The 72,089-nt window shown below is 37.4% G+C and overlaps 1 protein-coding gene and 1 non-coding gene across 2 annotated transcripts; one reads left to right on the top strand and one right to left on the bottom strand.

Moving 5' to 3' along the window:
• Positions 1 to 38,875: 38,875 nt before the first annotated feature.
• On the top strand, positions 38,876 to 41,722 carry LOC127083087 (uncharacterized). The gene is made up of 3 exons (XM_051023323.1): positions 38,876 to 39,254; positions 39,367 to 39,642; positions 39,932 to 41,722. Exons 1-3 carry the CDS (start codon positions 38,940 to 38,942, stop codon positions 41,636 to 41,638), a joined length of 2,298 nt encoding a protein of 765 aa, XP_050879280.1. The 5' UTR covers positions 38,876 to 38,939; the 3' UTR covers positions 41,639 to 41,722.
• Positions 41,723 to 63,785: 22,063 nt separating this feature from the next.
• LOC127088572 (small nucleolar RNA R71) lies at positions 63,786 to 63,892 on the bottom strand. The gene has a single exon (XR_007790403.1). It is a non-coding gene; the product is annotated as a small nucleolar RNA R71 (small nucleolar RNA).
• Positions 63,893 to 72,089: the final 8,197 nt, after the last annotated feature.

The raw sequence follows: 72,089 nt of genomic DNA, 5'->3' as shown, positions 1-72,089 counted from the left end.
ATCTCGTTCTTTCTTGTGTGATTTCACTCATGTTTGTTTGTTACTCTAGAACTTGATCTAACTATTATTGAAAAAAATTGTTTACTTATGCACATTGATATGATAAAAGCGACTTGTTTTATTTTATTTTTAGCCACTTAGCCAAAAAGTCAACCCTGAAATTATATCACCCCTTGTTTGAAACCCGTATGATCCAATTTATCCCATTTTTTTCTATAACTCATTACAATCCTAAAATCGAAAACAATATTATCACCTTATTTAAGGAGATGCGGGAGTCTTATATGGAGTTGTATGGGGTTGAATTAGTGTTGTGATATTTCAAAAGTTGGCAAAAAAAATAGAAAGAATAGAAAAAAGAAAAAAATGAAAAAAGAAAAGAAAAGAAGGATGACAATTCTTATTACTGTCATATTCCTTCTGAAAAGGAAAAAAAGAGAAGAAAAGAGGAAAGGAAAATAGAAAATGGTTGCAAAATTATTGTTTGAAAGTGAATGAAATTTTAGTTCAACTCTCGCAATTTCTCTCAATTTTCTTTTTCCCCTTTAAATGTTAGCCTAGTACCCCTTAGGATTTATCTTACTCTTACCCTACCCAAGTTACAACCTGAATAAAACTCTTTTGATATTTCTGTGCATGTATTTCAAGTGTAGATGTTAGAGTATTTTTAATCTTATGGTAGTGATAATTTTCATGATGTGCTTTGAGTGTAAACAGATAACCTAAACACTTGAGAGTTGAGAGAATTTTATCGTGTGAGGATCTTGCTGGTTATGATGTACTCTTTGGTAAATTGCTTCTTATTTGCTTTGATTGTAACAAAAAATTACTCACTAACACCATATTACTTGAAGCTTAGAATGAGGATTTTACTGACCCCTTTGTGATCTCGAAAGTCTTCGAATTTGCTTGCTCTATTTTGTTCTTATTTCTTTTGCTTTTACTCGGTTTTGAATTTTGACTTTAGATTTTTACTCGGAGTGCAAAAGTTTAAGTGTAAGGAAATTTGATTAGTATATTTTGATGCATATTCTTTCACTATTGTACCTCGACAATTCTAGACTCTCTTATGTTATTTGTTGTTTTTAGTGTGTTTCCTAAGTTTAGTTTATTTATAATTTTATTTTAATTTGGTTACTTATTTTTTGAATAAATAGTCATTTGACACCTTCTCATTGTGCAAGTTATAACTTGAGCTAAGGGATGTCGTTTGACACGTTCTAATATGCTTTAGAAAGCTGAGAGGATAAGCTACAAGGTTCGTGTTGAAGTAAAGAATAGTCAAAATATTTTATTTTCGTGTCAGAATTTATAAATTAATTAGTTTTGGGCCGATTCTTATGTTATTTTGGTCAATTTCTATTAGGGCCCGATTTGCGTTGTATTTTAAAAACAAAATTTGTAGCATTAGGTTGGGGATTCAGAGTTTACATAAAATAACATTACACAGATACAATTCCTATGGAGATCTGATTTTTAAAAGGTTGATCTACTGATAATGGTTTCCATCAAACCTTGATGTTATTGTAATTTCCATTCGATTTTAATCCCTTCCAATATTATGATGTGTTTCTTGGATGCTTAATTAAGGTTTCATAGAATATATTGGTTTAATTCGATATATGTCGCGTTTAACGTAGATTTTTCGTTAATTCATCCAATCTTTAACCATTTGCTTAATTCGGAAAATAGGGAATAAATCGTATAATATCAATTACGCTTGTTTAATCGACATTGTAATCGAATAAGGATCAAATTGGCTTAGGGAATTGGAGTTATAATAACCAGTGATAGATTGGAACCCAAATCCGTAGGTTAGCTTGTTAATCTTATTCGAAATTAAATTATGTTAATCATACTTTTAATTGAAAATAAAAATCCTCTTTCGCTTCAGTCGATTGGTTAAAATACTCAAGAGTCCATGTGATATGACTTGAGTGTCGCTTCCGTTTACTATATTTATTAAACTCGTCTTTGACTTGTGTACGAAAGGGGATCATGGTACAACCCTTATGGGGAAGCAACGGGGTTAACTAAACGGAAAAAAGGAAAAAAGGCAAAAGGTAGATCTGGTAGAGTGTTGATCATGTGGAAGCCTGATTCTTTCAAAACTGTTTGTAGCTTTAAAGTAGAAGGGTTTATGGGGATCCAATTGTTATGAAAAGAACACATTATATATATATATATATATATATATATATATATATATATATATATATATATATATATATATATATATATATATATATATATATATATATATATATATATATATATATATATATATATATATATATATATATATATATATATATATATATATATATATTGAATGTTTACTCCTGGTACTGCATTACAAAGAAAAGGAAATTGTGGATGGAACTCCCAAGGCAAGTTTATCTTTCTTGTATGGGATTGGTATGTTGGAGGAGATCTCAACGCCATCAAGAGGGATGGGGAAAGAAGAGGGCAAAGTGCTCAATCAAACAATTCTAAAATGTCTGAATTTCGTGAATTCATTGAGGATATGGAGTTGATTGATCTCCCTATTTTAGGGAGTAAATTCACATGGTTGAATGGAGCAGGAACTTCAATGATCTGATTGAATCACTTTCTTATCTAAGGTCTTATGGATAAATGGAGTCTTCAAGATTAATTTATAGGTAGCAAAGAAGTCTTAAACCATTGTCCAAAAAAATCGAATGAAGTTTTATTTTCATATTTTAGAAAAATTAAATTATTTAAAAATATTCTTTAACAAATTATTGAAGAAAACATTGTAGAAGACACGGGTACTAGTACTTGTTAATATAATATAATATAATATATAATAAACGAATTCTTTTTTCATATATATATATATATATATATATATATATATATATATATATATATATATATATATATATATATATATATATATATATATATTGTCATACGGTGAACTGACTTTATGTGTTTTTGCTTTGGAAAGCAAATGTCGCGGTTAGCAAGAGTCGCCACCGACTTTTCTTTTATCCAATAAGGAAAGGTGGAAAAGAACAGGAAAGACCTTAGTTAGATTTTGGGTTCGGGAGGTACATTATACAAAGGGAAGGTGTTAGCACCCTTTGTATCCATGGTTATCCATGGGCTCTTAATTGCTGGATCACTTATGTTTGTCTGAAAAAAGTGTTTGTGAATTGCTTAAAAATGTTTTGAAAAGAGAGTTTAACTTTGTAATGATTCTTGTACGAATGTATACAAAGTATTTATCTCGTTTGATTTTGAAAACGGTTTAGAAAAATATAACTTGGTAATGATTCTAGTATGAATGTATACCAAGTGGTGATTTTCTAGTAGATATTTTGCAAAGTGTGAGGTATGAAAAGTATGTTGAGTTGTGATTCAGCATTTAAGAGTTATACCTACCCAAGGTCTTTATGGGCATTTCCTATCCTTATGAGGGTAAAATTGTCCTTACTATTGAGAAGTAAGTAGTCTTGTCCTTTTGGATTTAAGGGTCATCGTAGGGTCATCGATTGGTCATTGAAGGCAACAGTTGTAAGGATACCTTAGCATTCGAAGGGACACTCATCATTTAACCGTAGGCTACACCGAAGGGTCATCGAGGGACAAAATCATATATTCGAAGGCAACATCCGAGGGACTATGATTTATTTTATGATGATTTAATCGAAGGGTCTTTGCTAAGTGTATCCCCACATTCGCGGGACATGACCATAATACCGTAATACCGTAAAGTAACAAAGAGAGGTCCAAGATCACATATTCAAAGGCCGTATTTTACAATCAATTAGGTAATTAGGAGGAATCCCCACATTAAAATTAATACATTAAGATCAATTAAGCAATTTAGGGTGGATCTTTGCCATAAAATTAATACATTAAAATCAATTGAGTAATTCAGGGTGAATCTCCACAAGGGTATCTCACAAATAAAGTGGAATACCTAACAAGCAATCTTTTCTTGGGATATGTGAACCTTTACAAAACTCAACAAAACATGTCAGAACACCAAATCAGGGTGCAATCGAGGATTACACCACAAAAAAAAAATCACAACAGTAAATAGGGTCGGGTAAATGATGCATGGCTATGATAAAACATGAGTGAAAAATCAGAACAGAAAAGTCAGCTACTGTCACGTTCGCTCCTGCCTCGCCTAGCGAAGGCTTAGCGAATACTCGCTGCATGCTCGCTTAGCGATGTGCTAGCGAGCGGCTGCGGATTCTGGTTTTGATATCAGTACAATTTCAACCAATTTTATGCCTTATGGCTTTCATTACAGCAATTATATGGTTAATCATTTAAGGTATTCAGGTACATACCAAAATTCACATGCCAAACTTAAGATATTTTCATAAATTTAATCATAATGCCATATGCAAATTAAGAACATAAGGCAGTAATAGCAATGTAAACCTGTTTGCAATTGAATTGCGACTTTGAATCGGCAAATCGGATTGAATTGGGCAGAGGTAAACCTTGATGCCGCCGAGTTCCTTCAGGGTTTGCCTCCCGTGAGTGTTAGAGTCTGCTTGCTAGGGTTCTTCTTTCTCCGTTTTCGTTCTCCCCCCACTTCTGACTGAAGTTGGGGTATTTATAATACTCTTTTTGTGACCTAATGGGCTCAGAATGAAGCCCGAAAATTCTGATATATCGCAAGCTTCGCTAGGCGAGTGGCGTAGCGAAGGGTTCGCTAGGCGAAGGATTTGCTCGCCTAGCGAGCATGCCAGTTTGAGTCTTTTTCTGGATTGGGCCATTTGTGAGTTGGGTCTTTTGTTCCTTTAAGGTCAGTGCCTTGTAGAATAAGTTGGAGTGCTTCGAGAAATGTTTTGTAATATTAATGGGCAAATTTTGGGGTATGACAGCTGCCCCTGTTCAAGATTCTTGAACCGAGAGAGTTAGAATGGTAAGTGCGCCATTCGTGGTCTGGAGGTGGAAGATTATTGAACATTAGAATGCCCAAAATTTTGCACCTGTTAATGGAGATGGGCTTAAAGATGCCATCCAGGTAGTTTGATGATGAGAGCTTCAGAGTGCGTCGTACATTAGATGATATCTGAAGACATGGGTGTCATATCGGGTCGTACGCTAGACCGTATAGTGAGTCGCCCATTAGGCTGTCGACTTTGCTGGGGAGTCGGAGTGTGTTATATACTGCTGGGGATAAGGGATCAGAATGGATCATACACTAGATCGTATCTGAATAGCAGAGTGAACCGTCCCTTAGGCTGCATCTGGAGAGGTAAAGGTCAGAATGGATCGTACGCTAGATCGTGTCTGAGTAGCAGAATGAGTTGTCCATCAGGCCGGTGACTCCACTGGGGATGAAATACCAGACTGGATCGTACGCTAGACTGTATCCGAGTTGCAGAATGGGCCGTCCATTAGGCAGTATCTGAGAGGGGTAGTCGTATGCTAGGCTACACGTCAGAATGTACCGTACGCTAGGTAGTCTCTGAGAAATGAAAGGTCCAACTGGGTCGTAAATTAGACCGTATTGGAGTAGTTGAAGGTCAGAATGGATCGTCCGTTAGATCGTATCTGAGTGGAAGGAGTCATATGTTGAGCTGAATCAGAATGAACCGTATGTTAGACTGTATCTGATCGTATTTGTAGATGCTGTATTTGCAATAAATGGCCGGGATGGGCTTAAAGATACCATCCTTAGGAGGATAATTAACCTGAAAAATAAAGTTAGCTTCATGCCATGTCATGATGCATGAGATGTTTTATGCTTTCGACAATAAATGCGAACAATGTATGCATGCGTATGCTGCGAAATGATGTAATGAATGAATTATGCATCTGAAAAGTTCTTCCCGAGAACTCTACTGGGGGAATAAATCTCAGTCTTCTGGTTGGAGATACTGGTATCAGTGATCCTTTCTTAGCTGGGGATACTTGATTCTGTCTGATGGTAGAAATATTTAACAGAAGCCTGGCTGGGGGTGGAAGAGATGACCAATTTGTCTAGTGATACCCATTTCTTCTGGGGCATAACTGGTTTTGCTGAGGAATAGAATTAGCACCCGGATTCATTGGAACGCATGGTTAGACCTTCTCCTCGATCCTGAAGTCTCGTAGTAATCGTTATTTCCATTTTATGCGCACATTTTTGGTAAACATTGATCATATTCAAATGCACATATTAATTCGAATTAAATCAATGGACGTTTATGCAAACAAAACAGCAAAAAGTAAAACAAAAGCATCTTTTGAAATAACATTGTATGGATTTTGAAAGAGGGCCTATAAACAGGCAATTTGTGTACAAGGAGACAGAAATCCTAGTAAGAGGAAATCGTCAAGAAAACAAAGGAAAGCTATGAAGAAAAAGTCCTATTGATTTTAATTCTGCCACTGTCACTATGTCTTCAAGCGTCTCATCTCCTGCTGTCGGATAGAATTGATTGGCTTGTTCAGTCCCTTGAACTTGGATGAAGCTGTCTGAGAACGGGACATAGTCATACGCTTTTAATCCCTAATTTTTGCCTGGACCCCCTTTTCAGGTTTTCAGTCCACCAGGATACCCTTTTTTGCCCAAGCCGCCTTTTCAGGTTTTCGACTTGCCGGGTGTACATTTTTATATGTTTATCCCTAATTTTTTCCCGAACCCTTTTGGTTCGCCGGGATGCCCTTACTTTTGCCTAGGTACGTCGACCTAGCGGGTCCCTTTTATGCGTAGTATTTTTTGACTATGTCTGCGTTCACGGGATGCGGGAAGTCTTCGCCATCCATTGTAGTCAGTATCATGGCTCCACCAGAGAATACCTTCTTAACTACAAATGGCCCTTCGTATGTGGGAGTCCATTTGCCCCTGGGATCACCTTGTGGTAGAATGATACGCTTTATCACCAATTCGCCGATTTGATACACCCGTCTCTTGACCTTTTTGTTAAAGGCCTGGGTCATGCGCTTCTGATATATTTGCCCATGACAAACAGCCGCAAGTCTCTTCTCATCAATCAAATTTATCTGATCGAGTCGAGTCTGAATCCATTCATCTTCATCTAAGCCGACATCTTTCATAATTCTTAAAGAGGGAATCTGAACTTCCACTGGTAAAACGGCTTCCATTCCGTAGGCTAAAGAGAAAGGAGTTGCCCCTGTCGAAGTTCGTACTGAAATGCGATAACCATGAAGAGCAAATGGTAACATTTCATGCCAGTCTTTGTATGTTACTGTCATCTTTTGTATAATCTTCTTAATATTCTTATTAGCAGCCTCCACGGCGCCGTTCATCTTTGGCCGGTACGGAGAAGAGTTATGGTGTTTTATTTTGAACTGCGTGCAGAGTTCAGCAATCATCTTGTTGTTCAAATTAGTGACATTATCAGTGATAACTCTTTCGGGGATGCCATATCCACAAATGAGATTATTCTTGATGAATCGTGCCACCACATTCTTGGTGACAGAAGCAAATGAGGCTGCCTCTACCCACTTTGTAAAGTAATCAATAGCCACGAGGATGAAACGATGTCCGTTGGAAGCAGTAGGTTTAATCTCTCCAATCATATCAATGCCCCACATTGCAAAAGGCCAAGGGGCTGTCAACACGTTTAAAGGGGCAGGAGGCACATGTACTTTGTCCGCATAGATCTGGCACTTGTGACAAGTTCTGGAGTGATGGTGGCAATCAGCTTCCATGGTAGACCAATAATACCCTGATCTCAGAATCTTCTTGGCCATTGTATGTCCACTAGAGTGAGTCCCAAAAATACCGTCATGCATGTCTTCCATAATCTTTTCTGCTTCCTTTTTATCCACATAACGAAGCAAAGTCGAATCATGATTACGTTTGTATAATATTCCATTACTCAAAAAGAATTTAGCGGAGAACTTCCTCAGAAATTTTCTGTCATTGACGGACGCCCCTTCAGGGTATTCCTGAGCTTCTAAACATCTTTTTACTTCGTGGAACCAAGGTTTCTCTTCTACTTCAGCAGCGTTAAGTTCATAACAATATGCTGGTTCATCTAGTCGTTCAATGGTGATCCTGGGAGCTTCATTGTCCCCTCTGACTCTGAACATAGATGACATGGTGGCCAAGGCGTCTACCAACTGATTCTCTTCTCGTGGAATATGTTCGAATGTAATCTTTTCAAAGTATGTGATTAATGTCAACACCCGCTCTCAATAAGGGATGAGATTCGGATGTTTAGTGTCCCATTCTCCTTTGATCTGACTGATTACTAATGCTGAGTCTCCGTACACACTCAAAAACTTGATTCTCAGGTCTATAACAGCTCTGAGTCCCAAAATACATGCTTCATACTCGGCCATATTGTTGGTACAATCGAAACATAGTCTAGCAGTGAAAGGAGTATGACAACCCTTGGGAGAAATAATTACAACACCAACACCATTACCCAACGCATTAGAAGATCCATCGAAAACCATAGTCCATCGGGATCCTAGTTCGGGTCCTTCATCCGGTCCAGGTTCTTCATAATCAGTAACAAGCATGACATCCTCATCTGGGAACTCAAAATTCATAGATTGGTAATCATCCACTGCTTGATGAGCCAAATGATCGGCCAGCACGCTTCCTTTGATTGCTTTCTGGGTAGTATACTGGATATCATACTCTGTTAAAATCATCTGCCATCTCGCTATTCTTCCGGAGAGGGCAGGTTTCTCAAATATGTATTTGATGGGATCCATCTTAGAAATCAACAAAGTGGTATGATTCAACATATACTGTCTTAGTCGGCGAGCAGCCCAGGCCAAAGCACAGCAAGTTCTCTCGAGCAGTGAGTATCTTGTTTCACAGTCGGTAAACTTTTTGCTAAGGTAGTATATGGCATGCTCTTTTCGACCAGACTCGTCATGTTGCCCCAACACACACCCCATTGAATTTTCTAACACGGTCAAATACATGATTAGAGATCTTCCTTCAACTGGTGGCATCAGGATCGGAGGTTCCTGGAGATACTTCTTGATTTTGTCAAAAGCTTCTTGACATTCATCATTCCATATCATCTCTTGATTCTTCTTCAGTAGTTTGAAGATGGGTTTGCAGGTAGCAGTTAAATGGGAGATAAACCGGGCGATGTAATTCAAACGTCCCAAGAAACCTCTGACTTCCTTATCTGTACGGGGCACTGGCATTTCTTGGATAGCTCTCACCTTAGCCGGGTCAACCTCAATTCCTTTACCACTGACAATAAATCCCAAGAGTTTACCGGATCTTACTCCAAAGGTGCATTTGTTCGGGTTCAATCTCAGCTTGTATTTCTTCAACCTCTCAAACAATTTGTACAAATGATCGAGATGTTCTCCTTCAGTATGAGATCTGGCTATCATGTCATCCACATATACTTCTATTTCATGATGAATCATATCATGGAACAAAACCACCATAGCACGCTGGTACGTTGCCCCAGCGTTCTTTAAACCGAATGGCATTACTTTGTAACAGAAAGTGCCCCATTGCGTCACGAACGTAGTTTTCTCCATGTCTTCGGGTGCCATCTTGATCTGGTTATAACCCGAGAATCCATCCATGAAGGAGAATACTTTGTGTTGAGCGGTGTTGTCTACTAGAACATCAATGTGCGGGAGTGGAAAGTCATCCTTGGGACTTGCTTTATTCAAATCTCTGTAATCTACACACGTTCGTACCTTGCCATCCTTCTTTGGCACTGGTACCACATTAGCAACCCATTGCGGATAAGAAGTAACGGCCAGAAAACCTGCATTGAACTGTTTTATAACTTCGGCTTTGATTTTCTCAGACATCTCACGACGCATGCGACGAACCTTTTGCTTAACAGGATGACAATCTTCCTTCATTGGCAAACGATGCACTACTATATCAGTATCCAGTCCTGGCATGTCTTCATACGACCAAGAAAAAATCTCCATACAGTCATGTAACATCTGAATCAATCTTTCCTTGATACTGCCTCCCAAGCCTGCTCCTATTTTGACTTCTTTCTTGTCCACTTCAGTACCCAGGTTTACAATTTCGATCGACTCTTCATGCGGCTGTATAGTCTCTTCTTCTTGCAGTACCAGTCTGGCAAGTTCTCTAGGTACTTCACAATCTTCCTCACTTCCATCCTCGGCTTGGTAGATCGGATTTTCAAAGTCATAATGAACAGTAGTAGAACTATTATCAACAGGATCCAGAGTGGGTATGGATCTGCAATTCGTTACGTGAGTGTGTGTAAGAAAACATAGCTTTTTCGGAAGATGACAGGAAAGATAAAGAGCGCAATATTTGAATGCAAAAAGTCCATTGATTTATTGAATATGAATATGCTTATGAAAATGACAAAACCCTTAACAAATTAGCTATTGTGCCTCGGGCATAGACACAATGCTTTTAAGAAGTTCAATTGTAAAACTAAAAAATTTTGCAACAATAAAACAGACAATAACAATTACTCCTGACTAAAGGAAATCGGGATAGTGTCTTCAGTCTTCCAATTATTGAGTCCGTCACCAATTGTTGGGAAGATCCAGCTATCCAGGTCGCAATCGCTATCAGCATCTACTACAGCATTAATCTGATCTTTGACCACCCTTTCAGAGTTAAATCCCAGACCAGACTTGTCAGACTTGTATGGTACGTTGATCAGTTGACCCCAACCAGTACGACCACCGTTTTCAACCACGGCTTGAGCATCTTTCAGAGAAATCATGGCAGGAGGAGCACGAATAACCTTGGGCACAAGGGGAGTTGGCTTAAGGACAGGGCTGGTCGGAGGAACTACTTCAAATGACTGAGAAGGAGTCTCAAAGAATTCACCATCCATCTCGACGTATCTGAAGGCCTGCACACTACTGACAATGTATTCTTCTTCTCCACACACAGTGATAACCTTACCCTCTATTGGATACCTCAGCTTTTGATGGAGAGATGAAGCTACAGCACTTGCCCCATGAATCCAAGGGCGTCCCAGCAAGCATGAATAGGCATGACGGATGTTCATCACGTGAAAGGTAGTGTTGAAGACTTGAGGTCCTATCTTGATAGGGAGAACCACTTCACCATGGACAACACTTTTTGCACCGTGGTACGCACGCACCACAGTATCACTAGGTTTCAATTCGATGCTCTTACAGTCAAGTTTATCGAGCACAGTTGTTGGCAGCACATTCAAAGAAGAGCCGTTGTCGATCAATACGTGAGATAAGGTGATCCCCTCACACTCAATGGATATATGCAGAGCTCTATTGTGATTCTTTCCTGCTGGTGTCAGATCAGCATCGGAAAAGCCTAAGCCATTGTCAACAGTCAGGTTAGCAACATAGTTTTCGAACTGATCGACGGAGGTCTCTTGAGGTACATGAGTAGTCTTCAAGAATTTCATCAACGCTTTGGCATGAGATTCAGAAGATAATAACAAGGATAACATCGAGATCTTAGACGGAGTATGCCCCAGCTGTTCTACCACATCAAAATCACTCTTACGGATGATTTTCAGCATTTCCTCCACTTCCTGCTTGGCAACATCTTCAGTAGTAACTTCGACTGGTGTCTTCGACTGAGCAGGGTTGATCACTGGTTCCTTTCCTCGAGTTTCAGGGGCGGGAGGTGAGATTTCTGGATAGAAGATCCTTCCACTTCGAGTAACTTTACTAGTCCCAACAATGTCATTAGGATTAGCAGAATTATCAACTTGCTTTATGCCATGGATGTAAACATCACCCCCATAATTCCACGGGATGGCCTTGCTTGTGGAATACGGTACTGGGCCAGGTGCAGTAATGATTAGGGGAGCTACCCTGGGCTCAGCAGTAATCTTCACAGGCACTCTAGTAGCGGTAATCTTCACTGGAACTTTGGACCTAGCAATCACAGATATTTCTTCAGTAGGGTTTTCCACCTTAAGAACCTTTTCGAAGAGAATTGTACGATCATCCATCAGTCATTGAATACCATTCCTCAACTTCACGCACTCATTGGGTCGGAGTATACAGCGATCGCAATTTTCAGCACAACCTGGAAATGAACCAGCTTGCAATAAATTCTTCTTGATGATCAGGAGAGGAGATGTTAAATCAGCTACATTAGAAATGTGAGAATTGTCATCCACAGCATTAACATTCTGGTCATGGTTAGGCATAGGTGCAGTGATGACATTAGGAGTCTCCGGAGGCTCAAATTCAATTTCCCCAGCGTCGATCATATCCTGAACCTTATTCTTCAACGACCAACAATCGTTTGTATCATGCTCGGGGCTATCAGAGTGGTATGCACACCTGGCATTGGGATTATAACGAGAAGAAGTAGTGTTGGGATTCGTAGGAGGATCTCTGAGGGTAATCAAATTTGCCTTTAGCATACCCTGCAGTGCCTGTGCTAAAGTCATATTGATCTTGGTAAACTGCCTTCTTGGCCTGTCTTGTCTGTGCTGGAAGTTTTGAGATGGCGGTGCTGCAATCGTAACTGCTCCAATGGTATGGTCACGATTTTTCTTGTTACGACCCTTTTGACCGTACACAGCATTTGATTCGTTCCTCCCCTGGTAGGACCTTTTGGTGCTTGTAGAGGTAGTCGCCTGTATCTTTCCACTTCGAATGTCGCTTTCAACACGTTCACCTGTCAATATAAGCTCAGTGAAACCCGATGAAGAACTTCCCAGTAGATGGCTGTAGAACGGACCAGTCAGTGTGCCCATGAACATGTCCACTAATTCTCGATCAGTCATGGGGGGTTTAACTCTGCCAGCCAAATCTCTCCATTTTTGAGCATACTCTTTGAAGCTTTCTTTAGATCCCATAGTCATATTCTGCAACTGTAGCCGAGTAGGCGCCAATTCAGAATTATACTGGTAGTGATTGTAGAAAGTTGTCGCTAAATCAGTCCAGGTGCGGATGTTAGAGCTCTCAAGCTGATAATACCATTCCAACTGTGTGCCAGATAGACTCTCTTGGAAGAAATGGATCCATAGTTTCCTATCAGTGGTATACGGCTGAATCTTTCTCACATAAGCTCTCAGATGCATCTGAGGACAAGACGCACCATCGTACTTAGTGAAAGTGGGGATCTTGAATTTGCGAGGAATGACCACATCAGAGACCAGTCCCAAGCTTTCGAAATCCAAACCGGGCGCCTTCTGACCCTCCATAGCTAGCATACGTTCTTCCAGCAACTTGTACTTGCCATCTCTTGGAGAGCACTGTTCATTTTCATAATCTTCATCGTCATCCTCGGGGTTGGAGAAATCAACATTCTCCTCCTCTGAATCATTCTCCGTCTCCTCTTCTGGACCATTCGGAATTCCAAACTTGACTCCCGCGGCCTGTCTTTTAAGCCTTCTTCCCGTGTTAATGTAACTCACAACTTTCTTGTCTTTCTTCTTTTCGAGCAAAAGAGCCTTCAGTTCCTCCTGCCCTTTGGATAAGCTCAAGATCAACTCCTGGAATTGAGCATTCTGAGTCTGGAGATCTTTGACAGTTTGTTCAAGGTCCATTTTTCTGTTCAGAGGGAAGACCGTAAGAACATTGATCTTTTAGAATACCTGTTATGCAATGTTATGTTATGCTATGCGATGTATGAAATGTTTTCAAGGACTTTTGGAATTTAACTTTGCGTGAACCACCAAAAAGAGAGGAACTTTTTATTAATAATTTCTTTAATCAATGTTCATTACAAAAAGGAAAAATAAAAATACAACGAAAGCTCAAGTCTCCCAGGGACGGCTTCTTTTTGGGCGAAGATATGCGTTGAGTCTTCGTTCCTCATTAAGCTGGCTGGTGAGTTCTAACACTTTCTTTGTTTCAGCACAGAACTGAGCTTCAAAAGTATCCCTTTCCTCCCTCAACTGGATCCAGGATCTTTTCAACTCTTCAACATCGGTAGGCATATCTGGATAAGGAATGATCTGAGAAGTACCTCCTTCAGCTTCTGGTTCAACAATCAGTGGTCCGACTGCAAGATATGGCATGCCAAGTTCACGAGCTCTTGCGCGTACCCATCTGAGATAAGGTTCCATAGGAATAGAGTTTTTCGGTCCTAAAGTACTTCTTTTCACCACGCCCCAAGCTCGTACAAATCTTTGACGAAGACCTTGGGAATCGTTGTCATAGTCAAACGTCGTGCCTTGGATAATTATTTCATGTGGACCATCTCTTCGAGCATAACCAAACTGACGTAGGGCTAAAGCCGGGTTACAAGTGATACCTCCTCTTATTCCTAGGAGTGGCACATTGGGGAACTCGCTGTAACACCCCAAATAAAGAAAAAAGAATTATTTAATTAAGTTGATAATATAATTATTAATTTAACTAAATAAATTGGATTATTGGATTATTATTATTATTATTATTATTATTATTATTATTATTATTATTTTGGAATAATAATAATTGGAATATATATATAAGTGGGAATAAAGAAAAGGGTTTCATTCTTAACAAAGAAATTTCACGTGAAACTCTGAGAAGCTGCAGAGAAGAGGAAAAAGGGCGAAGAGCCGAAAAGCACGGTTGAGGAACGGAAAAGCTAAAGCTTAGAGAATTGCCGGATTATCTCAGGTAAGGGGGGTTTATCGTCGGTTAATGGGTATTATAGATTAACATGTCATGGGTAGTGATAAGCCGTTGATTTAACCCTAATTGGGACTGTATATGCTGAAATTGACGTTGGATAAACCGTGTTAAAAACTGCAAATTGAATTGATAGTTGTGTGAGTCGTAAATGTTAGACTATAGCACGGATCACAATTAAAAACTTGATTCGGCACTACTAAATTACAGACAATTTAGGTTTTCTTAGAAAGGGTTTAGATGCGGAAGCGGCCGGAAAACCTGATCTGCGTGAAGCTAACAGAACTTTGGAATAACTCAGAAAAACTGAGTCTGCGCGCGAGCGGTCGACCATAGGGTCGGCGTGCGCTGACCCGTGGGGTATGCGCCGACTGCATGCGTCGACGCAAGGCATTTTGGCGCCGACCCGTGAGTGAAGCGTCGACCCCATGCGTCGACGCAAGGGGCCTTTGCGCCGACTCCCTCCAGTTGAGCAGAGTCTTTGCAGAGTGGAAAATAGTTAATCTTTTTATGTTGTAAATGTGATTGGTGATTGAACCATTGTAGTTAATCGTGAGGAATAATTTTGTTGGGTTTTATGTTGTGAAATGTTGATGCAAATATGTGATAAGTTGTTTTATTGAAAACTCTGAGTTGTAGGCTGATGAGCCAAAGTTGAATATAAGTTGTTTCGTTGAAAATACTGAGTAGTAGGCTGATGAGCCAACGTTGATTTTAAGTTGTTGTTGTTGAAAAAGCTGTTGTGTTGCTGTTGTTATTATGTTGTTAAGGTTGCAAGTCGTACATGCCATATACATTCATATGCATTAAGTCGGAGCTTTGTCTCACACCACGTTGGCCTGGATTGGCAAAAATTATGGGGCTTTTGCTCACACCACGTTGGCCTGGATTGGCAAAATTTTAAGTTGAAAGTTGAAGGCTTATGCCTTGATGCCCACTAAACTGGCAGTGATTTTAAGTTGGGAGTTTACTCCAAATGGTACCACATGCATGAAGAGTCGAGTCTCATTGAGTTGCATTTTATGTTGTTATTGAGTTGCATTGTATGTTGTTATGAAGCTGTATTGACGTTGTGATTGAGCACGATATTTTAGTTGATATGCCGTAAATGACTGCAGGATATAATTAGGGTGATTTAACGTATAGAATTACTTAACATAACATGATAAATTATAATATTTGTTATATCGATTGAGGAACTCACCCTTACAGCTATATTTTCAGGTAACGAGCAGTGAGTCGAATAGAAGCTAGTGCTTGAAGTCTAGTGTGGTTAGAGGGTCATGCTCTGATAGATGTAACATCGGGACGGGATGTTTGAATTGTTGAATAAATGTTAATTTTGATGAATTACAGATGTTGAAATATTTTATCCGCTGCGTATTGTTAAAGAAGTTTTTATGTTGAATAAAATTGAGTATGACTGCCTTTATGGTGAATTTTGTGAAGAAGTTGTTATGTGACACCCTTGAGTTGAAATATTTACTCTGATATGCATGATTTATTTGTTGTTATTTTAATTTAATATTTGGGGTATTTAGAAGGGTGTTGCACTCGCCACAACGGTCAATGGTGGTAACATTTTCCTTGAACTGAGGACACCAACAGATGTCTGAATGGGAGAGCGACATTATCCTTTGAGACCATTTCAAATTCTGCTCGTTCTTCAAGACTGATTGAGGAAGGTGCGAAATAAACCACCTAGACAACAACGGTATGCAGCACATGAGAGTCCCTTGCCTTTTCATAGTACGAGTGTGAAGGGAATGCAAAATGTCTCCAAGCAAGGTAGGCACAGGATTATGAGTGAGAAATATCTTAATAGCATTCATGTCTATGAATTGGTCTGGATTAGGAAATAACACCAAACCATAGATTAGTAATGCTAGGACATCTTCGAAAGCATGGACATCCATAACCTTTAAGAATTCTCGGGCCTTATTTATCAGAAATTTGGAAAGTAAACCCTTAACTCCACTTCTTGTTACCCAATTGGTTTCAATGTCGTACTTTGTCATGTGTAAAGCTGCGGCAACTTCTTCAGACTTCAGAATCTTTTCTAAACCACTGAAAGGTGTTTGATCAAGGATGGGTATCCCAAACAGCCTGGAAAATTCTTCTAATGTGGGTACCAACTGATAATCTGGGAAGGTGAAGCAATGATGTTTAGGATCGAAGAACTGGAATAGAACTCTCATCATATCTTCTTTGAAACCAGTAGTAACCAAATTGAGAAGGGAACCATGCTTCTTAATAAACTGAGCATGATCGGGAAGTTCTGACACTAAATCCTTTAGTTGAGGAAAGATTGCTACAAAATTGATCCGGATGGTCTTCCTGGAGGCCATAACCTTACAAAACAGAGCAAAGTTAAATCCCTAAGTCCTTGAAATGGTTAGTACCATGTTATGATGTTATGATGTTATGATGTTATGATGTTATGATGTTATGATGTTAAATAAATAACAAGCACAAACAAGTCACACAACAATCATTCCTAGGTTTTAAGGCTTGCATGAGTTCCATAGGTAAATACCCTCCCCACTGAAGTTTGGTTGGTTCAACCTGTCCTAGAATAGTAACCGGGTTCTAGAAGGATCTCAAATCATTGACCTTTCCTTAAGTCCACTTTAGTGCAACACTAAGTGGTCGACCGAAGCTTTCCTAAAGTCCAATCTCAAATAGTGTAGTATCGAGTCTCAACCAACCTCAGTCGGAACCGAAGTCAGTTATCTCACTACTTTCTAATGGCTAGGATGAGTCAATTAGGGTTCTAAAGGTCTGGTTAATGTTTTGATGACACCACGCGGAAGCCAAATTTTTCCTCAAGTAAACATGAGGAACATCAGGACATCCAAAGTGTCACATTAACCGTAGCCATCATTTTGACCATTCCAGTATACGCCGGATAGTCGCGATGATCTTTTGCTACTTACCTAAGGTACACTAGATCCGGGTGTAGGATCTTTCACTCAAGCATAAAATACCCAAGCAATCCCTTAAAAGCAAATCAGACAATTTGAATAAATGATCTTGTTTTTTTGAGGTAACCTCTCTTTTTAAGTCCCCGGCAGAGTCGCCAGTTCTGTCATACGGTGAACTGACTTTATGTGTTTTTGCTTTGGAAAGCAAATGTCGCGGTTAGCAAGAGTCGCCACCGACTTTTCTTTTATCCAATAAGGAAAGGTGGAAAAGAACAGGAAAGACCTTAGTTAGATTTTGGGTTCGGGAGGTACATTATACAAAGGGAAGGTGTTAGCACCCTTTGTATCCATGGTTATCCATGGGCTCTTAATTGCTGGATCACTTATGTTTGTCTGAAAAAAGTGTTTGTGAATTGCTTAAAAATGTTTTGAAAAGAGAGTTTAACTTTGTAATGATTCTTGTACGAATGTATACAAAGTATTTATCTCGTTTGATTTTGAAAACGGTTTAGAAAAATATAACTTGGTAATGATTCTAGTATGAATGTATACCAAGTGGTGATTTTCTAGTAGATATTTTGCAAAGTGTGAGGTATGAAAAGTATGTTGAGTTGTGATTCAGCATTTAAGAGTTATACCTACCCAAGGTCTTTATGGGCATTTCCTATCCTTATGAGGGTAAAACTGTCCTTACTATTGAGAAGTAAGTAGTCTTGTCCTTTTGGATTTAAGGGTCATCGTAGGGTCATCGATTGGTCATTGAAGGCAACAGTTGTAAGGATACCTTAGCATTCGAAGGGACACTCATCATTTAACCGTAGGCTACACCGAAGGGTCATCGAGGGACAAAATCATATATTCGAAGGCAACATCCGAGGGACTATGATTTATTTTATGATGATTTAATCGAAGGGTCTTTGCTAAGTGTATCCCCACATTCGCGGGACATGACCATAATACCGTAATACCGTAAAGTAACAAAGAGAGGTCCAAGATCACATATTCAAAGGCCGTATTTTACAATCAATTAGGTAATTAGGAGGAATCCCCACATTAAAATTAATACATTAAGATCAATTAAGCAATTTAGGGTGGATCTTTGCCATAAAATTAATACATTAAAATCAATTGAGTAATTCAGGGTGAATCTCCACAAGGGTATCCCACAAATAAAGTGGAATACCTAACAAGCAATCTTTTCCTGGGATATGTGAACCTTTACAAAACTCAACAAAACATGTCAGAACACCAAATCAGGGTGCAATCGAGGATTACACCACAAAAAAAAATCACAACAGTAAATAGGATCGGGTAAATGATGCATGGCTATGATAAAACATGAGTGAAAAATCAGAACAGAAAAGTCAGCTACTGTCACGTTCGCTCCTGCCTCGCCTAGCGAAGGCTTAGCGAATACTCGCTGCATGCTCGCTTAGCGATGTGCTAGCGAGCGGCTGCGGATTCTGGTTTTGATATCAGTATAATTTCAACCAATTTTATGCCTTATGGCTTTCATTACAGCAATTATATGGTTAATCATTTAAGGTATTCAGGTACATACCAAAATTCACATGCCAAACTTAAGATATTTTCATAAATTTAATCATAATGCCATATGCAAATTAAGAACATAAGGCAGTAATAGCAATGTAAACCTGTTTGCAATTGAATTGCGACTTTGAATCGGCAAATCGGATTGAATTGGGCAGAGGTAAACCTTGATGTCGCCGAGTTCCTTCAGGGTTTGCCTCCCGTGAGTGTTAGAGTCTGCTTGCTAGGGTTCTTCTTTCTCCGTTTTCGTTCTCCCCCCACTTCTGACTGAAGTTGGGGTATTTATAATACTCTTTTTGTGACCTAATGGGCTCAGAATGAAGCCCGAAAATTCTGATATATCGCAAGCTTCGCTAGGCGAGTGGCGTAGCGAAGGGTTCGCTAGACGAAGGATTTGCTCGCCTAGCGAGCATGCCAGTTTGAGTCTTTTTCTGGATTGGACCATTTGTGAGTTGGGTCTTTTGTTCCTTTAAGGTCAGTGCCTTGCAGAATAAGTTGGAGTGCTTCGAGAAATGTTTTGTAATATTAATGGGCAAATTTTGGGGTATGACATATATATATATATATATATATATATATATATATATATATATATATATATATATATATATATATATATATATATATATATATATTAAAATTATTAATTTATAAGCATCAACAATTTATTTTACATTAATATAACAAATATCAATTGATCTATCTGCCCTATCTATCTCAAAAGTATGCAACAAAGTATTAATAAAGCATTAATTGTATTTTCTCCTATATTTCAGACTATTTATTATTCTTCTTCTTTTCCAATTTTTCTTTTATTTCCCTTTCATACCCTTTTAAATAGATTTAATGAAAAGGAATTTTTTAAAGAAAAATATTTTTTAAATAAATTAACAAAAATAACTATATTTTTTAATTCACTTTTTATTTACTAAAATAACTTATATCGGAAGTATATTAAAAAAACTACTTAATATATTATTTAAACTAATATATAAATATAAATAAATATTATCGTTGAGAATTTAACTAAAATCAATCATTTAGATTTATTTAACTCAACTAGCATGTATTAATTGAAATATTTCACTCATTTTATTAATAGTATTTTTAATGTATGTTTAGAAGTTGGATCAATTTATAATATGAGGGGGGAGTATATGTTAGGTATAGCAAAATATTATAAAACCTATAACTTATATGAATATACCCTTGTGGTTTTGATGTAGAAATTATATGTTGGCTTAAAGAAGGTTTAAGTTTTTTTTTTCTTTCTAATTAAAAGTCGGTCGGTGGTGGAGGTATATTTTTATAAGTAAAAAATATATTGGATAAAGGAGAACAAGGGGTACTCCAAACCAAAAACAAACAAACTAAAGTTCTTTCGAAATCAGATAAATACTTATAACATCAGGCGAAAACAAGCAAACAAGACTAACAAAACAAGATCAAGACTAAATCTTGAAAAAAGACAACATTGATTCTGCCTCCAGCGCTCCAGTCAACAAGTAAAAAACAAAGTCAAACCTCCAAAAGAGAAAACAGCAGCAGACGAATGCAAAAATTAGAACATGAATTAATTGCACAATCCTACTTTCCAACACACATAAATCCACCAAATAGCTATCAACAACAAGATTATCCACTTATGCTCCCAAACACAAGTTTCACTTTCTTAATAAAAAATATTGGCCTTGATCATGAGTTCTAGCCCCAAATAACAACATGTAACCAGCCAGCACAGTGTAAGGATTAGAGGAGACATGAATTCAACCTAGAGTTCCATTCTTCCCAATTACAAGCTAAAGAATCTCTAATCCTAAACACCCACCATTCCCACATAATGAATTTTGCGTACTAAAAAATTGTATGAGTATCTACGACTCTGTCATTGAAAAGAGTATTATTACAAATTAACTATAAGACTCTGCAGATAACTAGCCAAAGAAGACTGGATATTTGAATTTCAAACTAGCAGTATCACGAAACTTCAAAAAATATATTGTTAGGGATGATTACTCTCCCAAACCAGTTGATCTAATCCAGTTGGCTACACTATTCCAAACCACAAAATTGATCAGACACAACACAAACAAACACTGAGTATCTTCAACTTCTCTCCAACAATGGATGCACACGAGATTATGCACTCTGTTCAGAATACCACGACTAACCATATCATCTCTTATAGGAAATCTCTCCAACAAAATCCTCTATCTAAAAATATGTATACTACTGGGAGTAAATGATCTCCACAATCTACTTAGGTTGACTTTAAGCTCAGCGTCTAAGGGACTACTTGTAGCCTGCAAACTTGATAGTCTCGCGTAAGCGTTCTTGACCAAAAAGCCATTAATGTCTTACCACCACACAAACTCACTAGATATGTCTTTATTAGGATGGATCTGCATAAGAATATATTGCATGCTTTACAAGTTGGTTGCCACTGTAGCATTGAGTGTTGGGGTTGGTTGAAAATATACATGTTGATACTCTTTATGGTGGAGTATGATTGTTAGTGAAGACAATAAAAGTTTATGTATTATTTTCAATCAAGGTGGAGATTATTGGGGTTGGTTAAAAATATACATGTTGAAGAAACCCCACATCACTTAGTTTTGTGAATGAAGAGAGAGTTCAAGACTATATATAGGATATAATTTCTTTGAAGTCCCACATCGCTTAGTTTTGTGAAGGAATAGGGTCTAAGGCTATATATAAGTTTCAAGTTCTTCATTCAAAGATGCACCAGTCAAAATCACTTTAACCTTGCATTTGACTTTCTTTGTTCTCTTATAATCTTGTATTATATTGTTGTGAGATGTAGTTGATGACACTTTGTCATTGCATATTTTCGGTCAAAGAAACGAATCAAACAAGTTAAGGAGCAGCAAAAATGAAGAACAAAGGCCAAAGAAAGAGGGAAAATGACTAAGTGTGGAGAAATAAGGACTTGGTGAAAATCAGGTGAAAAGGGGAGAAAAAACATGAAACCACTGGAATAATCATGCACAACATCATGCGCACGATAGAAAAGTAAACGTTGCATCGCATGATGCAGGTTATCACGCGCGCAATGACCCTTTTCCTGGGCTTTTTATGATGTATTCTAATCCATTCTGAAGGCTTTAAAAGGGGAAAGTTGGTATATTTTCAAGAGTTCTGAATTTTACACGTTTTGGCAAGGGTTTGCAACACCAAAAGTGATTTTGGAGAGAATTTGAAGCCATTAAAGGTCAATTCTTCAAGGGATTTATTATGCAACCTTCTTATTTTTTATGGTATTATAATTTACATTATGAGTAGCTAATTTTGTTTAGCTTAGGTTGTGCTTGATGAACCTATTTTGATATTATTGGGATATATGTTTAACTTGATATTGCATGAATAATTTGATCTATAATTCTATTCAATTGCACCTTATTCTTAATGCTCTTTATGTGAGATATTCTTTTAATATGATGTTGGGCACATAGGAAATACTTAAAATTAGTCTATGTGTTGGACCTAGGGAAATTGTTGTGGTTACGCTGGTGGATTATGGATAGGAAACTCTGAGTAGTGGCTTAGGAATTAACGTTCTATTTCATTGCCTAATCTTGTTTACGTTGGTGGACTAGGGATAGAAAAATCTGAGTATAGATTAGTGAGATATACACCGAGGTATTAGGTATAGCGTTTTTGTTAATTTGCAGTGTGATTATAGTGATGATACCATTCATGTAATGCACCGAACATCAACAATAGAGAAATAGGGGATTCTATATACAACCTGATCACTTTCGCATTACTGTCAGAACACTTTATTTTATTTTCACATTTAAAACATGACCCCCATTTACTATTTTCTATGCATTGCACAATATTATCTTGTTAAATAATAGTCCATGTGGACTTGATCTTTTTTATTACTGCGACATTATCAGTACACTTGCCGAGAAGTCATCAAGTTTTTGGCATCATTGTCGGGGACTGTTGATAATTTCAACAAGGCAATGCATGTGCAACGTTTGTTTATTTAGTTTTTGAGTTTTTTTTTCTCGTTAACTAATGAGGTATTTCTTGTTTGTATATGCACAACTCAGGATTGACATTGATACTGTTTGATCTAAAAATTGAAAAAATTGCATGTGCTATCAAGAGAGAAGGTAGAGAAGCGAATCTAGCTCAAAGGATCTTAGTAGAAGACAATCCACTAATTTCTTCGGACTTTGAAGAAGAGATCACCATGGCATTTGTACCACCACCCACTATGGGGGATTATTGCAAAAGGATCGAGGAAGGAGAGGTTTCTAGAGGGATTTTATCGAAAAATCCATCTAACTTTGATATAAAAAATATATGTTTTCAGGTTTAATAGACAATCCACTCGACGGGAATGCAATTAGAGATTTGTGGGAGCATCTTGCTCGCTTTTATGAAACAACTTCGATGTGAAGACCATATGACATCACGGAAGAACAAGTCAAGTTACGGTTGTTTGGGCTCTCTCTAATTGGGGGAGCCAAGGATTGGTTGCTTTGTCTTCCACGGGAGGCACGATCACAACAATGACTGAGCCACAAGTTAAAGACCCGATTGAGAAGATGTGCTTGAATGAATATCGTTCAAAGAGAGATAGGTCAGTAAAAATTGAAACTGTGGGCACATCCAAAGGTATGTTAGTTATCGATAATCATACTGCACTTTTATCCCAAATTGAATTATTAAGCAAAAAGCTAGCTGAAAGCAGCTTGGGTAAAGCTAACGTGAGTCAGGTACAAGCACTTAGGTGTGATTTCTATGGTGAGGGACATGCAAATGGAAGACGCCCTTTGGAAGGATCAAGTGAAGAGGCTCAATTTTCTAATTTCCAGAAAAATAACCCTTATTCTAACACCTACAATCCTGAATGGAAAGACCATCCAAATTTCAGATGGAGATATAACTAGAATTCAGGTGCAAATCAAGGGATTCAACAAAGTCAACAAGCTCATATCCAAAGGAAACCTTCTCAACTGAAAGAGACCCTGAAAAACTTCATCCGAGCTACTCAGAGTAGCTTTGCTCAGGTAAATAAGCAGCATGAAACAATGAGTAAGAATCATGGTGCTTCTATAAGAAATTTGGAGATGCAGGTTGGTCAGCTATCTAGACAAATAGTTGCCTTATCTGACTCGAGTGGAGGATTTACAGGTAATATCATAGATAATCCTAAAAATGAGTCTTGCAAAGTTGTAGAGACGGGTTTCGAGGTGATCACCAACAAAGGTGAAGATGAAATAGTGGAAGAGGATTTGATGGAAAAGGAAGAAGTGAGGATTGAAAGAGAGAAGAGTAAAAATCATGGTGATCATGCTTAAAGAGGATTCACCATTGAATAATTAATAGATAAAAACACCCATTGGAGAAGGACTAAGAAACAGATTCTTAATGATCCCAATCTAAAACTACCTGAATATATCAAACAATTTTATCCTATAATTAAGAAGAAAGCATTATAGAAATATGAGGCAGGGTTGTTCGCAAGGTTTAAAGAGATGCTGACTACACTTTAAGTAAGTATTTCATTTTATGAAGTTTTAGAACTAATGCCTAAGTTTGCTAAATTTATGAAGGCACTGCTAAAGGGTACACAACATAAGTTGGTCAAAGAATAGGTAAACATGACGGAGAAAGATGATACGACAATGCCCGAAGCAATGCCACAAAAACTAAAGGGACCAGGTAAGTTCACAATCGGTTGTACCATTGGTGGAGTAAAGATTCCACACGCTTTGTGTGATTTAGGATCAAGTATTAATGTAATGCCACTAAATAAGGTTAAGGAATTGAACTTGAGAGATATCATATCGAGTAATATGACTCTCACTTTGGATGATTTATCTGTTCCTCATCCACTTGTTATTTTATAAGACGTGTTAGTACATGTTGATGGTTTAATTTTTCCTACAAATTTTATGGTGGTTGACATGAAGGGAGACACATGTGGGCCAATTATTCTCTAACACCCATTCTTGTAAACCAGAAAGGCGTTAATAAATGTTGAAACTGGTGAACTTAGCTTGGAGTTCAACAAGGAAAAGTGGTTTTTAAGGTGTATGAATGGACACCATACATAGTGGATCTGGAGACATGCTACCGGTTTGAAGAAAAAGATAGCAAAGTGGACAAAGGAGATAAGGAAGGTGGACTAACCGGTGTGAGGGTACTTCTTGTGCTTGACGTGCCTTAGGCATGGGTGAAGCTAGCATAAATATACCCGAATGCATCACACGCTCGAAGATACAACAGAGTTGCCATCGAACTTTACTTTTTCCTAAAGGAAAGGGAAAACATTGATAAAACCCAGGGAAAGATAAAAAGGGTAAGGAATTCGGTTATGCAAAGGGAAGGTATTAGCATCTCTCACATCTGTTGTACTCAACGAGAACCATTTTGACTATTTTATGCTCGAATGAGTGTTACTATCTAAAGGTTATTCGCAAAAGAAAAAAGGAAAAATATTTAATACATAGAGTGCTCAATGAGGATTAGGGCCCTCATGTTTACATATCTTTATAGTGCAATAAGGAATTCAGAGCTCCGTAGTTCATGGAACTAATGCGGAACAAAGACATCAATAGATTTGATAAGGAAACAATATGTATGGGACCCAAAGGAAAATCATGTTTGGCCCAAGGAAACAATATCTCACTATGGGGGAACAAGCAATTTGAAACCAAAAGATAATGGTATATTGAATCCATGAAGAGATAAGCTCTGAACTGAAGAGTAAACAAGCATATTGGCCAAAAAAGAAAGGAATGAAATGTTTGTCAACGAGAGAAATAACTCTCGATTCACATGATGGACACTGGTTATTTTCCCAAGAAAGTATACATGGAATCCAAAGGATATGGTATTTGGTTCCATAAAGGGGACAATATAATACTAATGAGGGATGGTTATGAAAGATGTAGAAGACTTTCCAATCATTGGATATGAACCATACTAAAGTCTATGAGTAAAGGTGAATACTATGAGTAATTGGGTCATTTGTCTCGTACCCAAAGATATTCAGAATGAGGATAGGAATTATCCACTCTCACCCCTTCTTTACTACTTAAGGCTCATGGAATATGATCCTCATCATAACTTACAAGTTGCTGAGGAAGAATGTCCTTGCTGACCTTGTAGTGCAAATTTGCTTGTGAAGAGAGACTTGTCAATCATTTGAATCAAATTGTACTAAAGTCTTTAAATAAAGGTGAAAATACGATGAGCAATTGGGTCATTCGTCCCATAACCAAAAATATTCAGAATGAGGATAGTAATTCTCCACTCTCACTCTTTCTCTATTACTTAAGGCCATGGCACACAACTTGAATCATGATTGACAAGTGTTGATACACCTTTGTTGTGCTTGAATTGAAGTCGACTATGCCTGCAATGTGAAGGACTTGTACTGACCTTGAAGTCTTGAACTCTTGAGGCTTATTTCAGCTTCAACACAAGGGACTTCCCTATCAAGTGATCAATGGTGTTTTGACCATTTGAACATGCTTGGGAAATTACAAACTTTACAACGAATTTGGTTGATCAAAGTAAACTTTGATCAACATAATCAGTGGGAAAAAGTTGATTGAAATATTAAGTACAAATGTACAAAGATTAGGGATCTAAAATCCTAAGGCAAAGCAAATTTACAAACATATACCAACAATGACTAAAACCATCTAAAAGAAAGCAATGAATCATATATATCCATCAAATGAGTGATTAAACAATTATGGACCATACAGATTCAATAAACCAAAAAAACTAAAACATTATTTATCATGCAAATGGGGGAATTAACATTCTAGTCAGATTGAATGTGAAAACCCTAAATGACTATTTTATCCTATTCATCAAAACAATTCAAGATCATTAAGAAACCATTAACAACCTAATCACATTAGTTTCTAACAAGTTAGCCAAAAATCAACATGCATCATAATTATAATTTTCATGGCAAAACAATTAAAGAAAAGAAAGAATAAAAACATATAAAACAAAGAAAAATGGGAAAATAAAAATAAAAGGAAAGGCCAGGGGTGAAATGGGTAAAGTAGGGGTCTGCCAAGTAAGCCTGGGTGCAGGCCCAAGGCAAATCCCAATTGTAAGTTGGCTCACTGCATATAGGGTGTAACTGAAATTGGAGGGTGTAGTGAGCAAAAAGAGTGGGCCTGAGGCCTAAAGCCATTGCCCAAACGAATTAAGAATGGTCAGAGGACTCTCAATCCAAACATATCACATGTTAAACCAATTCACCAGACTTCCTCCATCTCCGCCGTATCGGAAATCGCCTCTGAAGTTGGAGGTCACATCACCACTGTGATAACATCATTAAAATTGTCTCTTTCTGCTATATCTGAATCCCAAGTCCAATTCTTTCCAAATCCATATTGAACACTCAAATTAAGTGCTTCAAAGTATGAACCCTAAAAAATGTCCCCAAATTCAAAGGCGCTGAGACCTAAAGAGAAATCTAAACCTTAAGGGTTTGGTCCCTCTAGCATCAAGCTACGACGCAACAATGAAAAACATGACGAACTCGAAAGATTCAAGTTAAGCAACTGACCTAAGAAGTAGTGTATGGAATGTGCATATGTAATTTCATGTCATGACTAGCTAATGATCATGGGTGAAACATGTACACTGTGAATTGGTTTAATGCTTAGTTTGAACTTGTTATGGCTTGAATTGCTCACTACTTGATGCTTGTCCTTGTAGGTTCTAATGCATAATTGCATGGCATGGCATGGAAAAGCAAATCAAGTCATGGTTTTGAATAAACTTACACATGAAGTAACTTTGGCATGTGAGATCAAGGGATAAGATGGTACAATGAAGAACCAAAGTGGGTATTAGGATTAGACTCATGGATTAGGTGAGTTGACTTTGGTCAACTGATTGACCAAAAAGTTAACAGTTGACCAAAGTCAACTATAGGGTCAAGGTCATTTTTCTTGTAATTTGTTTGTATGAATGATATAGTTGGTATTTGTATGAATGTAATGCACTATTTTGAATGAAAGTGATTCCTTTATTTCAATGCAAAAAATGCCTCAATTTCAAATTGTAAATTTCCCTCCAAAGTTCCATGTCAAGACACCATAATCAGGGCTTCATGGCTTGATCACAATGCAAATCGCACAATCAAGGGTCACCAACCAATCAATAAGTCCTTTCAAGAAAATGGTCCACAAATAACATGAGCCAAGAAATTAGGATTTCTAACACCCCAGTGCAAACCGCAAGACTCATGGGCACCCAAAGTTAAGAATTAGTGTTTAGGCATACCATAGTGCAATCTTTATAAATCAAGGTCTTAAATTAGGGTTCCATTATTTTATTCCAAATTGACTACACAACCAAAGCCCTAGGGCTTAATTCTTGTGCAAACCCTAGCCCCTGTTAGGTGTAAATGATCACAAGCTTTGAATATGTGATGACTATATGAAATTATTAACATGAATGAATGGTACACATGCCTTTGGCACAAGTTGGATAAAAAACGAAAAGGGGAAGACAAATTTTGGGGTATGACAATGGACCATCAAGCTAATGACGAAAAAGAAGCGTTGAATGGGACGAAACCCATCGGTTATAACCAATTTTTGTTTTTCAAGAATTTAAATTATGTTATTATGGAAATTCAATAAGAATAATTAGCCACTCGAGCATGCATTTCCATTACAACTTATATTATATTTAATGAACAAGTTTGTATCTGTTGTTTCTTTCAGATTTATAAAGTTTGCAGCTATAGCATTGGACAAATGAGCCAAAAGAAAACTTGATCATCAGGAAAGCAACTTGCAACTTGAAGACAAAGGATGAAGAATGACTCAAGGGACTTGTACTTAACCTTCAGATGCCTCAACTAGTAAGGTTTGAGCCAAATAAATTATATTGTTTACTATTCCTTTTTATTGAGTGTATTTGGCATACCCCAATTTTATCCGAGTATTTTAAATTCATGTGATACTTGTCCATTTGTCAAGTTTTGAATTTTTAGCCATATGCATTTTTACCATAAAAAAAAGTCACTATAATCATGCATATATGCATTATAGTAAAAACTCAATATTTTACACGTTGAAGAAATTGACTAAAATTGCATTTTTTTATTATGCATTTTGAAAAATAAATTCATGATCATTTGATTTATAATTAAAATATCCATTTGAATTTTATTAATCATTTTCATGCATCATAAAACAAAAATCAATGTTTCTATAAGGTCCAAAATATTTCTCATATATTACATCATTATTCCATTCATATATTACATCATTATTCAATTCCTATATTACATCATTATTCACTATTTAATTAAATAAGTTTCTAGAATGCACTCACACTCTTTGCATCATTCCTAAACTACCCTTTTTAGAGTCTATAAATAAAATCATTCTCATTCACAAATTTCACATAGAATCACTCGCAAGAATAAGCCAAAACTTTGCACAAATTTTTCTCCAATTTTCAAGTCATTTTTCTTCTTCTTTATTTAGGTACCTTAATCATCACCATTTTGCATGAAAACTCCATTGATTCAAAATCAAGAGTTTAAAGTGTTCTTGAATCCCCATGAGCAAAAATAATTAAATATGATTTAATTTTCGTTTATTTAATTTTCTTTGCATTATTATTCTTTTTACACTTAACTAGTATCTTAATCATCACCATTTTGCATAGAAACTCCATTTATTCAAAATCAAGAGTTTAAAGTGTTCTTGAACATCCATGAGAAAAAGTTATTAATATGATTTAATTTCCGTTTATTTAATTTTATTTGCATTATTATTCCTGTTGCAGTTAATTAGTATATTAATCACCACTATTTTGTATGAAAAATTCATTTATTCAAAATCAAGAGTTTAAAGTATCCTTGGACCTCCATGAACAAAAATGGAAAAATGCAAATCGATGCTTGTTTTACATAAGTAATATATCCAATAGCTTCGCAACATCACCCCGAACATGAATCAATTGTTCGTTTGTCATGAGGGTGAATAAGATGACAGAATCAAGCAAATATATGTTGTTGTATTTTTGTTGATTTTTTTTTGTTATTTATTTGTTGATTCTAAATATACTATTGTGTTTATGAGATCGAGTAGATAGTTTTTTATTATTTATTTTCTTAGTTCCGTGAAAATTTGAGAAAGTTATGGTGTTTTTACGTTTTCGTTGGAACATTTTTCTTTCATTTTTGTTACTAAGAGAATAGTAACAAAATATGGGATTGAGAAAGAGGAAGCCTCTTTCACACTCCCTAATTGCTCAGTGCACCCCTGCGAGGCTTCCTCCTTTGGGCCCAGAGTATTTTCCTAGCTACACCCCTAATTTTCGGAATGTTTTTGTCTATTTGTATATTTTTTTATTTATTGTTTTCTTATTATTTCTTTATTTCTTTATTTTTGTTTTTTATTTTATTTTCTTTAGTTTTTTAATTTTTTTACCTCTTGTATTGATAGTGTGCCCCCCTCCCTTTTATTATTATTGATTTATTTTTTAATTCATTTTATTGTATTTTTAGTTGATGCATAATTATTAATCCAAAAAGATAAAATGACTCTTAAAATTTAACCTTTTAAAAAATACTAAAAATCGAAGGTGTTTGATCAACATCAAGTATATTTTTTAAAATCACACCAAAACATTTCCAAACAAAAATCAATCTCTTAACATCCATTAACCTTCACAAATAAAATCAATCCTTTGAAAAATTCAACTTGGTCAACACCAAGTCTTTTTCTTTAATAAGCACATCAAGTCATTTCTCAAACCATTTCATTTATGTATCACAAACAAAACATTTTATCCAACGTCAAACCCTTTTCCCAATGAAAATAAAAAACACTTAATTCTTATTAAACACTTTTCAATAAAGATAGAAAAAGAACGTGGTTGATACCACGAGCTCCAGAGGCTAAGATTCGAGATGGATATCTCGCTCATCCTAGTTCTCGCCATCATTCAAAACTTTCCATGTGACTTCCTCAAACTTTTTATTAACCAAACATCTAAAGATATCAAATTATTTTGCAAATAAGATGGAAAAGGAACGTTATGGATGCCACGAGCTCCAGAGGCTAGGATTCAAGATGGATATCTCGCCCATCCAAGTTCTCACAATTACTCAAAACACATCCAACCAACCAAACTCTTTTCTCGCTGATGTGGGATTGATCCTCAAACTTTTTTCATAAATGTAAGGTATTTTGTCTCAAGACGATGAAAAGACAATGTTTTGTCCACTTGAACGTGTGAGTAAGCTAGCGACGTTTCCCGCGAAGGTTGATTTGTAAATTCATTCAGTCGTGATGTGAATGTTCCCCTCTCCACTTACTTTGGGTAGCAGGAAACTTTTATTTTTGATTGACACAAAGTAGCTTTCGTTAAAATCGACAAAAAAGAAGCATTTTCTACCCAGAACTACGTAGCCTTGAGTTCTCCATCGCATCCAGAGATACTTAGAAGCGAGATTTAAAGTCTCGTCGGGCACCCTAATAAAAAATAAACCTTTTGTCCCATTCTTTTTCCCTTTTAATAACTCTAGAAGCCTAATATTTTCAAGTTAACACTAACATGCACAACTAGCTAAATGGTTTATGTTTAGTACAACTGGCATAAGGGGTGTTAATACATTCCCCTTGCGTAATTGACTCCCGAACCCTAATTTGGTTTCGATAACTAATATCATTGTCGTTCTTTCTTGGGTTTTATTGATATTTCTCTTTTCCTTCTTAGGAATAAAAATAAAGTTTGGTGCTGACTCTGTTAGTTCATCCTGCGAGCGTGCGATTGCACTTCGCAAGCATCGTGTTCTCATTTTTCGAGGTATGACAGATGGCAACTCTGCTAGGGGACTTCTCCCTAAGTGAGTCAAGCCTAGTTTCGTGTGTTTGTGTGCTTTTTGATTGCTTTACTTGTGTGTCTTTTATTTATTAATTTTTTTAATCTCTATTGGTATGTGGATATAATTTGTTGTATGGTTCCATTATGATGTGGTATTAGATTGATACTCTGATTGCAAACCTTGTGGGAAAGACTATCTACCCGAGTCTAGATTGAAAACATGAGATAACACGAGGTTGAGTAGTGCGGGTCCCTGAGATGTAGTTCTCGTAAGGGTCGGCACTAGAACCTCACTTAGAGTAGATCCTTTGAAAATGTTTTCGCCCGACATGTAGTTGTCATAAGCTTTAATGTTTTCGCGAGGATCCGTGACTCTAAGGACCTTTGTAGAACCTTTAACCCTTTAGCCAACTAGGAATGATGGTCGTATAGGGTGTCATCTTCAGCCTTTAACTTCCAAATCGTAACATCAATGTCCTCTAGCTATTCCTCCTTAAAATCACTGAAGTCAGAGTCGAAACAAGAATTAAAACCATAACAAGGGGAGCAGATATCACAACAACCCGATTCTGGTGCCGTATAATAAGTTTTACCTGTAACTGATCCAAAGTTATTTGTTGACTCCTTGAGCTCTCACACCTACACCCACACCATACCTATTATGGTACAATGCAAATGTAACATGTGAATTCCATAAAGGGGTTGAAGGACACGATATGGATACTTGTTTTACGTTGGAAGCCTTGGTACGGGATTTGATCAAAAGCAAGAGCCTAGTCTTCTAAGAAGACCATCCGAGAGTCAAGTGTGAATTTCGTACTAGAATAGTGGGGCATTCCATCGAGGAATGCAAGAGTTTTAAGCTCAAGTAGCAAAAGTTGATTGACATAAAGTCACCAGCACTCGAGGAAGAAGGCTCAGGTGCAGATGTTTTGATTTTCGAGCCAAATAATGAGAAAGGCAAGGGAGTTTTGAACCCTCTTATGGTTTTGTTCCACAAGGAAAAGGTCAAAGATGTGGCTAACGAGATATCAATGTTCCCTTGTGAGAGCATTGAGATACTGCCACAGAATTCCAATGTCATGACCCACGCCAGTAGAAGAAAAGAAGAAGTGGGAGATGGATCAAAAAGGGTTATATCCAATGATAAGGTTGGAGGAAAAGAACTTGAAGACCGTCATGCCAATGTCGACAAGTTTGTTGATTCCAATCTTCAAATGGATAAAAATGAGTAACTTGTAATGCCCAGTATGCCCTGTCAACAACCACTACTTCTCAAACCTCAGTGCCAGGGATAGGGGACAAGACCACAAGGTCAGTAGATTAAATCTATGAAGGAACATTGACAATAAATGTCACAAAGTAGCTTTCTCTAAAATCGACCAAAAAATAAGCATTTTATACCCATAACTACCTAACCTTGAGTTTTTCATCGCATCCGGAGATACGTAGGAGTGAGATTCAAAGTTTCGTCAAGCACCCTAATAAAAAATAAACCTTTTATCTCGTTCTTTTCCCCCCTTTTATAAATCGATAAGCCTAACATTTTCAAGCTAACACTAACACGCACAACTAACCAAATGGTTCTCGTTTAGTATAACAGACGTGAGGGGTTCTAATGTCTTCCCCTTGCATAATCGACTCCCGAAGATTTGGTTGCGATGACCAATATCATTGTCTTTATTTCTTGGGTTTTATCGATATTTCCCCTTTCCTTCTTAGGAATAAATAAAGTTTGGTGGCAACTCTGTTATCCCATCCCGCGAGCGTCGTGTTCTCATTTTTTTAGGTACGATAGTATCCATGTATTATTTTTTAATCAGGTTTAAACTATTTCCCATTAAATTTGTCTGGTTTGATGGACAGACACTGGGCAATTGTTTCTTTTAACTTTGAGCATTTTAACCACCCTGTCAGTAATAGGTACTTCATTGCTAACCACTTTGAGCTTAGCCTTTCTTTCGGTGACTTAGCTTTAATTCTTAGCCGTATGACTTGAAAGATCTTACCTTTCCACCCCTCTTTGGAGTTAGGTAGAATTTTAGTGCTTAAGTGGTATGAAAAATATTAAGTTTGGGGTTGGTCTTGGAAGTGAGGAAAGTTTTAAGTTTTGGATTGGGGTACTAGAGAAAAGTGGTCAAAATTTTAAAATTTTGAGAAAATAAGAAGTTGGAAAAAGGAACTTCTTAAAAAAAAAGATTAAAAGAATGCAAAGTGCACAATAAGGACCACAATAGTAGTATCTCTAGTAACATGAAAAAAGAACAAAGGGGTATTATAATAGAAGGAGAACTAGGTATCTAACTCCAAAGTATTGAACTTGTTTTCCCAAATATATCCTACCCGAACATAAGCCAAGATACAACCAAAACAAGCCCTCAAATATGTGTGTTTTGATTTCTTTGACGAATAAATTAGAACATGATCAAACTCAGTATAAACTATTTTACATATTGATTGAGAAACTACCTTATCCATTGAGTGAGATAAGGTGAGATGAGAGACAGGTTGAGTACTTGTCAAAGTTGAAGATGTTTTATTGAACTTGCCGGATAGACGTTGGAAGATAGAACGATGGTCAGGTAAAGAAAATGTTATATGGTGATATTAAATTTTTATTGTGCAACTTGTTTTCTGTTTGGAATCGGCAGTGCAGGCAAGTTACTTGAGGATAAGCAACGATTCATGTTTGGGGTTCTAATGACACTCTGTCATTGCATATTTTTTATCAAAGAAACAGATCAAAACAAGTTTAAAAAGGAGCAAAACTGAAGAAAAAAGACCAAAGAAATAGGGAAAAAATGACCAAGTATGGAGAAATAAGGACTTAGTGAAAATCAGGTGAAAAGGGGTGCAAAAGTGTGCAGCCACATAAATAGTCATGCACAACATTGCGAGACATCAAGCATGCGATAGAAAAGTAAAGGTTGCATCGCGCGGGCGATGCAGGTTATCACGTGCATAATGGCCATTTTTATGGAATTTTTCTAACGCGTTCTAATCCATTTTGAAGGCTTTAAAAGGGGAAAGTTTGTATTTTTTTAAGAGTTCTGAATTTTACACATTTTGGCAAGGGTTTGCAGCACCCGAAGTGATTTTAGAGAGCATTTGAAATCATTGAAGGACAATTCTTCAAGGTATTTCTTATGAAACCTTATTATTTGTTTATAGTATTGTGATTTTCACTATGAGTATATAATTCTCTTTAGGTTAGGTTATGTTTGATGAACTTATTTTGATATTGTTAGGACATATGTTTGATTTGATATTGCATGAATAATTTGATCTATAATTCTATACAATTGCACCTTGTTCTTAATGATTTTTATGTGAGATACTCTTTTAATATGATTTTGGGCACATAAGGAATACTAACCATTATGTTGGACCTAAGGCAATTGTTATGCTTACGCTGATGGACTAGGGATTGAAAACTCTTAGTTGTGGCTTAGGAATTAACATTATATTGCATTTCCTAATCTTACTTACACTGGTGGACTAGGGATAGAAAACTCTGAGTATAGATTAGTGAGCTATACACCAAGGGATTGGGTATAATGATTTTTTTAATTCATCGTGAGATTATAGTGACGATACCATTCATGTAATGCATCGAGCATCAGCAATAGAGAAATAAGGGATTATATACACAACCTGACTGCTTTCACATTACTGTCAGAACATATTTTCTTATTTAAAACCTAACCCCCCCTTTACTAATTTCTATGCATTGCACAATATTGTCTTGTTAAATAACAATCCATGTGGACTCAATCTTTTTTATTACTACAACATTATCGGCACACTTGCCGAGAAGTCATCAGTAGTTAAATATTTGTTTTGGAGGATGTGGGTGTACTAGGGATCAGGGTTAGTTGAGGGTATATTATATGTTGTAACAATTTTCACAAAATGTTATTCTCTGGTTGTCTATTGACAATGATCATGATTTTTTCTCTGGTTTTGGAGTTTCCACGTTATGTTCTTATGTTGTGATTTCCCCCTCTTTTTTCTATATGCTTGGTTTGTTTTTACCCCAACATTGAGAGCATTGAAATTCAACCTAAGCTTCCAATTCAACAAAGCTCCCGACCAAGACCCGTTTTTGCAACTTTGCACCAAGGATTCGAGACCACCGCATCGATATCAGAAAAGAGAGAGTGTAGATTTTCATGACCTAACCACTTAGTCTTCCAAAAGTTGATGAGATTGTATTTTCCAAGTTTACCATTGATTGATCGACCAAACCAATTTTCATTGTTATAACCAAATTGACCCATACTTATCATGTCCTACCACCAAATTGAATATTTTTCCTTAGAAAGATCAAGTGTCTTCCATGACATGTGATTTCAAGTCTCCATACTTAAAACACAACAAATTATACCAACTAGAATCAATGTTAGGGAGTATTATCCAAAGCCATTTTCTCAAGAGAGCCATATTGAATCTTCCAACATGTTTGATTCTAGCCCTCCTTCTGCTTTTAATTTGCTTTTAATTTCTTGAATAACTATATTAGGAGCTTTAAAGAAAGATAAGAAGAAAATTAGACAATTATTGATGACTGCATTCAAGAGAGTAACCCTTCCCCATAATAGCCTTTCCAAACTTCCAACTTCCATCTCATCTTGTTTAATACAAAATTCCAAGTAGATCTTTTCCTCGGTCTCACACCAATAGGAATTCCAAGGAAATTAAAAGAAAGGATCATATTTTGCAGGCTAAGAACAAGGAAGCTGCATGCAGATCTGAAGCATTAATATTAACTCCAAATAAGTTTCTTTTATCATAATTTACACTCATCCCGAAAGTCATTCCAAACCCGCTTAGAATAGCTTTGATACTCCAAAGATTTTCTAAAGATCCACCCGTATTAAAGATCGTGTCATCTGCAAATTGGAGCAATTCAAACTTTAAGTCAACATTGAACTTAAAACAGTGAAAATGACCTTGAGAAGAAGCATTAGAAGTCAACTTTTGGAAGGCCTTCCACTACCAACAAAAAAAGGAAGAGAGAAATAGGTTATCCTTGGTGAAGACCCCTTTCAATATCAAAGTCCTTGGCAGGGCTCCCATTCACAAGGACTGACATCGAGCTTGAGAAAACTAGCGCTTCCATCCACTGTATCAAACAATTCCCAAACCCCAATTTCTTCAAAATAAAACGGAGATACTCCCAAGAGACCTTGTCAAAGGATTTTTAAAATTCGACTTCAAAAGGAGGCATTTTTTATTAAACCTTTTAGAGTAATCCACCACCTCGTTCAGAACCACAATACCATCGAACATGTGCCTTTGAGCCAAAAAAGTCGATTGCGGCTTAAAGATCAAACTACTCATCACCTTTTTAAATATGTTGGATAAGAGCTTTGCATGGATCATATACAAACTTTCAATCGAACAAATAGATATGTATTCTTCCACTAACTGAGGATTGTCCTTCTTTGGAATCAAAGCTAAAAATGATGTTGTAATTGCCTTAAGAATCTCGACACCCAATAGAATTCATTCACAAATATCATGATGTATTTCTTAAGAATCTCCCAACAAACTTTAAAGAAACCAAAATTGTAATCATCTGGGTTTGGACTCTTATCCCCCAAACCGCTCCAAATCACATCTTTTATTTCCTCGAACAAAAAATGAGCTTTCAATTCTCTAATCTCCTATGAATTCAGCTGCTTAAAGCTAACTCCTTCAAGAGTTGGTCTCCTCTTACGAGGCTCTTTAAATATTTCTTCAAAGTGATTATGGACTACCAACTTAATATCCTCAACTTTAGATACCCTTCCACCTTATGTATCAAGGCCAATGATGTTCTTTATACGGAATCTAGTCTTCATGAAACCATGGAAACGTGTTTTAGTCCCCCTTTTTTATCTACTTATGTCTCGATTTTGTCTAAGCAAGCTTTCCTTAAAATGCAAAGACTCTCAAACTATACTAAAGACTTCCCGCCTAAACTATGTCAAATTAAGATATTGCTATTCTCCCTCACACATGTCTTGATAAAAAAAACTTTAAATTCTTTATAAAACTAACTTTTAAATATACAATTTATTTAAATAGCAGGATAAGAGATATGATATGAAAAAATTATATTATATTAGACCTTTATTTAGTGTTTTTTTTTAAAATATAATATAATAAATTAATGTTGAAATTTATTCTGTCGAGGATCTTTTAGTTAAAATTCATAATTTAAATTTGAGAATTGTTTGAAATCAATAAAATAAGATATGAAATTTTTTTAGTGATTATCCTTTAAAATTATAAATTATAAGATTAAATATTGAAAGACTCATTTTTAAATTATATCACGTCCATTTTTTATATCTAAAGTTTCACAAATTGTTAAATTCTACAAATGTCATAGCATTCAAAAATTGACATATCATCAAATTTAATTGCAAAAAGATAAGAGAAATACCAAAATGGTTTGAATATGAAATCAAATGAACAATTTTCATAAATCGACTAAAATAAAGATATTAAAATTGTAAATAAATTAATAATTTTAATATTCTTATTAAATAAATTTATAAATATTAAAAGTAATTATAGAAATTTAAAAAATATAGATAATTATTTAACAAAAATAATTGTGTACCTTGAATAGAATACATATCTTATTATGGAACTATTAAATTTGTATCAAATACATAAAATAATAAAATTATAATAGTGTACTTCTTATCATATAAGCATTAAACACATATCATAAATTTATCATATCAATATTATATTATATTCTTATCTAATTTTTTATCATATATATATATATATATATATATATATATATATATATATATATATATATATATATATATATGATAAGATAATAAAGCAGGCCATATGGAATAAGGCCGTCACTGTCTTTTATTTTGAAGAGTACAAATGCTACCACTTTAGACAACTCAATTTACGATCTTTTAGACTAAAATTAATCTTGGTTACCAAAAACAAAATATTTTCCAAAAATAAAACAAATTTTAATACAGTATATAATTAAACATCAACATTAAGCCCCATTTCTCTCTCTCTCTCTAAGTTTCCGAGAGTTAATAGATTGTTGTGAAAATGGTGATGATGAATTCCGGTTCAGCCTTGAGGAAACAGGTTTTTCCAATTGATTTCGAAACAGAAATGTCACAGCTTCTGGTAGATGCTGCTCATCATGGTGACACTGATACTGCTATGGAATGTGTAGCCAATTCATCTGTGGATGTTAACTTTATCGGAACCGTGATGTTGAAGTCCAAAACGACGGAGATTTCGCTTCATGATGAGTCGCCTCATCGAGTTAACTCGGTGTATCAGGAGTTTAAAACTGAAGTCACTCCTCTGTTTTTGGCTGCACATTCCGGAAACTTGACTCTCCTTCGTAAATTAATGGTATGTAATAATTAAATGTTGTTTACTGTTTCTGAAAATTATGACGATTTGAATCATGAGAATTCTGAATTGGTGACAGTTTTTAATTTGGTTATTGAATGTGTTTTGATAGAATGTGGGAGCTAATGTGAATGTGAGATTGTTCCGTGGCTATGCTACAACAGCGGCGGTTAGAGAAGGACACCTTAATGTATTGGAGGTTCTTATCAATGGTGGAGCTTCACAGCTTGCATGTGAAGAGGCTTTACTCGAATCAAGCTATGTCGGACGGGCTAGATTTGCTGAACTGCTTATGCAGTCCAATATGATCCGTCCTCGGGTTGCAGTTCACGCCCTTGTCTCTGCTTGTTGCAGAGGATTCATTGAGGTTGTTGATGTACTCATCAAGGTTAGTGAATAGACTATTTTGTCGTTGAAATTGTAACCATAAGAATTAACAGTTTTATCTTTGATTTTGTAACATATCAACCAAAAAAGTATTTTCATTGTCCCGATAAGTCAGTTCAGTTGGTAACTGTGCATGGACATCAGATGCATGCAGGACCGTTAGAGCATGATTACATGTTGTACTTTCTAATGGTTGATCGTACAATTTAAAGGACAAAATTGTTAATTCGTAAAAATTAAAGGTGAATGTAGCTCAACTAAGTGTCACTTTTTCTTTGGTATGTCTGCAGCAAGGAGTTGATATCAATGCAATCGATAGGATTTTGCTTCAATCTTCAAAGCCATTTCTTCACACCAATGTTGATTGCAATGCATTATTTGCTGCTGTGGTGAGCAGGCAGATAAATGTTGTTAAACTACTGTTGCAGGTTGGTGTAAGACTTGATATCAAGGTTAAATTAGGAGCTTGGTCTTGGGAAACAGATACAGGAGAAGAACTTCGTGTTGGTGTCGGACTAGCCGAGCCTTATCCGATCACATGGTGTGCTGTAGAATATTTTGAATCCACTGGCACTATACTCAATATGCTTCTCCATTACCTCTCACCTAATAGTTTTCACATTGGAAGAACTCTCTTGCACCACACCATCATTTGCAACAATGAAAGAGCATTAAATATACTTCTCAATAATGGGGTTGATACAGAATTAGCACTTCAAACTACTGAAGAAACGAATCTACACCCTATTCACATGGCTGCACGGCTTGGATTATGCAACATTCTTCAATGTTTGATTAATGGTAACTGTAACTTGGACTCACAAACAAAATTTGGTGACACGGCATTGATGATTTGCACCAGGTATAAACATGAGAAGTGTCTAAGAGTTTTAGTATCATCAGGAGCTGATTTGGGGATAGTAAATTCGTTCGGTCATTGCGCAACTTCAACAGCAATTTCTATTCATTGGACTAAAGACTATCATAGAGCTGTTTTGGATATAATTAGAGCCGGAAAGGTTGTTAAATCAAGCAATGCGTCTAGATTTTCAGCTTTGTTATTTGCCACTCGCGCGAACGACATAGAGGCTTTGAAAAAACTCATTGAAAACAGAAACATAAATCTAGATGAGCAAAATGAGGATGGATTTTCAGCTGTCATGATATCTGCTTCAGAGGGTAGCGTGGAGGCTTTCAAGTTGCTTCTTCATGCCGGAGCTGATGTAACCAATCTTAAAAACAAACATGGTTTAACAGCTCTTGATATCATAGATTTGAAACAAAATGGTGAAAATGTTCATAAGGTGATGTTTGAATATGCACTTAAAAAGGGATGTTTGAATATTAGTACTTTAGCCGAGGCGAATCCTCTACACCGTGCAGCTTGTTATGGAGATATAAACAATGTTGAAAAACTACTAAAAGAAGGGAATTATGATGTGAATAGTTTTGATGAAAATGGATATACACCATTGATGTTAGCTGCCAGAGAAAGTAATGGAGAAATGTGTGGCCTTTTGATATCTCATGGAGCAAAATGTGATATTAAGAATGAAAGACACGAAACAGCACTTTTACTTGCAAGAGAAAATAATGGGAAAGGAAATGCTGCAGAGAATGTGATAATGGATGAATTGGCTACAAGAGTAGTATTGTGTGGTGCGCGTGTGAAGAAACATACAAAGTGTGGTAAAGGGTTGCCACATAGGAAACAACTGGTAATGGTTGGTGCTGCTGGAATCTTACGTTGGGGGAAATCGAATAAGAGAAACGTTGTTTGTAAAGAGGCTGAGGTTGGACCAAGTGAAAAATTTCGATGGAACCGTAGGAAGAAGTTTGATGTTGATGAGGTGGGAATGTTTCATGTTGTTACAACAAAAAATAAGGAGGTGCATTTTGTTTGTGAAGGTGGGGTTGAAATGGCTGAGTTGTGGGTAAGGGGGATTAGATTAGTAACAAGAGAAGCCATATTTGGTTCTAGAGCTAATACTAGTTGAAGGATCATGTGTTCATCATAGAAAATCATGGAAAAGGTTGGAGAAATATTAGTTAGTAATGTGGTTATATATATCATTTGTTTACTTTTTGTTTTATATAATTGATCTCTCCATATATATACCCCATACCATAGTTATATGTAATTGACCTTGACGTAGATTTTCATTTTGTTAAAATGTTTCATGGACGCCCCGTTTTGTCAATCCATCGAACATCCACTTTCTCTCATTCAAAATGAAAACAAAACAAAATAAAATTACTATTTTTTCCCTTAAAATCAGATAGATAAGATAAAATTAGATATATCACTATTACAGATAAAATACGTATAATGACAATTTAGAAACACATATAATTACGGTTTCATAATGGTTGTTAGGTAGCGTGTGATTGTATATATGATAGTTTCCACAACGGGCGAGTGAATGTGGTTATAAGTTAGGAAGTGCACTACTTATAACAACAAGTAATGAAAACAACCGTTGTGAAATAATTTATAGGTCATGGGGTTCGAATCCCAGCAACATCATTCTTGCGCTTTTTAACATTTCATCACAGTTATTTGTTCCAACCGTGATGGTATGTGTAAGAGTTTATTATAAAATATGGGATTGTTTATTTTTCTCTGCCCTTCATTAAACATATACAACCATTCAAATAGATTTTTGAGATAATAATCAGAAAAATTAAATTATTCTTGAAAAACAACTTAAACGGTTAAATATTTTTCAAATTGCATGCATCTTATAATTCATGATTTCCTCATTAATCCATATAATTTGATTCAATCCCAAAATTTTCAAAGTAATGATGACGATGTTAGTGCGTGAGACACTTTTAGTGAGGAGAGAAAGAGAGAATATGAAATAAGGATTGATATTATTGAATGATATAAATTGAACTACATTATATGTATTTATATACAACTAACTAAACTCTCTACTAAGTAAGTAACAAATCTTAAACCCTAGTTAACTTTGGGCTTGAGGCACACAACTTGGATTATATTATATCTCAACGTACCTCCTATAATCCAAGTTATCAAACATAGCTAATCATAGTCGATCTGAATTATTCATAATTTCTTTCTCAAATTCAGGAATCTGCCGATCTTCAATTATTTGGTGAAAATGTCGGTCAATTGTGTTTCACTTGAGAAATATCTTACTTCAAGTTCACCTTGATTTACCTTATCCATTAAGAAGTGAAATCTAGCTTCAATGTGCTTACTCCTTCCATGCAAAACTGAATTATTCGTAAAATTTATGGTTGACTTGTTGTCGATCTGCATCACCAGAGGTTTCTTCACTTCGTCTCGATATCTTCCAGCACATATTTGATCCAGATTTCTTGACATGCAACATAGAATTCTTGTATCTATTCAGCCTCACACGATGATAATGCCACCACAAGTTGCTTTCTCGAGCACCACGAGATTGAGGCATCAAATATTTGAAAGGAATAACCAGTCGTGCTTATTCAATCTTCATTATCTCCACACCAATCAACATCTGAATAGAAAGTAACCATATCTTATTTGCTTTAAGAGTCTCATCGAAATAGAATTCCATAGTTTATTGATCCTTTTAAGTATCTTTGAATTCTTCTTGCAGCCTTCATATGTGACACTCTTGGTTCTCTCATGTATATACTCACTAATCCTATTGAGAAACCTATATCAGGTCAACTATTGTACATATATCTCAGAGATCCGACAATTTGTTTGAACAAAGTTGCATCAAATTTATCTTCCTCTCCATGCTTCTCCAACTTCAAATTTGGTTCGACATGCGAAGATGCAGGAATCGAATAATCCATCTTGAATCTCTTAAGTATCTCTTTGACATACTTTCTTTGATGTAGCACCAAACCTTGCTTCGACATTTGAAATTCCATGAATATGAAATAAGACAAGTTTCCCAAATCCAACATTTCAAATTCCCTCATCATCATCTCTTTGAACTTTGATGGGTTCTCCAATCTATATCCAGTCACTAACAAGTTATCGACATATAATCAAATGATTGTTATATCTTGTGCCACAACCTGAACATAGACACCATACCCAGATTTGCATTTTACGAATCCCGATTCGACTAAGTATGAGTTGATCTTCTTGTTCCATGCCTTAGGTGCCATCTTGAGGCCATAAAGCATTTTGTGTAACTTATACACTTTCATTGCTTCCTTCTGCATCACAAACCCAAGAGGTTGTGTGACATAGACTTCTTCGTCTAAGGGACCATTCATGAAGGTTTATTTCAAATCTAAATGAAAATTTGACCAACCTTGCTTACATGTCAAGGAAACTACTAGTCAAACAGTCTCTAATCTTGCTACTGGTATGTATACTTCATAGTAGTCGGCTCCTGCTCTCTGAAGAAAACCTCGAGCTACCAATCTCACCTTATGTCTTTCTATTGACCCATCAGCATTGTGCTTCAACTTGAACACCCAATTCACTTTGATAGCTTTTGTATATGCTGGAAATTCGACTAACTCCCATGTGTTGTTTCTTTCGATTGCTTGTAACTCTTCGACCATAGCTGACTTCCATTGTTTATCGTTTAAGGCTTCATTATAGTTGATTGTTTCAACACTTGCAAGTAAGAAGAAATGAACTAATTCTCCATCGAGTGTGACTTCACCAACACCAGTCACTTCATAGTCTTGAAGTCTTGTTGGATGAGCTCTAGTTCTTTGAGGTCTTTTCGAATGTGCCAGGCATGTCAATAACTGATTCGACTTTGACTGGAATATCAACAACATATTTGACTTCGACATCACTACTTGCTTCATTGAAATCATAGTTCATCAATGGCTTGTCAATTGCATCACTAGAATTCCAATCCCGGGAAGAAGTTTCATCAATCATAATATCTCGACTCATCATAATATTCTGATTAATTGGATTGAACTACCTATATGCACCAATTTTATGATATCCTACCAGAATCATAGGTTCACTCTTGTCATCAAGCTTCCTTCTTCTTACATCAGGAACATGCTTGTAACAAATAGATCTAAACACCTTCAGATGACTCACTGATGGTCGTTTTCCACTCCAAACTTCTTCAACAACCTTGGTCTTCAACTTCTTGGTAGGTCACTTGTTCAGAATATAAACAACAGTGGTGACTTCTTCACCCCATAAGGATTTTGGCAGATTCTTCTACTTCAGCATGCATCTCGCCATGTCAAATATGGTCATATTTCTTCTTTCTTCTATTTCATTGTGTTGAGACGTTTAAGGAGAAGTTACCTCGTGATCGACACCATGTTTTCCACAAAACTCTTCAAACATCTTGGATATGAATTCACCACCTCCATCTGTTCGCATAACTTTGATCTTCTTCTCACTCTGGTTTTGGACAAGCATATTGAATCTCTTAAAGATTTCGAATACTTCGTCCCTTTGCTTGATCATATAGATCCACAGCTTTCAACTAAACTCATTGACGAACGAAACAAAATACTTGTTTACACCAATGGTATGCTCCTCAAAATGGCCAGATACATCTGAATGTACAACTTCGAGTATGCATGAGGATCTCATTGGAATGGTCGAAACGAAATACCTTCTGGATTGTTTTTCGACTAGACAACCTTCATAGAGTTTGTCAGGCATCTCAAGACTTGGTATACCAATTACCATATCTTGAGTAATCAGTTGATTGAGTGATCTAAAGTTCAAATGTCCAAACCTCAAATGCCACAACCAACTATGCTTGTGGTCGACAACAGTTTTTAGACATTGTACTTCAGTCGAACTGATCATGGTCTTGAATGTTCTATTCTTCGACAAAGGAGATTTCAAGACCAAATTATTCTGAGCGTTGAATAGTTCTAAGGCTCCATCTTTCATAATCACTGAGAAACCTTTTTTACCAGTTGTTCAATACTTAGCAAATTACACTTCATTCCAAGTACAGAAAGTACATCTTTGATCATACTTTTCCCTTCATTGCTCCTTTAAATAACTATGTCGCCAGTACCTTTTGCTTGCAACGAGCTATTGTCATCAAGTTTTACCTTGCTCTTCTTAGACGAGTCAAAATCTGCTAACCACACTTTTCGACTAGTCCTGTGATTCAAGCAGCCCGAGTCGAGGAACCAAATGTTGGAGTTGACATGGTCATCTGCAATTGCAACCATAACCACCATACCTTTTCTCCTTCCTCCTTGTCTTTTGTCGTTCCCTTGTCTTTATTGTACCAACAATTCTTGGCCAAGTGACCCCATTTTTCACAATTATAACACTGCACACCTTTTTTCTCTTTGTCTTTCTGATAGAAATTTCCTTCTCCTCTTTTCGAGGATTCAGAAGCCCTGTCAATGACCATATGATTCGACCAAGACTTCTTACTTTGAGTCTTGTCTCCTTTGCCTCTGAATTTGTTGGAACCATCGTGCTTCTTCCAAGCCTAAGTCTGCAGTGCTTGTATCAAATCTTGAACCCCTTTCCTTTCGACAATCCTAATCGCATACACCTTCAATCAACCAACCAAATCTTCCAGTTTCATGGTTTCAAGATTGTTGGATTCTTGAATAGCTACGATAATGTGATCAAAGTGAGAGGTCAACATATGCATTACCTTCTAATTATCATCTTATCAGTTAGGGTTTCACCACAACCCTTCATGAGATGGACGAGATTCTGCACTTTTGACACATACTCTGCAGTCTTTTCATCTTCTCCCATCTGCAACAATTCATATTATCGATGCAAAGTCTACAATTTGACAACTTTGACTTTCTCACCTCCTTCATAGTACTTGACAAGAATATCCCATGCCTCCTTCGTCGATTCAGCTTGAGAGAACTTATCGAAATTCGTTGAATCTACCATTGATTGAATGAAATATGCGACCTTGCAGTCTTTCTTCTTGGTTTCCTTATTAACGACTCTCTGAGCATGGGTTGCATTCTCATAAAGCTCAGGGATGCCATTAGTAACCACTTCTAGGGGTTCATGAAAGCCAAACAAGGACTTTATCTACATGCTCCATCGGTTCTTGATGACTTCTCGGCAAGTGTATCGATAGTGTCGCGGTAATAATAGGATATCGAATCCACAGAGACTGCTATTTAATAAAATAGTAGTTGTACAAATAGTAGAAAGTAACAATTGGGGTGGGGTGGGGGGGTTCAAGTTTGAATCCGAAAGATAAAAGTTGTTATGAAATAATGCGAAAGCATACAGGTTTTGTATAGAATCCCTTATTTATTATATGTTGTTGTTTAATTAATTACACAAATGATAATGTTGTTATATTTCCATGTCGAATTAACAAAATCATTATACTCAACCCCTTGGTGTATAGCTCACTAGTTCCTACTCGGGGTCTCTTATCCCTATTTAACCGGCATAAGTGAAATTAGGTGCAACAATGCGTTAACTCAAAAGCCATTACTCGGGGTCTCCTATCCCTATTCAACTAGCGTAAGCACAATATTTGTCTTAGTTCCAACGCATAGACTAATGGTCAGTATTTCCTATGTGCCCATGATCAGATTAAAAGAGTATCTTACATAAAAAAAGACATTATACATAAGAAGAAATCAAATAGAAATATAACTTTGGCTATTCATGCAATGACAAATTAAACATATGTCCCAATAGGTTCAAAATAAGTTCATCAAACAAAATATAACTTAGATATGTTTAGCTGCTCTTAACGATACAATCAAATACCGAGCAATAAGATGAAGATTGCATCTAAAAATCCTTGAAGAATTGGCCTTCAATGGCTTCCAATGCTTTCAAAATCGCCATTGTTGCACCGTGAAAAATACCTGAGCGCATCGCACGCTCGAAGATACAACAGAGTCACCACCAGACTTTATTTATTCCAAAGGAAGGGGAAAATATCGATAAAACCCAAGGGGATGAGAAAAAGAAGAAGGAGGTCAGTTATGAAAGGGGAAGGTATTAACACCTCTCACATTTATTGTAATCAATGAGAACCATTTTGATTGTTCTTTGCATGAATGAGTGATATTATCTAAAGGTTACTTACGATTGATTTTAATCAAGGGGGAATAAGTTTATAATCAGTGTGCTCACCTAGGATTCGAACCCTCGTGCCTACATATTCTCATAATGCAATTAGAAAATCAGAGCTCCATATTTCCTGGTAGAAAATACGGATTTATTGGTTGTTTTTAGTGAACGATGTTAGTGAGAGGCTTAGGCATTGTTCGTATTACGGTAGAATGGAAATAACATGTCCTTTGTGAAAAATCTTTTGGACTCCCTAATGCAAAAAATTGGACTTGATGGGTTGTGATTGATTTTAGATTTTGAAAAAAAATTGTCTTGATTTGAATTGTACTAAAGTCTATGAATGGAGATGAATACGTTGAACAACTGGGGGCATATGTCTCGTACTCAAAGATATTCATAACAAGGATATGAATAATCCCTCTCATTCTTCTCTGTTGCTTAAGGCTCATGGCATACAATTCAAATCGTATTTTTAAGTGTTTTTGAATTTATTTGCAAAAAGATTTTAGTATTAAATGAACAAGGAAAAGAAAAGGATGGATGAAGTCCAACAATGATCAGGTCCTTGATTTCCATTTGCCTTTAGAGTCTTGGAATGGTGTCTTGAACTTGAAATCCGGTGTAGTGCACGTACCAAGTTATAACCCAATCAGGTGACCAAAAGGCTTATGATCACTTGAATGAATGAGGGAAAATGCTAATTATTCAAAGTAATTAATAGATCAAGAATAAACTTGATTAACTAATCAAAGAGGTGGACATGTCAAAATAAGCATCATACACATGGAAATTCAAGAAATTAACATGGCATTGTGTAAGACCCCAATTTTGACCCTAAGATCCCTCATACAATTTCATCATAAGCATTAGCATTGGGATCATACCTTGGCATCTTCCTTACCCCTTTTCATTGGGTTTGTTTTGGGAGAGATCACCAAACACTTTGTGATTATACCATACTTGTATTTTATCATTTCACTAACCAAAATACCAAAAATATGTCTTTGCATTTGCTTAACTCTTTTGTAGGTAGGGCATGATCTCCATTGATTCATCAAGTTCACATCTAGGGTTTGAGACCCTCATGAACAAAAAGCACAACCAAGAATTGATTCAAGAATGGTTATGAACATCATATATGAGTCTCAATTATCTCTACATGTTATACTTATTAAGTTTCCTTCAAGAGTTTGAAGGTGATTTGCCTTGGAAACCCTAGTTTAACTAGGTATCTTGAGTAACTTCTCCAACAAGCTATCTCACCAATTGATAAAATTCCTAAAGGGACACTTCAAAAATCATCATATTATGCATATATGATCTACCATGAGCCAAGAAAGTCAAGAGAATTGGAAGTTAGCAAGTTGGTTGATGGTGGTTGGCCAGATGGATTCATCTGATCAAAATTAGGTCTCCCTAGATCCTATCTCATACAATTTTCACCATATGAAAATAATTCCAAGAGCAAACTTACTATAAATAACATTAAAAACAACTTTCATTTTGAGACCTAGATCTAGTTTTTCTTGGAAAATCATTTTCTATGTTGAAACATTATAGGTCATTTTGTCTAAACCCTAATTTGAAAGTCAACTTCCCAAGGCTATAACTTGCTCAATTTTTATGATATGAAATATTTCCAAGTTACACAATCAAATTCAATATGTCTAATTCAACTTTGATGTTTGGAGGGGGAGCTAATTCAACTTTTTTGAGCATGTGATATGAGGTTACATTATAGGTCACTTTTGACCTATACCATTGATCAAGTGATTTTTCCAAACTTCAAAAATGCATAACTCTATCATTTCAAATCCAAATGGCATGAAATTGGTGACCATTTTGAATTTATTTTAGAGATCTACAACTTTTATGAAGAAACGTTTCTCATTTGAATCTCATATAAAAAGTTAAGCAATGTGGAATATTGAGACATATGGCTTGACACTTAGAAAACTTTTGGTATGTCAAAAATTTCCAAACTTCCACCTCAAATTTCTCCCAGTTCCAAGCTCCAAATGAAAAAGTGTTGAACATGAAATTTGTTCCTCTTGATCTCACCTTTCCAAAGAGCTCAAATTCATTCATTTTGGACAAGAAATGCATAGGTTGCGCATGGCATAAACAGGGTGACATCACTTGGCAAGGATCAAACTTCAAACATCAATGCACACTTGCCTTGCAATCCAAGCTTAATTCAGAACATCCAATGTTCATTTGTGGACCTCAAGCAATCATTTCATGGGCCTGTGCGCGCCCATGCACACTTACATCACCATTTGCCAATTTTGGAAAGTGAATTTGAAGGTGAAATTAGCACTTGCTACAACTATAAATAGAGCTTCAATTGCTCAGAAATGAACACACCTTTGCGCCAACTTTGATCCCCCATTTCAAACCCTCACTTTGCAAAGGATAAGCCTGAAAAATTCTCTTGAATTTGAGATTGAATTTCCACTGTTTTGAAATTCAATTCTCCAGGAATCCATAGCCTTTCAATCATCTAATCCTTCTTCTGCAAGCAAGTGGAGTGAGATCAAGCACAAGCAAGATCAAGATCAATTGAATCCAGACCTACATTGAAGGTATTTTCCAGAAATTTTGAACTTTTGGATTCTGTCAAATTCTTGCTCTATTCTATTGATTCTTTGGTTGTCTGAAGTCCTACCAATGTAGGCAAGAAGATTGAGTTGCTTTGAGGCCAAATCGAAGCAACTCAGTTCATGTACCTCAAATTTCAACTCCATGTATCTCTCAATATACTTGGAGTTAGAGTGAATTGAGGTCAGATTCAAGCTCAGTGCCATTTTTTCTTTAAGATCATGTCCTTGCTTTTCATTTTGGTGATGGTTGATGGTGGACCAGTCCGATGAGGTCCACCGGAGAAGATGACCGGAGCTCTGGCTCCGGCGATGCATTGGCAAGGCTCTGAACCACATGATCCATCCATTATGTTTTAATCATGAGTGTTGGTTTTAATTACCACCTGTGCAGCGCTGTTGACTCAAGACCATGTGGAACGCACGCTAGGGACCATCTGGTATGCCACCTCAATTAATGAGGGAGATCAAATGGTCCACGTATTTTTGATTTTCTGAATTTTTATTTTAATTGCATTATTTTCAATAATTCATATTAAATTCTATATTGATCCAAAAAATATGGGACTTTCACCAAAAAAATTCAAATATTTTTCTCTTTCACATTCTGAATTAAAATTATTTTTTGGATCATTATTAATATTTTTCATGAATTAATTAATTTTGCATTTGTTTTTAATTGTTTAAAAATCTTTTTAAATGTCCAAAAATTATGAAAAAAATTTCTCCAAGGTCCTTTGACCTTGTTTGACCTATGATAAATCTCATGGCCATTTCTTTGGTGTTTTGATAAGATTTTAGGAATTGGACAAACCATATTTGATTTAAATGCACTATTTTATTATTTTTAATTGAATAAATGCCAATTATTTTTGTTGACCACTTGTATTGACTTGTTTGAGTTTGCTTGTTGTTGTTGGGCCTTGGTCAAGGTTGATTTGACTTTGTCAAATTAATATCATTGGATTTAGGGGATTGATGGAATGTACATTCCATCTCCCAAAATGAATGAATGATATTAATTTGGTAAAAGTCCTCCTTTGACCAATTTGTGATTTCATTCATCCCCTTCCCACTTCATCTTATTCCCCTTCTTCATTCATTCACTCCATTTGGCCTATGACATCTCAAAGTCCTAATGCTAGTTGATTGAAAAATTAACATGAGTATGGATGAGATTAGGCCACATCTTTTGCATATTCTTTTTGTGTGTGGTACGTTTCATGAGCATAGTCCATTATACTATGTCTATAACATGCATTAACACCAAAATTCTATTGCCCGGCCTCAAATAGTTGTGACTTCTACATAAGTCCAATTACGATTGCTTAACATAGCGCTAAATTTGTGACATAAAAGGCATAAGCATTCTAGTTAGTGAGATTGTAAGTCTCCCCTCTTTCATGGTATTGTGTGGAAACTTGGCTTTCTTTCCTTCCTTTGGAAGATGTTTTGGTTCAAGGATCCATGCTTGTGATAAGTGGGTTGAGTGTTCTCCAAAGAATGTCTTGAAAAGCAAAAGCAAAAACAAAAAAAAACTAACTTCTAACCTACTAACTACTAACTTTTAATTTCAAGCTTTTACTTTAATGCAATTTACTTTTAGCACTTTATTTCATTTGCCATTATTCATATCATTCTAATTGTTTATGTTAATGCAATTTTCACTTTGTCCATTTGGACCATATTGTGTGATATATTTTGTTTGTGTATACTTTGCTTGTTTATGTGGTCTTTGACCATTAATGTACATAATAATAACAAAAATCCTAAAAAAACTTTTGAGTGGACTGTTGGCTTGATATTTGACAAATGGACTTAGAATCTAGGCAACCTTCCTGTGCTAATGGACTTGGCGAATGACAACTTATTGAAGAACCAAGTGCTTGCAATTTGAAATTCATCTGATACATCTTTAAAGACCTCTCTAAGATTCATCTGCAACATGATCATGGTGTAGTTGTTATTTTGAACCTGTGACTTGTGGAATTCATTTGTTGCATGGGCTATTTTGAAGAAGATCATGGAATGGATAAGCTTGGATAAGGCCATCTTTATTTGACGCCTTGATCTTCAAGATAATATAATTGTGCATTTGTGTGTTGCTTGATTCTGAAAGTCCAAGGGAATTCTGGGTTTCACTTGACATTCTTGTCTATTGGATTGCTACCCACTTGGTCAGATCTTTTCAACTCTAAACTTTTAATTTTGTACATAGGATAGTCTCTTCATCTTCTCCCCATTTCTTTAATTTCAAAATCTCTCCTCCATTTTTCAAAAAGGTAGAAACTTTGGCCTTATGCCATTGCATTTTCAAAATTCTTTTCTCAAATCAAACTTGTGAATAAACTTAACTATACTTGACCTAAACTTTCAAAAAGCCAAAAAGAACTAACTCATTCAAACCATTTGTAGGCCTTTGTGCCTTTCAAACTTAAATTTTATTAAAATCAATGCACCCATTTTAAAATTTGTATCACGAACTACGAGGTTTTGATCCCTCATTTTTATGTTGGTACGTAGGCACAAGTCCGAAGGTCTTGTCAAACACAAAAAATATAATTAATGACTTCTTTTCTCATCCCCCCATTCTATTTGTTTGTAAACATCACTTTGTACAAAATACATATGCACACAAAAGGGCTCCCTAGGAGTACCTAGGATACTTTGGGTGCTAACATCTTCCCTCTATGTAACCAACCCCCTTACTTGTGATCTCTGACTTTTATTAGTTTTTATTTGAAAACTTATTACTTTTTTTGGGTTTTGTTCGTACTTTTTCCCTTTTCCCTTGGAAACAATAAAAGCGCGGTGACGACTCTTGTTAATTGATCTCTAGCTTGTCAATAGCTTGATGATCATGAATTTCCCACTACAGAAATTAAGTGGCGACTCTGCTGGGGAGTAGTCTCCAGTGGGTTTAGTCTACTTTTTGTGTGAATATATTTGTATATATGTGATGTTTGTATATATGTATGTGTGATATAATATGCTTGTTATGCTTGGTGATCTCTGAGTGGTGAGATAAGTTCTAACCCGAACTTGAGTGCAATTAAAATAGAAGGATGGTATAGTCATGTTCGACTTGTGTGGAGTAGTCCTTAACAAGTTGACTTGAGATTCATCTGCTCAGTGGAGACTCCTTTGGATTTGGAAATGTCACACAAGTATTTGTGGTTAGGCATTACTATTTCTAATTGGGTCCGAGAAGCTGAGGACCTTAGAACACGTAACCCATCTTGGCCTATTTAGGACGTAGTACGGAAACTGTTCAAGTGTAGACTTGATAACAGTTGTTACGCGATACTACACTCAGACGAGTTTCTCTTGAGAATATTATGGGTCGATGAGTCAGTCATCTTAACCTGTAATATCTGATAGATGGAATCAAGCCTCTGGGAACTTTTTAGAACATGACCTACAGGTTTTTATCCTTAGCTCACTCCTTTGGGATGGTTCTTACCCAGACTCCATGCTCGTGACTTGCAACCAACCCTTGATTCTTGGTTGATCCAATCAAGTCTTGTCAATATCAATGGAACTTGGGTGTTGATAAGGTGTAAACCATAATCCACCAAAATAGATGATTGATCTTGACAATGATTTGATTCATCCCTTGACCTTTGTTTGCCTTGTGTGTGATCTCTTATTTGTGATTGTTGCATTCATGCATTCATGCACATCATAACATTCATCACACAAAAATTTCAAGGAACTAAGGTATCATTTGCAAATATTTTCAGACCATGGATTATGGGCGAAGGAACACTAAGAAGTACAGTTTCAGATGTCCCGACTTGAAAGAGTTAAGGAAGCTAGAATCTTTTGTATTAGATCCCTTGGACTTCAAACAACGTCATAGGAAGCTTCTGTCTATCTTGTCTGCTGATGTGGTTGAAGGACTCTTGAGTGTGTTAGTGCAGTTCTAAGATCCTCTCTACCATTGTTTCACTTTCCCAGATTTTCAGCTTGTGCCTACATTGGAGGAGTATTCTCATCTTTTGGGTATACCTTTTTCTAGTAGAGTGCCTTTTAGTGGATTGGAGGATATTCCCCGATCTAGTATTATTGCTGAAGCTCTTCACATGAAGAAGTCTGAGATAGAGGCTCATTGGGTGAAGAAAGGAGGGTTATTTGGGTTGCCATCTGTTTTCCTCATCAAGGAAGCTACTACTTTTGCTAAAGCTGGTAGTGTGGACGCTTTTGAAGCTATCTTTGTGTTACTCATCTATGGATTAACTTTATTCCCTAACATTGACGGATTTGTTGATGTTAACGCCATTAGACTTTTCTTGATTGGGAATCCTATGCCTACTTTGTTGGGAGATATGTATTTCTCTTTGCATTTAAGGAATTCTAAGGGTGGTGGAACGATTGTCTGTTGCATTCCTCTTCTGTACAAGTGGTTTATTTCGTACTTGCCTCAGACGCTTGCTTTTGTGGAGAACAAACAATGTCTAAGGTGGTCTCAGATACTTATGTCTCTCACTAATGATGATATAGTTTGGTATGACCTATCTTTGAGAAATTTGGAGATTATTGATAGTTGTGGTGAATTCTCTAATGTGCCTCTCATTGGTACACAAGGAGGAATTAACTACAACCCTGCTTTGGCTCGTCGTCAACTTGGGTTCCCCTTGAGAGACAAACCTAATAACATGTTGTTAGAAGGTCTTTTCTATCAAGAGGGTAAAGATCCCCAACATTTGAAGCAGAAGATTGTGCATGCTTGGCATAATGTGCATAGGAAAGGAAGATCCGAGCTTGGTCCGCGCAATTGTGTAGCTTTGGAAGCTTACACTCTTTGGGTGAAGAAGAGAGTTATGAAGTTGAAAATGCCTTATCCTTGTGAAAGACCTATGTCTATGGTTGTGGTTGAGTCATTAACTCTCCCTAACCAAGATGTAGAGGAGTTGGAAGACGCACTCGCCAAGATGAAGCAAGAGAAGGATATGTGGGAAGAGCGTTTTCGTGCTTTGAGCAAGAAGCATGAAGAGTTGCAGTTGGAGTCTAAAGACAAAGATTCACTGATTGAGCTACTTGAAGACCGAGTGACGAAGAGACAGAGAGAGCCAGAAGTTTCATCTTCTAGCATGCCTCAGCCTTCCGTTGCTTGGAAGAAGATTGTTGACCAACTTGTCCTCGAGAAGACTCAGATGAAGGCTTCTTTTGAGACCGAGATCCGTCGCATTCGAAGGAAGTACGCGCCTTCAGTCAGATCTTCTAACATTGTTATTAGGGATCCTTAGGATGACTAGTCTCCTTTTCTCTTGTATCTTTTTATTTTGGTTTCTGAAATTGTACTCAGTGTAATCCTTCCAATTTATATAAATAAAAAGAGATTTTTGGTCATATCCAAATTGTTGCAATTGCCATTTAAATATTATATATTTGCAAATGATATAGTAAGTTCCTTGAAAATAAAAATAAACAAACATTGCATTTCATGCATCATTTGCATAAGCAGGTTTTTGCCAGGTGTCTGATTGGTGTTTCTTCTGTGCTTTAGCCAAGCTGACTCACCAGTACAATACTCGAGCCAATCATCAGAAAATTATGGAAGATTTGGAGCAAGAAAACAGAGAGCTGAAGGACGAGATCACCCGTCTGAATTCCATGATGGAGTCAGTTCTTGTTGCTCAGAGTCAAGCTTCTCCAATGCCTGCAACTCCTCCCGTGAGGACTGTTACTTTAGAAGTGGTTACCTCTACCATGCCTGCTGCTACCGCCCAGTTTGCACCAAACCTGCCTGCCAGATTCCCGTGGGGAATGCCGCCCAACTTTGTGCCAGAAGGCTTTGCGCCTACCTTTGCTTATATGCCGGTATCTAGCCCGATCATGTCCGTGCCAGCTCCCGTGGTGCATACTTTGCCTCGCGTAGAGGATACCATCCATCATTCCGAGCCGTCTGAGGGTCCGGATGTTCATGAGAAGATGGACGAAATGAAAGATCAATTTCTTGAGTTACACAAGGAATTGAAGACGCTGAGAGGTAAAGATCTGTTTGGGAAGAGTGCTGCCGAGTTATGTTTGGTGCCCAATGTCAAAATCCCGGTGAAGTTCAAAGTGCCTGACTTTGAAAAGTATAAGGGGAACTCTTACCCGCTCAGTCATATTGTGATGTATGCCCGCAAGATGTCAACTCAGATAGATAATGACCAATTGCTTATTCACTACTTCCAGGATAGCCTGATTGGTGTTGCACTCCGTTGGTACATGGGGTTGGATAGTGCAAGCATTCGCACTTTCAACGACTTGGGATAGGCTTTTGTGAAGTAATACAAATATAATGTGGACATGGCGCCAGATAGAGACCAGTTGAGGTTCTTGTCTCAGAAGGACAAAGAGACATTCAAAAAATACGCGCAAAGATGGAGGGAGTTGGCTGCCTAGATCACTCCTCCTTTGAAGGAGAAAGAGATGACAAAGATCTTCTTGAAAACCCTGAGTTCATTTTATTATGAACGCATGATCGCTAGTGCCCCCAGTGATTTTACCGAAATGGTAAATATGGGGATGAGACTTGAAGAAGGAGTCCGTGAAGGATGTTTGTCAAAAGATGAGGCATCAACGAGTAAGAGGTATGGCAGTAGTTTCAGCATGAAAAAGGACAGTGAAGCGAACGTAGTAATCAGTGGGAGGCAGAGGAGGCCTTAGGTCAGAAGAAATCCACCACCCCGTCAACATCATCATCATCAAGTGTCATCAGTAGTTCCGGTATTTTCTAATCAACAAGCAACACCAATTCAACAACAACAACATCAACATCGGCAACAACAACCGCAACAAAGAACGAACACCTACAACAACAACAATACCAACAAAAATCATCATCAGCAGAACTTTGAGAGGAAGAAGGTATCTTTTGACTCGATTTCTATGTCGTATGCAGAGCTGTATCCCTCGCTAGTTCTCAAGAACTTAATTCAACCGAGGAACCCACCGCAGATCCCAGAACCACTTCCCTGGTGGTATAAACTTGAGCTTCGTTGTGCTTTCATCAAGGAGCACCAGGACATGATATTAAAAACTGTTATCCATTGAAATATGAGGTTCAAAAGCTTATGAAGAGTGGTATGGTGTCCTTTGAGGACCGCGCACCGAATGTGAAATCAAACCTTTTGCCCGCTCATGGGAACTCTTCAGTGAATATGGTGGACGGTTGTCTTGGAGAATTCAAGGTTTTTGATGTCCGGTTTATCCGAAGATCCTTGGTGCAGATGCACAAGGATATCTGTTTGGTGAGTGACTATGAACATGACCATGATGGTTGTGTTATTTGTAGCATGAACCCAAGAGGGTGTGATGTGGTGAAAAGGGACATCCGACGTCTGATGGATGAAGGCATGATCCAGATTGTTTAATCCCGTCATGTAGATGATGGCGTCAATGTCATAGTGCCCGTTTTCAAGCAACAAGAGAGATTGGTAATCCAATATGATAGCAGCAACAATAAGAATGTCAGTCAAAGATCAGTATCGCCGTTGGTAATACGGTTAGCGGGCCCAGTCCCGTATTCATCTGATAAGGTTGTAGCGTACCAGTACAATGCTACAATGATGAAGAATGGTCAAGAGGTCCCGTTACCTATGACTAGTTCAGTGGTAAGCATTGTTGATGTAACGAAGGTGGCCCGCAGTGGTCGAGTGTTTGGGCAGGTGGTCCCAGAAAGTAAAGAGGAAACAATTGTTGATAAGAAGGTGGAGGTGCCTAATGTAGATCCAGTTGGTTGTTCAAAGGATAAGTCTGGTGAATCCAGCAACTTGAAAGCCAATGATGATGATGAGGTACTCGGATTTATCAAGTGGAGCGAATTTAATGTGGTTGAGCAGCTGCTCTAGACTCCCTCAAAGATCTCTATGTTGTCTCTGCTTTTGAATTCTGAAGCGCACAGAGAAGCACTGCAGAGAGTTCTTGAACAAGAATATGTAGAGAAAGATGTTACTGCGGATCAATTTGATCACATTGTGGCTAACATCACTTCATGCAATAAGCTTCTGTAACGAAGATCTCCCTGAGGAGGGAAGAAATCATAATCTGGCTTTGCATATTTCAATGAACTGTAAGGAAGATGCTTTGTCAAATGTGCTTGTTGACACCGATTCGTCACTCAATGTGCTTCCAAAGTCAACTTTGTCAAAGTTATCTTATCAAGGAGCACCCATGAGGTACGGTGGTGTAATTGTCAAAGCCTTTGATGGCTCTCGCAAAACGGTAATTGGTGAAGTGGACCTTCCGGTTAAGATAGATCCGAGTGATTTTCATATTACTTTTCAAGTAATGGATATCAACCCGGCCTACAGCTGTTTATTTGGAAGGCCATGGATTCATGAGGCATGGGCTGTTACCTCCACTCTCTACCAGAAGCTCAAATTTGTCAAGAATGGCAAGCTAGTGATTATTGGAGGAGAGAAGGCGTTGTTGGTTAGCCATCTGTCATCTTTCTCGTATGTTGAAGTTGAGGATGAGGTTGGAACTCCGTTCCAAGCCTTATCTATTGCTGTTGAGAAGAGAGTTGGGGCATCTATGTCCTCGCTGAAAGATGCTTAGAAAATTGTTGAAGAAGGTGTTGTTGATTAGTGGGGCGCATGGCAGAGGTCTCCGACAACAAAGGCAGAACCGGGTTGGGGTTCCAGAAAGGATCTTCAACTGTTAGATCTGAAGATATGCAACTTAGCTTCCGTAGCGGAGGGTTCATTCATGGCAATGAACAACACTTAGCTGCTGTGCTAGAGGATAGTGAAGAGGAAGACTGCCGTTGATATTCCTGTTATTTTGCATCGATCTAAGTAATTGCTTTTATATTTTAAAATCCTTCTCCTATGCCTAAGGGAGAAGTGAACATTGTTTGGGCATTTCAAATTGATCATTAATAAAATTAATTTTATTCATCCACATCTTTGATGTTTGTTTTTACTTTTTGCTTTATTCTAAAAATGGTAATCACAAAAAACATAAATAAACAATATAATTGTCCATCTGCATAATATTTGGTCACAAATTCACCTCTCTAAAATCAAAATATCAAATCATTATGCAGTTTGGTTCATAACCCCATTGAATACAATGATCCTTCTCCTTCTCCAAATTTTGAATTCCCTGTGTTTGAGGCCGAGGAGGAAAGTGATGTAGAAGTGAGTGAGGAATTATCTCGTCTTCTTGAGCAAGATGAAAAGATTATTCAGCCGTTTGAAGAGCAGATCGAGCTAGTCAATTTGGGTTCCGAGGATGATGTGAAGGAAGTCAAGATTGGGTCTCGACTGTGTCCAGATGCTAAGAAGGGGTTGATTGATCTTCTTCGAGAGTATTCAAATGTATTTGCTTGGTCCTATCAAGACATGCCTGGGTTGGATTCAGAGATTGTAGAGCATAGATTACCGTTGAAGCCAAAATGCCCGTCAGTCAAGCAGAAGTTAAGAAGAACGCATCCTGATATGGATGTGAAAATCAAAGAGGAAGTTTAGAAGCAGATTGACGCCGGTTTCCTTGTGACCGCTGAGTATCCGCAATGGGTGGCCAATATTGTGCCAGTGCCGAATAAAGATGGAAAAGTCTGCATGTGTGTTGACTATAGAGATTTGAATAAAGCCCGTCCAAAAGATGATTTCCCTTTGCCACACATTGATATGTTGGTAAATAATACTACTAAATTCAAAGTCTTTTCGTTTATGGATGGATTTTCCGGATATAATCAGATCAAGATGGCACCCGAAGATATGGAGAAGACCACATTCATTACACCATGGGGAACATTCTGTTATAGAGTGATGCCTTTCGGTCTAAAGAATGTTGGTGCAACTTACCAGAGAGCAATGACTACTCTTTTTCATGATATGATGCATAAAGAGATTGAAGTATATGTCGATGACATGATTTCTAAGTCAATTGATAAAGAGGAACATGTTAAGCATTTATTGAAGCTATTCCAGCGTTTGAGGAAGTATAAACTCCGCTTGAATCCCAATAAGTGTACTTTTGGTGTTCGTTCTGGTAAGTTGTTGGGCTTCATTGTCAGCGAGAAAGGTATTGAAGTTGATCCCGCCAAGGTCAAAGCAATACAAGAGATGCTTGTGCCCAAAACTGAGAAGCAAGTCAGAGGTTTTCTCGGCCGCTTGAATTATATTTCCAGATTCATTTCCCACATAACTGCCACATGTGCGCCCATATTCAAGCTTCTTCGGAAAGATCAGTCTTGTGATTGGATCGAAGACTGCCAGAAAGCTTTTGACAGTATTAAAGAATATTTGCTTCAACCTCCGATTTTGTCTCCCCCTGTTGAAGGAAGAGCATTGATCATGTATTTGATTGTACTCGAAGATAGTATGGGTTATGTTCTTGGTCAGCAAGATGAGACTGGAAAGAAAGAATTTGCAATTTACTACCTCAGTAAAAAGTTCACCGACTGTGAGACTCGGTATTCTATGCTTGAGAAAACTTGTTGCACATTGGCTTGGGCTGCTAAGCGTCTGCGCCAGTATATGTTGAATCATACCACTTGGTTGATATCAAAAATGGATCCAATCAAGTATATATTCGAGAAGCCTACTTTAACTGGGAGAATTGCCCGTTGGCAGATGCTGTTGTCAGAGTATGATATCGAATACGGATCTCAGAAAGCAATTAAAGGTAGTATCTTGGCTGACCATTTAGCTCACCAACCAATTGAAGATTATCAGTCAGTACAATATGACTTCCCTGATGAAGATATTTTGTACTTGAAAATGAAAGATTATGATGAACCATTGCTTGAAGAAGGGCCAGAACCTGGTTCCCGTTGGGGAATGGTATTTGATTGAGTTGTTAATCAATATGGAAATGGAATTGGGGCAATGATCATTACTCCTCAAGGCACGCATCTACCATTTATAGCTAGATTGACTTTCAAGTGTACAAACAACATGGAAGAATATGAAGCTTGCATTATGGGGCTTGAAGAGGCCATGAATCTCATAATCAAGTATTTGGATGTCTTCGGTGATTCGGCTTTGGTTGTGAATCAGATCAAAGGAGAATGGGAGACAAATCAACCTGGTTTGATACCATATAGAGATTATGCGAGGAGGATTTCAACTTTCTTTACAAAGGTTGAGTTTCATCATATCCTCGAGATGAAAACCGGATGGCAGATGCTCTTGCAACATTGGCATCAATGATTGTAGTGAGGTATTGGAATGAAGTTCCCAATTTATCTGTGATGCGTCTTGATAGGCCAACTCATGTGTTCGTTGTTGAAGAAATCAAAGACGAGAAGCCATGGTATTTGATAACACTGAAACTTACCATATTTTCGACTCCGATTTCACATGCATTCTAGTTGTTTTATTGTTATTTTGTTGTGTTATTGTTATGTTTTCCTTTGTTTTCAGGTTTTTACTTTAATCGAAGCCCCGATGGAGAAAAGGAGTGAAAAAGAGCTAAAAACTCTAAAATTCAGCATTTTGTACTTGTGGCCTAACCCATGGCTGGCACCATAGACCCTGCCATGACGTGTCCAAGCTCAATTTCCCTCAACTGCCACGTTCCCCACTACTTCCACTAAGGCGCCTCAGATTGGCCTTGTGGCGGGCGCCATTGCCTTGTGGCGGGCGCCACAAGAGGAAAAGTTTTCCCTCCCATTTTCAAGTTGAAGGGCATCCTTGTCATTTCCATCTTTTTACTTGCTTATAATAGAAACTCGAAATCACTTTTACAATCATCCAAACTTAGAACAGAGGCAAACTCAGAGCAACTTTGTTTCATTTAGGCATATATTCAGTATTATAAAGTGGTAATCGCTTCGCATTGGAGTGTTACCACAATTGTGTAATCAAGTTTGTGATAGAGTCTGTAATCGAGTTTGGAGCACTTTGGAAGGAAGTTAATCCTGCCGCCATTTTCATTTCCGCTTTGCAATTTATTCAACTCTCCGATTGGAGCAGGTTTTTATTACTTGTCTTTATCTTATTTATTTTCTCGCACTCGCTTTAAATTATTTATTTTCTCGCACTCGCTTTACTTTTATTTATTTTCTCGCACTCGCTTTAAATTATTTATTTCCTCGCACTCGCTTTAAATTATTTATTTCCTCGCACTCGCTTTACTTTTATTTATTTTCTCGCACTCGCTTTACTTTTATTTACTTTCCGCACTCGCACTACTTTTATTTACTTTCCGCACTCGCACTACTTTTATTTAAATTAATGCACTTTTACTTTACCATGTCTAACTAAATCTATAAGGTTAGAATGTAAGAATCGTAATTGAACCGATAATCCGTACAATTGTTCGTAGAAGCACTTAAGGGCTATTTTAACTTTCAACTTAAGTTTTCCCGCACTTAATTTCCGTTGGGTAAGATCGAAAGCCGTCCAACGTCTTTTTAAACTTAATTGTTTTTAACTATTTTAAAAACAGCGAAAGCACTTTGTTTAGTTCATTAGGAGTTTTTAACTTAAGAAGAAAAGAGATTTTAAAACTATTTTCAGACGCGTTTATAAGTTTAGAGTCTGGTTCGTGAGAACCTCTTTTGGTTAAGAAATCCAGGTTATAATACTTTTCAACTTAGTCAAGATACTATATTTCTTAAAAATAGGTTTACTACTCTAATGCAATGCGCGCCTTTTTATAAGTGACAATAAGAGGGTTTGATTAGGGAGTACAACTCGGTTCTGAATACGCGAAAGCGACAGTTCCTGTTAAATTAGTTCTTTTCAAAGTAGGAAACACTGTCCATAAGCAATTCTATTAGCAAGTACTTGGATTATTAATTGATTACGTGAATTACATTCGACCCTGTCTTTATCAATTAATCTTTATTCAACACTTTAATTTTCATTGCACACTCCAAAAAACACCTATTTTGATTGCCTTTGATAAACACCATAACAATAGATAACGATAGATTGACACTTGGTCTCTGTGGATTCGACAATCTTTTATATTACTCTGACGCGTTCATATACTTGCGAAACACCGCATCAAGTTTTTGGCGCCGTTGCCGGGGACCAATTTTGTCAAATTTCATTTCCCTGTTTTTATATCGTTTAGACTTAGGCTATTTCCCGTCGATCAATGCGAAGAACTCGCAGCACCGGAAGTTTTAGCTTAGTATACCCTCTGGAGGAACCTGAACGTTACGCTCGCGCACGTTTATTCTTTCATAGAATTAAGAGAGTTATGGCCGAAGATCAAACCCAAAGACCTCTTAAGGACTTCCATCAACCATCTAATGAAGAACCTAGTTCTAGTATAGTAAACCCAACCATCCCAGCTAATAATTTTGAACTTAAACCATCCCTGTTGTAACTAGTGCAACAGAGACAATTCGCAGGTCTCGCTACTGAGAACCCAAACCAACATTTAAAAATATTTCTTCAATTAGCAGACACTTTTAAAACCAATGGAGCTTCTCCTGAGGCAATACGTTTAAGATTATTTCCTTTTTCCCTCAGAGATAAAGCCCTATCATGGTTAGATTCCCTTCCACCCAATTCCATTACGACTTGGGATAACCTTAAAAGAGTATTTCTTGCTAGATATTTTCCCCCAAGTAAAACCGCCGTTCTCCGAAACCATATAACTAGATTTACCCAAAACCAAGGAGAATCGTTGTTCGAAGGTTGGGAGAGATATAAAGAGTTGTTACGAGCATGCCCACATCATGGTTTAGAAAATTGGTTAATCATTCAAACCTTCTATAATGGACTTTATTACAACACAAAGATGACCATCGACGCTGCCGCAGGCGGTGCTCTGATTAACAAACCTTACCCTGAAGCTAGTGCCCTCATCGAAGATATGGCTCAAAACCATCAATCATGGGGAGTCGAACGAGCGACAGTTGAGAAGAAGGAAGCCCAAGGAGGAGTGCATGAACTAAGCTCTATAGACATGATGCAAGCTAAAATGGACGCATTAGCCCTTAAGGTCGAGCATATGTGCATAAACCCGAATACTGTAGCCGCAGTTTCGTCAGATTGTGAGATATGTGGAACCAAAGGACACCAATCTGCAGAATGCAGTCTATTAAATGAAACCCACTATGAGCATGTGAACTACACCCAAGGGAACCCATATTCGAATACCTATAACCCTGGATGGAGGAATCACCCGAACTTCTCCTATAAAAACAATAACCCTATCCAAAATAATGCACCTCCGAGACCTAGTTATCAAGCCCCAAGATCAAATCAACCTATGCAACCTGTGCCACCAAAGCCGAGCCTTGAGAAAATTATGGAAAATTTTATCACCGCTCAAACCCAACAAAACAAGGAGTTCATGAACCAAAACATTCATGTTAACGAATTGATTACTCAGTTAGGAACCAAGGTTGACCAAATAGTTACTCATACCAAGATGCTTGAAACCCAGATATCTCAGGTAGCTTTAAACCAAGCCCCTCAGACTACACCTGGAGGACAATTCCCTGGACAACCTCAACAAAATCCGAGAGGACAAGCCAATGCCATTACCCTACGAAGTGGGAACGCTTATGATGAGCCACCAAACCCTAGATTGAGTGAACCCGAAACTTCTAAGGAATGTACCAAACCCACAGACGAAGTAAAGGAACCAGAGGAATTCGAAAACCAGGAAGGTCGAGAAAAAGGAAGAGAACCTAAAGACAAAACTTACGTACCACCCCCGCCATATAAACCACCTATACCATATCCGCAAAGACTCAAACAAACCCAGATCAATAAACAGTATCAAAAATTTATTAAAGTTATAGAAAAACTTCATGTAGAAATCCCTTTCATAGAAGCCATCACCCAAATACCTTCTTATGCAAAGTTTCTCAAAGACATCCTTACCAACAAACGTAGACTTGACGATCCGAAGCCTTTGGAATGTAATGCTATTTCCGAGGATAAATTAGCGAAGAAAGATAAAGATCCTGGAAATTTCTCCATTCCTTGCCTTTTGGGTAATCATGTCATCGAAAAAGCTTTTCTAGACTTAGGAGCTAGTGTGAGCTTAATGCCTTTAGCAGTTTGTGAGAGGTTAAACTTAGGAGAATTACAACCTACTAAGATGTCACTTCAGTTAGCCGATAGATCTGTTAAATATCCTATAGGCATTTTAGAAGATGTTCCTGTTAGGATAGGTCAGTTATTTATCCCTACTGATTTTGTTGTCATGGACATCAAGGAGGACAACGATATACCAATCCTTCTAGGTAGACCATTCTTATCGACTGCAGGAGCTATAATAGATGCCAAGAAAGGAAAGTTGACATTTGAGGTAGGTGACGAGAAAATAGAATTTATACTTTCGAAATTTCTTATGGCACCTGTGATGGGAGACTCGTGTTATTCCTTAGATATCATTGATGAATGTGTTAGAGAATTAGAACAAAAAGAAATTATAAAAAACAATTAAGTTACCATCAACTCTCATAAGGGAAGATGATGACTTTAAGAAACCCTACATCAATGATAACCTTTACGAATGTTTATCCCTTACTCCAAATCCCATGCCATGCCCTAAGAAACCAACCTTAGAACTTAAGGAACTGTCTAAGAACTTGAGATATGAGTTCCTCGATGAAAAGATGAACCGTCCAGTTATAGTTAGTGCTACCTTGAGCCAAGAGGAAACGAACCAACTTTTAGACGTTTTACGAAGATATCCCTCAGCCTTAGGATATAATATCTCTGACCTGAAAGGTATAAGCCCATCTATATGCATGCATCGGATTTCGCTAGAAGAAGATTCAAAACCCTCCAGAGAACATCAGAGAAGAATAAACCCTATAATGAGTGATGTCGTTAAAAAGGAAGTTCTTAAGTTACTTGAGGCAGGTATCATCTACCAGATCTCAGATAGTAAGTGGGTGAGCCCTGTGCATGTAGTACCTAAAAAGGGAGGCATCACAGTCGTGCAAAACGATAAAGGCGAACATGTAGCAAAATGATTAGAAGGAGGATGGCGAATGTGTATAGATTATAGAAAATTAAATAAAGCAACTAGGAAGGATCATTTCCCTTTACCATTTATAGACCAAATGTTGGAGCGTCTAGCCAGACACTCTTACTTCTGTTATCTAGATGGATACTCTGGATTCTTCCAAATACCTATCCACCCCGAAGATCAAGAAAAAACTACCTTTACATGCCCTTATGGAACTTTTGCCTACAGACGAATGTCGTTCGGCCTCTGTAATGCCCCAGCTACTTTCCAACGCTGCATGATGTCAATCTTCGCAGATTACCTAGATGGTATCATGGAAGTGTTTATGGATGATTTCTCGGTTTACGGATTTGATTTCCATAATTGTCTTGCTAACCTTGAGAAAATCCTGGAAAGATGCGTGGAGGTGAACCTCGTGCTAAACTGGGAAAAGTGTCATTTCATGGTGACCGAAGGAATAGTTTTAGGACATATAGTTTCCGAAAAAGGTATAGAGGTAGATAAAGCTAAAATAGAAGTTATAGAAAACCTAAAACCACCAAAAACCATCAGAGAAGTCCGAAGCTTTCTTGGACACGCTGGATTCTACCGGCGTTTTATTAAGGACTTCTCCAAAATAACCAAACCTTTAACTGCACTTTTAATGAAAGATGTTGAATTCATTTTCGATGAAAAATGTAATGACGCATTTAATCTTTTAAAGCAAGCGTTGATCTCAGCACCCATTATGAAACCACCTGATTGGTCAGAACCTTTTGAGATAATGTGCGATGCTAGTGATTATGCAGTTGGAGCCTTTCTAGGACAAAGGAAAGATAAAAAATTACATGTCATTTACTATGCCAGTAGAACCCTAGATGCTGCCCAACTTAACTATGCAACAACTGGAAAAGAATTACTCGCTGTAGTTTTTGCTATAGACAAATTTAGATCTTATCTAGTAGGAGCAAAAATTATAGTTTACACCGATCATGCTGCCATTCGTTACCTATTAAGTAAAAAAGATGCCAAGCCCAGGTTACTCCGATGGATTCTATTACTACAAGAGTTTGATTTAGATATAAGAGATAAAAAAGGCACTGAAAATGTAGTAGCCGATCACCTTTCTAGGCTAAAACATCTAAATCCAGAACTAGTACCCATAAATGATGATTTCGCCTATGATAGACTGATAGCTAGAGTAGAAACCATTGAAGATAATAACCTAGATCCTCATGAGCATCCCCAAAATTCCTTAGCAATAAGTAACGTACCCTGGTATGCAGACTTCGTTAATTACCTAGCTGCTGATATAGTACCCCGTGATCTTGACTACCACTGCAAGAAGAAACTCTTCCACGATGTGAGAAACTTCTATTGGGACGAACCGCTCTTTTTCAAAAGGGGTAAAAAGATGGCATTTTTCGCCGTTGCGTTCCAGAAGAAGAGGTAAATAGTATTATCGAGCATTGTCATTCTGCACCTTATGGTGGACATACGAGCACCTCTAAGACATACGCCAAGATTCTTCAAGCTGGCCTATTCTGGCCTACCATGTGGCGTGATGTCTATGCTTTCATTATCAAATGTGATAGATGCCAACGCACTGGAAACATTTCAAGGCGTGATGAAATGCCTCTAAGAAACATTCAGGAAGTAGAACTCTTTGACGTATGGGGTATAGATTTCATGGGACCTTTCCCACCATCCTTAGGAAACAGGTATATCTTAGTAGCTGTAGACTATATCTCTAAGTGGATTGAAGCTATAGCTGCACCCACAAACGACACTAGGGTAGTAATCAAACTATTTAAAAATTATATATTCCCTAGATTTGGAACACCATGTTTAGTCATAAGGGATGGAGGATCACACTTCATATCGAGAATATTTGACAAACTTTTAAGAAAATATGGAGTTAGGCATAGAGTAGCAACACCCTACCACCCACAGACTAGTGGCCAAGTAGAAGTATCTAATAGGGAGATAAAAAAAAATCCTAGAGAAAACTGTTTCTATTTCTAGGAGAGACTGGTCTCAGAAGCTTCAAGAAGCATTATGGGCCTACAGAACCGCTTTCAAAACCCCTATAGGAACTACTCCTTACAAACTAGTTTATGGAAAATCCTGTCACTTACCGTTCGAATTAGAGCATAAGGCCTATTGGGCCATTAAAACTTTGAATTTAGACTACCTAGCCGCTGGAGAAAAGCGTACCCTAGACATTCATAAACTAGAAGAACTTAGGCAATCTGCCTACGAGAATGCAAAAATATACAAAGAAAGAACAAAAGCCTATCACGACAAAAGAATAGTAAAGAAAAACTTCAATATAGGCGATCATGTTCTCCTTTTCAACTCTAGGTTACAACTCTTCCCTGGAAAGCTACGTTCAAGATGGACTGGTCCTTTCGAAGTATCCAAGATTCTGAGATCCGGAGCCGTAGAAATCAAGAACGAAACCTGTAGTCCATTCATTGTAAATGGAGAAAGACTGAAGCTCTACGAAGGAGGAGACATTCCAACATACTACTCAAGCCACACCCTGATTGATCCACCAATTCCTACTACTACAGGTGTATAAATTCTAATCGTCAAGCTAATGACATTAACCAAGCGCTGCGTGGGAGGCAACCCATGGTTTTTCTTTCATTTTACTTTTTCGCATTTATTAATTTTATTTTTATTTTATTTTATCATATTTTGCATTGAGACTAAAATTTGGATAGTTTGCATTTTCAGGATCACTTTCTTAACTTTTACAGGATGCGGGATTTCGATGACATGCACGTGGCCTATAGAGATAATGCTCAGAGAGAGCGCTACATCGCTCTGTATCAGCGCCCTATGGCACCCACACGTTATCCTGATCAGCACTGTATGGAGGCACTGGGTATCGAGCCGAGTATCCGATTCCTTAGCCACCAGCTTCACTGGGACGAGTTTGCTGATGACTTGAGTAACACCTACAGGAACCTGACATTGGAGTTCCTGAGTTAATTCGACTATGACCCATACTTTGGACCAGATGGGTATGCTACTTTCAGGCTCTTTGGAGTTGAGTACTCTTTCAGCCAGAAAGAGTTCGGCGACCTATTGGGTTTCCAAACCACTCCTGATGCTATCCCGGAGACACCTATGGGATATTTTCTGGGTAAGGAGGTTGAGAAGTTTTGGAGTGATATATCAGGTGGCGGAAGCCAGGATCCATCTACGCAGCTATCTCATGTTATACATAACTCCACCTTTAGATACTTTCAGATGATATTAGCACATTCCTTCCTGGGAAGACCGGATGCAGAGACACTACTGAGTGAAGAAGAGATCTTCCTATTATTTTGTGCATCCCAGTCTCGTCCAGTAGCATGTGGGAACTTTTTGTTATATAGTCTCGGCGGTATCTCCAGATCTACCGAAGGAGTCATCCATGTGGGCGGAATCATCACACAGATTGCTGTCGCTTTAGGTCTGTCTCGCAAGCTGTCACATCTCCGGATCTACTGTGGGTACACTACCATGGACATCGACTTCTGTTTGACCAGAAGGTTGATGAGGAGAGCCTCTTTCCACCCATGTCAGTTCCGATTGCTGGTTGACAGCGAGGCTATCCATTATTTCACACTGCCAGATCCTATGATGACCAGTGTGCATGATCCAGCGAATTGGAGTTATGCTCTGGAGGGCCAGGGAGAGACCGTCGAGGAGCCGAGACCACCACCCATTGCTGAATACACGCCTACACCACCATCTCCCAGGATCACTATTTTCTCTAATAATCTTTCATTACAGACCCCCGACATCCGCACTCAGATTGCTGAGTGTCGTAGAGAGATCGCATAGCTTAGACAGGAGGTGGCTGACCTCACTTTACAGATGGGAGTGTCTGATCTCACCCATGCTACTGAAGCCGACTGACTATATCAGGAGATCGCAGAGCTCAGGCAGGAGGTAGCCATGCTCCGTGGATCCTCTCAGGAAGACGACATCCCTACTATATGATCTCACCATTCCATCTTATTTTATCTTTCTTTTATTTTATTTTTCTCGTATTTACATAACTCATCTTATATTATCGCATTTGGAATATTATATAAACTATGTCTATACATTGATATTTCTACTTTTATCTATATATGTCTTATGTTTGTTTTATTTGCATTTTTTATTTTCAGTTATTTATTTATTTATTAGTCTAATATTAAATTTTTGTTTCATTTTCATTTTTATTTTTACTTTTATAAAAATTATGCAAGTCAATGATGCTAGGAAAATCACAAGACAAATGCTATCCGGACCCCTCAAAGCCAAAAGACAAGAGAAGCCCAAACCAAAGGACCAAAATCCGACCCAGCCAGATTTTGCCTTGTGGCGCCCGCCATAGGCCCTGTGGCGCCCGCCACAGCATTTGTAAAAGGTCGGGGCAGAACCCCTTTCTTCACCATTTTCACACCTTACAACCTTCCAAACCCATTTTTTCACCTTGGAAAAACATCCTTGAACCCACAAAAAGCTCATACCTTTCTAATCACCACACCGTGCAAATCATTTTTCCGATATCCATTTCCATTTTCATCCGTCTGATTTCGTAAAAATCCAACCTTTTCACATTCCACTTCATCTTCTTTGTCACTTTTCAAGAGCTACACAAATGGAGTTTAATGGATTCATTCTTCGAGGAGGGAAACCGGGGGATAGACAAAGAAAAATTATCGAACGGTTGCAAAATCGGGAGATCCTCCCGACAAGGTATGTTGACGAAAACTGTCTCTACACTTTAGGTATCTATCATAGCATATTTCATTTATTAGATAACTTAGGTTTGCATAATTTCTTTTCCAACAAAGAACCCACCTATGAGCGATTGACAATTGAATTTTTGAGTTTCTTAATCTATATTGTCAACCCTAACACTGCTAGCACGGTTGGTACTGTCAGATTTAGAATGTTTGTTGTTGAATATGAATTCAGTACCGACGAACTAGCCAGCTTGTTAGGAATCCCTCATGGGGAAGGTGCTATTTGTGAGCCCCCTTTGGATTCGAAGTGGTCAGTTGAGGTATTTTCCTTCTGGGAGCGTTTATCAAACACTTCCATAAACTCCTTTGAAGGAGTTCTTGCCTCAACTATCCATAACCCGACCATCAGAGTTTTTAGATATTTGTTGGCATGTACTATTTTTGGCCGGGAGAATCCAAATAAGGTTAATGCTAGAGAGCTTCTATTTTTACAAGGAAGCCTCACAAATAGACGAATCAATTCGGTCCCGTTCATGCTTGCTCATATGACTTTAACTTTGAATAAAGCGGGACCGATTTCTTTTGGTGGATTGATTACATCTATTGCTCGGGTGCTTAACCTGAACAATGAGATGGCTACCCTAGACCCCTTACCTCCTCGCACAATTAACCTAAAATTTCTAAGAGACATGAAATTGTGCCGTTTGAGGAGAGAAGGAGGTTATATGCTTATGGTTCATGGTGTAGCCATCCCATCTGTTGTTTTACCATGCACTAGACGTACAGATGTACAAGATGAAAGGAATTGGACCTACACTTTAGATGCTCCACCTGTTTTGGGTCCTCTTCCTCCTAACATTCCTGATGAGGCGGGACATGACACTGATGATGAATACGATCGGAGAGAGAGATCTCCCGTACCCCATGTGTCCCCCCATCATCCTTCACCACCATACACCGCACCATCTTCTTCTTCTGTAGGCACCACTCCTGGATTTTATATTAAGGAGGAGATGTGGCGTGACCACATGGCTAGAGAGCAAAGGCGTGATGACCTACTCTCTACCATCCAACAACAGCTGGCGAATAACATGAGCTTCATGCAAGAGTCGCAGCGGAGGACAAACAGGTCCTACGACACTGTTCTACAGTCCCTATAAACGATCACAGATACACAAGCCCGTCAGCAACACTACCACCAGAGACACATGGCACTCATTGAAGCCACTCAAGG

Source organism: Lathyrus oleraceus, chromosome 5 (genome assembly GCF_024323335.1).
Source record: "Lathyrus oleraceus cultivar Zhongwan6 chromosome 5, CAAS_Psat_ZW6_1.0, whole genome shotgun sequence".
NCBI classification, from domain to species: domain Eukaryota; kingdom Viridiplantae; phylum Streptophyta; class Magnoliopsida; order Fabales; family Fabaceae; genus Lathyrus; species Lathyrus oleraceus.
The sequence above is the reverse complement of the archived record's forward strand: the minus strand, read 5'-3'. Positions and strand labels throughout refer to the sequence as shown.

What these genes read in the sequence shown, in the direction of transcription:
- LOC127083087 (XM_051023323.1), top strand. Translation starts at nt 38,940, where the DNA reads ATGGTGATGATGAATTCCGGTTCAGCCTTGAGGAAACAGGTTTTTCCA. An exon ending in CTCTCCTTCGTAAATTAATG is followed by an intron (nt 39,255 to 39,366) that starts GTATGTAATAAT and finishes GTGTTTTGATAG; the next exon opens with AATGTGGGAGCTAATGTGAA. An exon ending in TTGTTGATGTACTCATCAAG is followed by an intron (nt 39,643 to 39,931) that starts GTTAGTGAATAG and finishes GTATGTCTGCAG; the next exon opens with CAAGGAGTTGATATCAATGC.